The sequence below is a fragment of the Nicotiana tomentosiformis genome, chromosome 9 (assembly GCF_000390325.3).
Source record: "Nicotiana tomentosiformis chromosome 9, ASM39032v3, whole genome shotgun sequence".
NCBI lineage: Eukaryota > Viridiplantae > Streptophyta > Magnoliopsida > Solanales > Solanaceae > Nicotiana > Nicotiana tomentosiformis.
Genome location: NC_090820.1, coordinates 104,392,604 through 104,464,692, shown reverse-complemented (window position 1 = coordinate 104,464,692; position 72,089 = coordinate 104,392,604). Strand labels below are relative to the sequence as shown.

The 72,089-nt window shown below is 37.4% G+C and overlaps 3 protein-coding genes and 1 non-coding gene across 4 annotated transcripts; 3 read left to right on the top strand and 1 right to left on the bottom strand.

Moving 5' to 3' along the window:
* Positions 1–29,146: 29,146 nt before the first annotated feature.
* LOC104085296 (uncharacterized) lies at positions 29,147–49,138 on the top strand. Its single transcript, XM_070185833.1, is given in 6 exon segments — positions 29,147–29,267; positions 44,084–44,410; positions 45,350–45,466; positions 46,133–46,337; positions 46,921–47,224; positions 48,784–49,138. Coding segments are annotated over 5 exon segments (1,125 nt in total). The 5' UTR covers positions 29,147–29,267; positions 44,084–44,085; the 3' UTR covers positions 48,958–49,138.
* On the top strand, positions 35,460–36,575 carry LOC138899308 (uncharacterized). Its single transcript, XM_070185467.1, has 2 exons — positions 35,460–35,862; positions 36,175–36,575. Exons 1-2 carry the CDS (start codon positions 35,460–35,462, stop codon positions 36,573–36,575), a joined length of 804 nt encoding a protein of 267 aa, XP_070041568.1.
* LOC138899307 (uncharacterized) lies at positions 39,732–40,160 on the bottom strand. Its single transcript, XM_070185466.1, has one exon. It carries the CDS (start codon positions 40,158–40,160, stop codon positions 39,732–39,734), a length of 429 nt encoding a protein of 142 aa, XP_070041567.1.
* On the top strand, positions 46,378–46,572 carry LOC117273969 (U2 spliceosomal RNA). The gene has a single exon (XR_004504015.1). It is a non-coding gene; the product is annotated as a U2 spliceosomal RNA (small nuclear RNA).
* Positions 49,139–72,089: the final 22,951 nt, after the last annotated feature.

The following is a 72,089-nucleotide window of genomic DNA, read 5'->3' as shown; positions in this document are numbered from 1 at the left end:
TATACTCCCTTCGAGTAAATATCTTTCAAATATAATTCTTTCAAATAAATACCTTCAAATATAATTCTTTCAAATAAATCTCTTTCAAATATAATTCTTTCAAATAAATATCACCATGTAACACCTCATTTAACTTTCCTGGTGTGAGAAATATATTCAACATATCACGTCAAATGGCACGGCAATACCTTCGTGCACTTGTCTCATTCTCACCCAATGTATATATGTAGATCAAATCAATTAGCACGGAAACACCCTTCGTGCACTTATCTCTTTCTCACCATGCATACATATAACAATACCAACTAGGTAGGAGAAATGCCAATAACAATAAGAGAAATAAAGTGGGAGGCACACAGGAAGTAACAACGACTACAAGTCACATATAATGAATGTCTCTTATCCTCGCCTGCACGGAAATACCATTCGTGCCATGAACATATGATAATATAAAAATAATGGCACGGCATCACCCTTCATACTTTTAATCTCATCCTCACCTGGTAATATAAATGAAATTGCACGTCATCACCTGTTGTGCTTTACACTCTCAATGGCACGACATCACCCTTCGTGTTTTACACTCTCAAATGGCACGGCATCACCCTTCGTGTTTTACAAACTCCCTCACATGATAATGTATGTGAAATGACACGACATCACCCTTAGTGCTTTACACTCTCCCTCACATGATAATATATATGAAATGGCACGGCATCACCGTTCGTGCTTTACACTCTTCCTTACCAAGCACATGTATATCATTAACAAGCAAGGTAGGAAGCATAAATAACATCAAGGAGAGCGTTTAGACGATAACACAATATAATAATTCATATCACAATTTGCCCACTAACCACAACCAAATACCAAAGATGTAGCACAATCAATAAATTTCTCAACAAATAGCCCAAGGCTTCACACAACGTATATAAAACCTCAAAAACAATAACATAGATGGAAAAATAACTCAGCACAGAATAACATCTTCTTTAATCTCAATTTTTTGATAATTATATAACGCCTCGGTTTAAAGTTATTTCAATAATTATTTGCAGATGAAAAATCCATAATAAAATTAAATTTCAAGAAATATCAAATCATCAAACTCACGGAATTCACATAAATATACAAGTAATAATCACATCAAATTATCATATAAAAATAAATTCAACAAACACGAATTGAGGCATGGCAAATAGATGATCTAACAAATGCCAAAGGTTATCCAATTTTACTACACAATATGCCTAAGACTTTAACCCAATATATTCTGCACATATAAGCCCGAGTACGTACTCATCACCTCACGTACACGACTTTTCACATTTGACAAATGAAACATATGACTCGATGCCTAAGGGGTAATTTCCCCACTCAAGGTTAGGTAAGATACTTACCTTTTTGAAGTTATGCCGATATTCCAAAATCGCCTCCTTGCTTGAATTCACCTTCGGACAACTCAAATCTATCCAAATTAATTATATAACTTCATTCAATTTCATCGGAAACAATTCCAGATAATAAAACACCAACTAAAAATTTTATTCTAAAAACATAGCGCGGGGCCCGCCCCTCGAAATCCGACAAACGTTTTACTAAATCCGAACACCCATTCCGATACGAGTTCAACCATACCAAAATCATCAAATTTTGATAACGGATCGCCCTTCAAATCTTAAATTAAAGTCTAGAGGATTTCTACCATTTTCAACCCAATTCACTACTTTAGTGATAAAAACTACAATAAATTCATGTAATTTAACCAAAATCAAGTTAGGAATTATTATCCCAATATTTTCTTTGAAAAACTCTCAAAATATCTTTTCACCCGAGGTTCCTTGGTCCAAAAATGGAAGAATGAGATGAATTTGGACTTTATTCTGCTGCCCAGGGATTTGTTCTTCGCGTTCGCGGCACTCCCCTCGCGTTTGCGATGAACAAATTCTTCAAAAGCCATTTTCACACTCTTCTCAGACAGCCTCTAGTATAATGGTCATAACGTTTTGTACAAATCTCCAAATGATGCATGGTCTGACTTTCTGAAAATTCGATGCCAAGGGCTATAACTTTTATTTGTTGCTCATCTTCCAATTCCTTATAGATTGCGAGATATAAGATTCCAAATAAGCCCTGTGCAACAGAGATTTCCAAACTCTTCCCGGACAGCCTACAGTGTATCCACCATAACCTTATGTACACAACTCCAAATAACAATTGGTTTACCTTTTTGAAAACTAGACACAAAGGACTATACCTTTCATTTTTGGATCATCTCCCAATTCCGTGTAGATTGCGAGATATGAGCCTCCAAAGTTAGACGGCGAACATCAAAATTTCCTTCTTCGCGAATGCGAAGAACAAAGTCCCAACAACAATATCCTTCTTTGCGAATGCGAGAGGCTCCTCGCGAATGCGAAGAACAACACCAGCAACCACCAGCATCAAAATACCCAAACTTCATCTAGAACCACCCCGAATCAAACTCGAGGCCTCCGGGACCCCGTCCAATTATACCAACCTGACCCAATACATAACACGAACCTACTCAAGGCCTCAAATCACGTCAAAACCATGAATCGCACCCCAATTCAAGCCTTATGAACTTTAGAACTTCAAAGTTCTACATTCGACTCTAAAACCTATCAAATCCGATTGACCTCGAATTTTACACACAAGTCATAATTGATATAACAGACCTACTTCCACTTTCGAAATCGGAATCCGACCCCGATATTAAAAAATCCACTCTCGGTCAAACTTCGCAAAAACCTTCAAATTTCTAAATTCCGCCAAATGACCCCGAAATGACCTACAGACTTTCAAATTCACATCTGGATGCTCCCCTAGGACCAGAATTACCATGCGGAGCTATTCCCAGGCTCGGAATCCCAAACGGATATCGATAACATCAAAGTCCACTTCAACCCAGACTTAGGAAATTCTTAAACTTTAAAGATGCCAACCTTCAGTAATAGGCGCCTAAATACTCCCGGTCCACCTGATACTCGACCCGAACATACGCCCAAGTCTGAAATCATCATACGGACATGTTGGAATTATCAAATTTCCATTCTGGAGTCGTTTGCTCAAAAGTCAAACTCCGGCCAACTCATTTCATTTAAGCTTCAAAAATGAGAACTGTTCTTTTAATTTTAATTCTGAATCTTCCGAAAATCAAACGACCGCACACGCAAGTAATAATACGTATTACGAAGTTGTTCGGGACCTTAAGTAGCTGAATGGGGCGTAGATTCTTAAAATGACAAGTCGGGTCATTACAAATACTAGGTATGTTATTGTTATTATTGTCACGACCCAAATTTCCCCTCCGCAGGACGACGTGACGGCACCTAGTCTCTACAACTAGGTAAGCCTAACCTTTATGGAATAAGGAAATGAAAACATAAATTTAACAACTAACTGTTCAAAAACACACAGCAATCCCAAAATCCGGAACATCGGGAATCACAAACTACAGAAGGAAAATCTAGTGTCTCTATACATCAGAGTCTAACAAAGGAAAAAATACAGAAGATAATGGACAAGAGAAAGAGTAGAATGGGACTCTGAGGTCTGCGGACGCGACAAATACACCTTGAAGTCTCCAAAGTTGTCCCGGCTCACTGATAGTACGGCTGATAAGGAGCACCTGGATCTGCACATGAAAAATATGTGCAGAAGAGTAGCATGAGTACACCATAATCGGTACCCAGTAAGTGCCAAGCCTAACCTCGGTAGAGTAGTGACGAGGTCAGGTCCGGGCCCTACTAGTATATATATATAAAACAAGATAGAATGAAATACCACAGTAAAATAAAGACTGAAATTTAACAAGAACAAAATCATAGAAGACAACAGCTCAGTACACAGAGGTAATAACATGGGATCTCCCGAGATACCGTCTCGTAGTCCCAAACGTAAATGTGCAGGAGGGGATCTCCCGAAATACCGTTCAGTAGTCCCACAGTAAATATGAAGAACAGGGGGATCTCCCGGAATACCATTCCGTAGTCCCAAAGTAAATATGCAGTGCAGGGGGATCTCCCGGAATATCGTTCCATAGTCCCAAAGTAAATATGCAGTACAGGGGGATCTCCCGGAATACCGTTTCATAATCCCAAAGTAAATATGCAGTACAAACGGCAAATACAATAGTAAGATTTCTATGGTTATACTGATAAGAAATAAGAAAAAAATAGGAAATCAACTAGGCATGCTTCACAGAGTTCAAGTAAGAAGTTAAAGCACGTAGACATGCGATATTAGACTAAACAGGATAGCTACACATATTGGAATAACTCAATTAAGAATGAAAACAGATTAATACTCATAAAAATGGTATAACTCAAGATAAAAGGAAAACAGGTTGATGCTCAGTAAAAAGATCGGGTTTTACAATAACTAGCCCGTGTACGTACTCGTCACCACACGTACACGGCGCTCACATATCACAATAGTTCCAAATCCTAAGGGGATTTCTCCCACATAAAGTTAGGCAAGCCACTTACCTCGAGTCAAGCTCAATCAATCCGTAAGAATACTCTTTCCTCGATTATCCGACTCTGAATGGCCCAACTCTAGCCAAACACAATTGCATATCATGAACACAACCATATTAGACTCGTCTAATTAATGAAATAAATATTTTAACAAATATTCCGAAATTCGCCCTAAAAAGTCGACTCGGGTCCACGTCTCAGAATCGGGTAAAAGTCACAAAATACGAATACCCATTCACTCACGAGTTCACTCATACCAAAATTATCCAAATCCGATGTCTAAATTCCAATCAAAGCTCAAAAATTCGGTTAGGGAACTTTTCCCCCATTTTCCCCAACTTTGCAATCCATATCCGAAATTAAATAAAGAAAACAACTATAGATTAATGAAATACAACCAAAAACGAGTAAGGAATCGTTACCCCAAAGCTCTCTCTGCAAATCCCTCAAAGAATCGCCAATTTCCGAGCTCCCAAGTCCAAAAATGGAGAAATGAATCAAACCCTCAAAATTCTCTCTTTTCTGCCCAGCAAACCCGCTCCTGCGACCTCATCATTGCACCTGTGGGAAAAGCATTGCAGGTGCGAAAGTCACTTATGAAATCTGGGTCCGCATCTACGGCAATGGGGCCGCACCTGCATGAGCGCGCCTGCGGATACCTGTCCGTTTCTGCGGTCCTTCACCGTATATGCGATTCCTCTCTCGCATCTGCGGGCATCGCAGATGCGGAACTAACCTCGCACCTGCGATCCTAGCTTGAGCTACCCAAATCCGCTTCTACGCTTGCTTCTTCGTATTTGCGAGCCCGCACCTGCGGTACCGCAGGTGCGAAAACACCAGATGTCTGAAACTTCAGCAATGGCCTAAGTCCAAATTTCAACCCGTTGAGCATCCAAAACACACCCAAGGCCTCCGGGACCTCAACCAAATATACCAACAAGTCCTCAAACACCATATGAACTTAGTCGAGCCCTCAAACCACATCAAACAATGCTAGAATCACGAATCACCCTCCAATTCAAACTTAAAGGATTTGAAACTTTCAAACTTCTACAACCGACGCCGAAACCTATCAAACCACCTCCAACTGACCTTAAATTTTGCACACAAGTCATATTCAACTTTACTGGCCTACTCTAACTTTCGGAATCAGAATTCGACCCCGATATCAAAATTTTCACTACCGGTCCAAATCTCCAAAAATTCGACTTTCGCTATTTCAAGCCTAAATAAGCTACAGACCTCCAAAACACAATTCGGACACCCTCCTATGTCCAAAGAATTACTCAACGGAGCTAACAGAACTGACGAAACTACATTCCGGAGTCATCTTCATACAGTTTCGACTACGGTCAAAAATCCTAAAACTTAAGGTCCCGTTTTAGGGACTAAGTGTCCCAACACACTCCGAAACCAAAAATAAAACCTCCCGGTAAGTCACATAAGCAAAAAAAGGTACGGGTGAAACAGTAAATAGGGGATCGGGACTAATACACTCAAAACGACTGGCCGGGTTGTTATATTTATCCTTCAGCCATTGTATGTATATATATTGTGTTTTAATGGAATAATAGTAGATATGCAGTATAATATATGTATAATCAATATATATGATATATTTTATTTATACTACTCACATAAATATTCAAAGTACTACAAATATTCAAATAATATTTGAATGCTAAATTAAAGGAAAGAAATTTATAATAGAAAAAGAGAGAAAGATTTGAATGCTAAATCAAGCAACTAAAATAGAATAGAAAATAGTAGGAGAGAGAACGTATAAAGATAAATAAGGATAAAATCGATCCCATAATTTGTGTTTCTCATTAATTGTGCACAAAATCTTTATCATGTGCCAATGTTGTAAAATAATATGCTATATATGGAATAAACAAGAATTAATATCATTTCCATAAAAACTTTTTGAAAGATGCTCGGTAATGTATTTTTCTCAAAAAAATATTATCCTCTGCATAAATTTCTTCAATTGAAAATCTAATACCAACCATTTTGGAAGGAAACATTTATTAGTGTCAAATTGCTTCCCCTTTCACCTGTTTTTCATTTTAAACCTATCTTCTATTAATTTTATTGTGGTAGGCTGCATGTTATATATTTGGTCTTCAGCTAGTAGTAGAAGTAGTTCAGAGCAGTAGTGTAATCAAGAATTTCGTCAAGATTGTTCACGACTATTCAAGATTTTATATATATTTATAAAAGGTAATATAAATAAAATCTTAGCTATGTCATCACAGAAAGACACCAAACAACTTTTTTATAAACAAAAAGTCACTTAATTATTTTTGTTACGAAAACTAATTTAGTGACTTTTGGTGCAATCAAGTGAAAATTGTGCGCCCATACATGAAATTAACCCGATTTGTGATTCAGCTTTAAAAAGATTTTCTCTTGGTGTAGGGGTCTGGTTTTGCTTCTCTTTTGCAGTATATTAACTTTAAGTTTTCTCTGCCCTAATTGTTAACTTAATAAGCTATTATTGATTAGCCTAGAAACTAAAGGGGCAGGGAAATTAAATTGTGCTATTAAAGTATCTCTAACTAACATTTATGCTACTCACATGTCTTTTTCGAATATTTCGCTTTTCACTCATAATGCAAGCGCGGAAGGTTAAAATGAAAAATAATATTTTGCATAATGAGTGATTTAGGCTACGTTTGTTTTGGTTAAGATAAGACATCTAATTTTAAATAGATGTTTGAATATTAAGATTCCCGGACCCTGCAGAATACAGAATGCTTTGTGCACGATGCTGTCCTTTTTTTAATTAAAATCTGAATACTAAGTAATTAAGACAGTTTATTTTCTCAACGTTTAAATATATATAAACCTTATTTTTATTGAAAATTAGTAAATGTCAAATTTAAGTAAAATTTTAATTAATTTAATATTATGTCAACAAAATATCTTAAAAAATTATATGGTGATAAATGGTGACGTCGACTTACGGTGGTGATTGTCGATGCCGACCGAGGGTGGTGGACTATAAACACATGCAAAGGAACGATACTACTATTAAGATGGTTGTCATTTGCCTTCATTGCCAGGTAATTTTATCATTGTATCACCTACTAAAATATGTATTGTAATTTTCGACCAAATAATCATTAGGAAATTGAGAGGGCCACCATGAAGAGAGTAGAAAAGGGGTGGTTTATAATCTTGAAAATAATACGAATTATTTGTTAACGGGTAAATAAATTACTTATATTAATGATGTAAATATATAACCTAATATTTGTAATTTCATCGCTCTTGATCTTTATCTTAAAAAGGATACTAACTTTTCGTCTTGTTTCTCTTGCATATTTGATGCTTAATATCAAAGGAATTCTATGCAGAATACTTTTTAATTGTAAAGCTTATCCATATCCATATGATTGTGTAATTAATCAGAAATTCTGGTAATTAATAAACTCATAATTTAAAAAAAAAAATATTTCAGCCACCTTAGAGTTGAAAAGAAGGAAAATGAAAAAAGAAATCAAACTAGAAACAAAAGAAAAGTGGTTTCATGAAAAGTAGCAACCAGACATAAAAGTAGAATTATAGTATTGCCACATTAAAAAAAAAGACATAAAAATAGAATTATATAGTATAGTCACATAATTAATAGGGAGTATTAACAATATGACCACTACCAGTTTTAAAATTGTTTTAATGTGTATTTAATTGGCCGCTAAATTTTACTTTTCTGGGGACCATTACGTATAAATGAGATATTCATCATGCTAGGTCATATGTCTTCATCAATCATCATGCATGAAAGAGTTAGTAGTATTTTTTTAATAATTAGAGAAAAATAAAAGAAATTATTTAAATTCTTTCTGACTTGAAAATTATAGAATGTCAACTCTTCAGGCATACACGAAGACAAAGGCGTGTCGGGATTTCGCGTTCTGAATTTTAGAATAACGACTTCAAGTGATAGTATTTCCCACTTCAAGGGATTTCCCACTTCAATGGTTGCTTAATTATGTGCAACAAACCATTTTAGCATGCGAGATGTACAATTCAAGATAAAACGTGCTAAGAGTAGCTAGGAGCATAGCGGTTTTCTAGTTTTAGATATGTGATTTAGTCCAAGTTTTGGTGGGAGATTAAATGTTGAAGATAAGTATTTATAGATTCCTATATTCTTCTTCTTCTTCTTCTTCTTTTTTTTTTTTTTTTGGTTTTCTACCCGACGTCCGGTATTCGTATTAGGATTCGACTAAATCTTCATACGCGCCGGAAAGTCCCATAATAAGGGGTAAAATGCTCCCTAACAAAAGCGATTTTATATTCAGGACTTGAACCCAAGATATCTGATTAAAGATGAAAGGTGTACTCGAATACAATGTGTTTTACGTAATTACACTGTTTGATACTCTTTCAAAATGATAAAACTTTGGGAGACGTATACTTCTGGCAGTAGTGAGAACTTCACGTATGTCATGACCCAAAATCTCACCCGTCGTGATGGTGCATATCTCAATACTAGGCAAGCCGAAAATCTCAATAAACCATAATTTCTCTCAAGATTAAAAATATAATATTTAAATACAGTACAAACACTCCCCAAAACCTGGTGTCACCGAGTACATGAGCATCTAATATGAATACAAGTCTGAAAAATATAGTCTATATAGTCCATAGTCTAAATTAAGATTATTATAAACATTTGTTATTGTAGGTTGATTTAACATAATGGTTTAAAATATTATACACAAAAGTTAAAATCAATAATATTAGGTGAAGCATGCCTCATTTTTGCTAGTGAGGAAGACTAGGGAGAAATTCAAAAATAGCCAGATTACGAGTGGTCATTCAAAAATATTCACAGTTTCAAAAGTCATCGAAATTTAGCCATTTTTTATGTAAAGATAAATTTGAACGAAAACACTGTTTAAAATCCGAAAAAATACTCCAGCATAATATACTGGACTTCCAGCAAAGTATACTGGAACTCCAGTATATTATACTGGACCGGTCTCTGTTGCAGCAAAATAGTGGTTATTTTTCAATGACTTGACAAACGCTGGCTATTTTTGAATGACCAGTCCGAAAACTGGCTAGCCCGTGCTGTTTTGACGGAAGACTATGGCACCATCCAAATTAAAGCTATTTTTTATTTTTAATATTTTATGTGGCTAATAATCTTTTGGATCTCGAACAAAGTGTTTTCATAATATTTACTGGTTAATCCTTTTTTGTTCGGGGGATCTAGCAATGTTGGAGCATTACCTAAGTGTTAAATTATACAATCATCTCATATAAAATTTTAAGTTGCTAAAGAAAGTATATATGTTTATAATATTTAATTATATTATATTCGGTCTTAACACGATGCATCACGTATGATCCTAATTCTTTTTACGGGCAGGCAAAAAATATTTTTTTCCAGAATCTCTTACCTACTCTAGTGCCGTGTTGGATTCTAAATTTCAGGATAACGATATCATATATTAGTAATTGTGTTCTGAATTTAATTTTTGTATATATTTAATAAAATTCTTAATATAAATATAAGATTTGAACTAAAGCTATTAAGTTCAGGCGAATCCGTAGAAGATAGCTTCGCACTTGTTTTCGTGGCGGGAGGAGTTATCATTATGAACCAAAAAATTGAGAGGGGCCTCATTTGTTTTCACTTAATTGCGAGTCTGAATCTTAATCATTCAGATCTCAGATATTAAGTGTGTTTGTTTTTAAATTCTGAATTTTAATTATTCAGATCTTAATCATTAAGTGTGTTTAATTTTTTATTTTAAAACCACTTAATGGGTCTGAATAGGTCTGCATGATTAAGATCTATAACCAAAACTTAATTTTACTGAGATACTATCATCCGCATTCATTACTAATTTCCTCTACCGCCAACCATTATCAACTACCACCACCACCACTATCTTCAACCATAGCCGCCACCACCCCACCACCATCATCCTCAACCATAACCACGCACTCGCCCACCACAACTATCACCACCAACCACCCCATCACCATTAATAACCATAGCCGGTACCACCCACCATTGTTGTCACGATCCCAAATTCCCTCCGTAGGAGGTCGTGATGGCACCTAGTCTCTAATACTAGGTAAGCCTATCAATGCGGAATAATAATAAATAAATGAAGTAAATAAACTATAATTCAAACAATTTCAACTTCCAAAACCCGGTAGAAATAAATCACAAGCTTCTAAGAATTTATTCTCAATGTCTCTATATGTCAAGGTCTAAATATAATATAAGGAAAAAATATAAAATGATAGAAGGGGACTCCGGAGTCTGCGGACGCTGGCAGATATACCACGAAGTCTCCGTGCGCAGGTAACTCACTGACGTCTAGGCTGGTAAAATGTACCTGGATTTGCACAAAAAGATGTGCAGAAGTGTAGTATGAGTACACCACATCGGTACCCAGTAAGTGCCAAGCCTAACCTCGGTAGAGTAGTGACGAGATCAGGTGAGGCCCTACTGGAATATAATAATGGCATGGTAAAATGTTTATCAATATAGTAAAATAAAATGACATTGAAAATGAATTAAATAGTATGTCACATTTAATGACACCAAATAATTGCAAATAATATCTCGTGGAATCAAAACAGAATTTCCTTCAACTTTATAAAAATCACAACAATTAATCGAAAGCAACTATGGCCATAAATCAATATCAACAAGGGCACTACCGAGGTACCGCCTCGTAGTCCCAAATTATAAATAATCTCACAATATCTCATTTTCTTATACCACTGCGGGAGCCTTCACAATTTATTTAAAGAAAGTATTTTTTTTTTCGAAATAGCATCCCGCGTTTTAGCCACCCTTATCACACCGCATGACTTCTGGTAGTCACCCCTACTAGCCACGCATATCAAGCAACCTTTATCTCACCGCATGCATTTCAACACCCAGACCTTATACCACCGCATGCGTATCAATATCACAATATATCACAATTTGCACCTCAAGTGCCCAATATTTCAATTTTCCACAAAAAAAAATCAACAACAATATTTTTCAATAATAAAGAGCTCACGGCTTATGCCAGAATAATCCAAAAACAAATCTTACGAAAATATTCAAGAATAAATAATTTAGAAAAATAATATTTTAAATTCTTAATACGTTGCTTCAATATCAAATTTAAAAATGTCAAATACTTCATATAAATAATATTTAATTTAAAGAAAATCAACCTTCAATAATGCACAGTATAAAAGAAACCAAGTTTCAAGTAAACAGGTAAAATAATTAGCAGGAAAAGGCAAACAAATTTAAAATATATATATATCACAGATCAATGATGAAGAATATAACAAGATAAAATAATTTAATAAATGCGCAACAATGATCTACACAATTTAAAAATATAATCTTTCACATTTAGCTCGTGTACACACTCGTCACCTCGTGTACATGACTTTCAACACATTTCAATAATCACATTAATATCAATTCTACGGAAAATTTTCCCCACACAAGGTTAGACAAGTCACTTACCTCGACTTGCTCCAATTTAATCAAGTATTATGCTTTATCCTCGATTTTCCGACTCCGATCGACTCGTATCTAATCATAATCAATTCGATACAGTCAACAAAAATTATAGTAATCAATTTCATAAGAAAATATTATATTTTTCAATAAAATCCGAAATTAGCTCAAAATTTGCCAGTGGGGCCCACATCACGGAATCCGGAAAAAGTTACGAAATATGATCGCCTATTCAACCACGAGTCTAACCATACCAAAATGACTAAATTCCAATAACGATTCGACCCTCAAATCCACAAATCTATACAAGAGGGTTTTCAAATTTTTTTCAACTTAAATCACCAATTAGATATTAAAAATAGTAATGGATTCGGGTAATCTAACCAAGATTGTGTTAAGAACACTTACCCCAATGTTTTTCCTTGAATATATATCAAACCCCGCCTCTACTCAAGCTCCAAGTTGTTAAAAATGGCGAATGGGACGAAACACCCCTATTTTTTATAACTTACGGATCTGTCCAGGCTGACCTCGATCGTGGAGTCCGATCCTGGACCTTGATCATGAGAGTCCGATCCTGGACCTCGATCATGGGAGTCCGATCATGGCCCTTGACCCTGGGGCTCGATCACAGCCATCGATCCTGGCTATCGATCATGGCTTCGATCCTTATGGCCTTCGATCCTTATGGCCTTCGATCACTGGCCTTGGTCATAACCCTCGATCCTGGGCCTTCGATCAGTGGCCTTCGATCATGGATCTCGAGCCTGCCTTCGATCCTCGGCTCGATTTCTGGGGCTCGATTTCACAGCGGAAGAGAATTTGCAGCACATGTTTAAGTCCTATTTTTGATCCGTTAAGCATCTGAAACTCACCCGAGGCCCCTCGGGACCTCAACTCAATACACAAACAGGTCCTAAAACATCATACGAACTTATTTAAAACCTCAAATCACATCAAACAACGCTAAAACCACGAATCACACATAGATTCAAGCCTATTAAACTTTGAAACTTTCAATTTCTACAAATAATACCGAAACCTATCAAATCAAGTCCGATTGACCTTAAATTTTGCACGCAAGTCATAAATGACATAACGGAGTTATGAAAAATTTCAGAATTGGATTTCGACCCCGATATCAAAAAGTCAACCCCTCGGTCAAACTTCCAAAAAATTCAACTTTCGGCATTTCAAGCCTAATTCCACTACGGACTTCCAAATAAAATTCTGATCACGCTCCTAAGTCCAAAATCACCATACAGAGCTGTTGGAATTATCAAAATTCTATTCCGGGATCATTTGCACATAGTTCGACATCCGGTCACTATTTGAACTTAAACTTTAAAGTTTTCGTCAAAATTTCATATCTCGGGCTAGGGACCTCGGAATTTGATTCCGGGCATACGCCCATGTCCCAATTCACGATACGGAGCTACTGGAACTGTCAAAACACTGATACAAGTCCGTTTGCTCAAAATGTTGACCAAAGTCAACTCAGTTGTGTTTTAAACATCTAATTCACATTTTAATCCATTTTTCACCTGAAAACTTTTCGAAAACACTTTTAAGGACTGCACACGCAAGTCAAGTAATGGTAAATAGTGTTTAGATCATATATTTAATCATTAAATTTAAAGATGACATTTTAGGTCATCACATTCTCCACCTCTAAAACAAACGTTCGTCCTCGGACGGAGTTAGAAAAAGTACCTGAGCTGGTGAATAAGTGTGGATAACATCTGCGTATATCATGCTTGGCCTCCCAAGTCGCCTCCTCGACCGGATGACCCCTCCACTGAACCTTCACGGAAGCAATGTTCTTTGACCTCAGCTTTCGGACCTGCCTATCTAAAATAGCCACTGGTTCCTCAACATAAGATAGATCCTTATCCAACTGAACCGAACTGAAGTCTAACACATGAGACGGATTGTCGTGATATATCCGAAGCATAGAAATATGGAATACTGGATGAACCGTAGAAAGACTAGGTGGTAGTGCAAGTCTGTAAGCCACCTCTCCAACTCTCTCAAGAATCTCAAAAGGCCCAATATACCTAGGGCTCAACTTGCCCTTCTTCCCGAACCTCATCACACCCTTCATAGGCGAAACCCGGAGCAATACCCTCTCACCAACCATGAATGCAGCATCGCAAACCTTCCGATCCACATAACTCTTCTGTCTAGATTGGGATGTACGAAGTCGATCCTGAATCATCTTAACCTTTTCCAGGGCATCCTGAACCAAGTCTATACCTAATAGTCTAGCCTCGCCCGGTTCGAACCAACCCACTGGAGACCGGCACCGCCTACCATACAAGGCCTCATACGAAACCATCTGAATGCTTGACTGGTAACTGTTGTTGTAAGCAAACTCCGCAAGTGGTAAGAACTGATCCCAAGCACCCCCAAAATCTATCACATACGCACGAAGCATATCCTCCAGTATCTGAATAGTGCGTTCGGACTGCCCGTACGTCTGAGGGTGAAATGTTGTACTCAATTCTACCCGAGTACCAAACTCACATTGTACTGCCCTCCAAAATTGTGAGGTAAACTGTGTACCCCGGTCAGAGATGATAGATACCGGTACACCGTGAAGTCTGACAATCTCGCAAATCTATACCTGAGCCAGCTGTTCTGAAGAGTAAGTAGTAATCATAGGAATAAAATGAGCTGATTTGGTCAGCCTATCCATAATCACCCAAACTGCATCAAACTTCCGCTGAGTTTGTGGGAGCCCAACAACGAAATCCATAGTGATCCGCTCCCATTTCCATTCTGGAATCTCTAATTTCTGAAGTAATCCACCTGGTCGATGATGCTCATACTTCACCTATTGACAATTTAACACCGATATACATACCCCACTATGTCTTTCTTCATCCGCCTCCACCAATAGTGTTGTCTCAAATCCTGATACATCTTTGCAGCACCCGGATGAATGGAGTACTGCAAACTGTGAGCCTCCTAGAGAATCAACTCACGCAAGCCATCCACATTAGGCACACATAGCCTGCCCCGCATCCATAATACATCGTCATCTCCAATAGTGACTTCCTTGGCATCACCGTGCTGAACTGTATCCTTAAGGACAAGCAGATGGGGGTCATCATACTGGCGTTCCCTGATACGATCATAAAGAGAATACTGAGAAATCACACAAGCCAAAACTCAACTCAGCTCGGAAACATCCAATCTAACAAACTGGTTGGCTAAGGCCTGAACATCCAAGGCCAAAGGCCTCTCTGCTACCGGTAAATATGCTAAGCTGCCCAAAATCTCCGCCTTACGACTCAAGGCATCGGCCACCACATTGGCCTTCCCAGAATGATAGAGAATGGTGACATCATAATCCTTAAGCAACTCCAACCACCTCCGTTGCCGCAAGTTAAGATCCTTCTATTTAAACAGATGCTGTAGACTCTGGTGATCGGTGTAGATCTCACAATGGACACCGTACAAATAATGCCGCCAAATTTTTAAGGCATGAACAATAGCTGCTAACTCCATGTCATGTACAGGATAATTCTTCTCATGCACCTTTAACTGTCTGGATGCGTAGGCAATCACCCTACCATCTTGCATCAACACTGCGCCGAGACCAATACGCGACGCATCACAATACACAGTATAAGATCCTGTATCTGTAGGTAATACCAATACTGAGGCTGTAGTCAAAGTTGTCTTGAGCTTTTGGAAGCTCTCCTCATATTCCTCGGTCCACCGGAACGGAGCACCCTTCTGGGTCAATTTGGTCATAGATGCAGCAATAGAAGAGAAACCCTTTACAAATCGGCGATAATACCCAGCCAAACTAAGGAAACTCCGAATTTTCGTAACTGAGGACGGTCTAGACCAACTCTGCACTGCTTCAATCTTCTTTGGATCTACCTTGATCCCCTCGCACGAAACTATATGACCCAAAAATCCCACTGAATCAAGCCAGAATTCACACTTTGAAAATTTTGCATATAACTTCCTTTTTCTCAAATTTTGAAGCACAGTCCTCAGGTGTTGTTCATGATCTTCCTGACTCCGGGAATACATCAGAATGACGTCAATAAATACAATGACGAAGGAATCGAGATAGGGTTGAAATACACTATTCATTAAGTGCATAAATGCTGCTGGGGCGTTGGTCAGCCCAAAAGACATCACAAGGAACTTGTAATGATCGTACCGAGTCCTGAAAGCAGTCTTCGAAATATCTGGCTCCCGAATCTTCAACTTATGATAGCTTGAAGGCAAGTCAATTTTAGAGAATACCCTGGCACCCTGAAGCTGATCAAATAAGTCATCAATATGTGGCAATGGATACCTATTCTTCACTGTAACCTTGTTCAAATGGCGATAATCAATACACATCCGCATAGAACCATCCTTCTTCTTTACAAATAAGACAGGAGCACCCTACGGCGATATACTAGACCGAATGAAACCCTTATCAAGCAATTCCTGTATCTGTTCTTTTAATTCTTTCAACTTTGCAGGGGTCATACGGTATGGTGGAATAGAAATGGGCTGAGTACCCGGTAATAGATCAATACCAAAATCAATATCCATGTCAGGTGGCATACCCGGAAGATCTACTAGAAATACATCAGGAAAATCCCTTACTGCATGAACTGACTCTACAGTAGGAGTATCAATACTAACATCTCTCACATAGGCCAGATACGCATCACACCCCTTCTCAACCATTCGTTGAGCTTTAAGAAATGAAACAACCCTGCTAGGAATATGATCCAAGGTAACTCTCCACTCTAGCTATGGTAGACCCGGCATAGCCAATGTCACCGTCTTGGCGTAACAATCAAGAATAGCATGATAGGGTGACAACCAGTCCATGCCTAAAATAATATCGAAATCCACCATACTGAGCAATAATAAATCAGCTCTGGTCTCAAAATCACTGCTAACAATTAAACACGACCGATACACACTGTCCACAATAATGGATTCACCCACGGGTGTAGATGCTTAAACAGAAGAACTCAAGTAATCACGTGATACGCCCAAATACGGGGTAAAACAAGATGACACATAAGAATAAGTGGAGCCTGGATCAAATAAAACTGATGCATCTCTATGACAGACCGGAATAATACCTGTGATAACATAATCGAATGCAACGCCATCTGTCCTAGCAAGAAGGGCATAATATCTGGTCTGGCCTCCCCCTCTATGGCGACCTCTACCTGCCCGACCTCCACCTCTAGCTGGATGTGCAGGTGGAGTGGCAATTGGTGCAGTAATCATGGCCTGAGAAGCCTGAGGACCCTGTGGAATAGGTGGGGCCTGAGAAATCCGTGTAGGTGCACCCTTCCTAATTATGGGACAATCTCTCATGATATGACGAGTGTCACCACACTCAAAACAAGCCCTCGGAGGACGTGGCTGTTGAGACTGGCTCGGGACTGATCGACTAGACTGTCCACTGAAAGCACCCCGTACAGGAGGTACAGCAGACATTGGTGGTGCATAATATGGAACCTGTGGTCTGGGAGTAGTCGGAATACCACTGGAAGCTGGAAGTGTTGAATGAATAGGATGGCTCATATAACTTCTACCATGACGGGCTGCAACTGGGGCACGAGAATTATTATATGTTCTAGAATCTCGGGGTCTCTTAGCTTCCCTCTCTTCCCTCTCCCGAGTCCGCATACCTTCTAATCTTCTAGCAATTGACACCACTTGTTGGTATGTGATGTCCATCTCTAGCTCTCGGGCCATACTGTATCTGATACTAGGGTGAAGACCCTCAATAAATCTGCGAACCCGCTCTCGAACAGTAGCAACTAAGGCTGGTGCATGCCTAGCCAAATCACTGAATCGGACCCATACTCTGATACAGTCATAGAACCCTGGCGCAACTGCTCAAACTCTGCGCGTCATGCATCCCTAAGACTCTGAGGAACATACTCCCTTAAGAACATATCCGAAAAATGAGTCCAAGTGAGTGAAGATGCCTCAGCGGGACTATCCAACTCATATGCCCGCCACCACTGATAGGCTGCTCCTCTAAACTGGAATGTCATGAAAGAAACCCCACTGGAATCCACAATATCCATAGTACGAAGGATACGTTGGCATTCCTCCAAAAAACATTGAGCATCCTCTAAAGCTAAACCACTGAAAGTGGGAGGTTGGTACTTCTTATACCTCTCGAGCCTGAGCTGCTCCCCCTCTGACACTGCTTTCCTAATATCAGGCCGAATTGGGACAACTGGTTGCATTGGTATAACCTCTGGGGAGTGGTCAACTTGGGCACGTGGCTCTGGAGTACGAGTGGCGGGATTTTGCGCTCCTCCCCCAGCCTGATATGTGGCAGGAGCAAGTGGAATTAATCCTGCTCGAGCTAAAGTGCCAAACATGCTCAAAATCTGGGCAAGAGTCTCCTGAAGTGCAGGAGTAGTAACAGGCGTCTCAGGTGCCTGCTCTCCAACTGGAGCTACTGGTGGCTCTAGTGCAGCAGTTCGTGCAGGTGCTCTAGCTGCACCATGTGGTCTTCCTCGGCCTCTGGCTCGGCCTCTGCCCCGACCCCGGCCTCTTGCGGCTCCAACAGGAGGCGCGAGTGTCTGATCATCAGATCCAGTTGTGCGTGTCCTCACCATCTGTGAGAGAATAGAAAGACAATGTTTTAGAACTTTGAAATCAACAAAGGCGCACGATAAGGAATCAAAGAAGTGAATATTTCCTAACAGTTCCATAGCCTCTCGAAGATAAGTACAGACGTCTCCGTACCGATCTGCAAGACTCTACTAAACCTGCTTGTGACTCATAACACCTATGAACCTAGTTCTCTGATACCAACTTGTCACGACCTCAAATTCCCTCCGTAGGAGTTCGTGATGGACCTAGTCTCTAAGACTAGGTAAGCCTATCAATGCGGAATGATAATAAATATCTGAAGTAAATAAACTACAATTCAAACAATTTCAACTCCCAAAACCCGGTAGAAATAAATCACAAGCTTCTAAGAATTTATTCTCAATGTCTCTATATGTCAAGGTCTAAATAAAATATAAGGAAGCAACATAAAATGATAGAAGGGGTCTCCGGAGTCTGCGGACGATGGCAGATATACCTTTAAGTCTCCGTGCGCAGATAACTCACTGACGTCTAGGCTGGTAAAATATACCTGGATATGCACAAAAAGATGTGCAGAAGTGTAGTATGAGTACACCACAGCGGTACCCAGTAAGTGCCAAGCCTAACCTCGATAGAGTAGTGACGAGGTCAGGTGAGGCCCTACTGAAATATAATAATGGCATGGTAAAATGTTTATCAATATAGTAAAATAAAATGACATTGGAAATGAATCAAATAGTATGTCACATTTAATGACACCAAATAATTACAAATAATATCTCGTGGAATCAAAACAGAATTTCCTTCAACTTTATAAAAATCACAACAATTAATCGAAAGCAACTATGGCCATAAATCAATATCAACAAGGGCACTACCGAGGTACTGCCTCGTAGTCCCAAATTATAAATAATTTCACAATATCTCATTTCCTTATACCACTGCGGGAGCCTTCACAATTTATTTAAAGAAAGTATTTTTTTTCCGAAATAGCATCCCGCGTTTTAGCCACCCTTATCACACCGCATGACTTCTAGTAGTCACCCCTACTAGCCACGCGTATCAAGCCACCCTTATCTCACCGCATGCATTTCAACACCCAGACCTTATACCACCGCATGCGTATCAATATCACAATATATCATAATTTGCACCTCAAGTGCCCAATATTTCAATTTTTCACAAAATAATCAACAACAATATTTTTCAATAATAAAGAGCTCACGGCTCAGGCCAGAATAATCCAAAAATAAATCTTACGAAAATATTCAAGAATAAATAATTCAGGAAAGTAATATTTCAAATTCTTAATACGTTGCTTCAATATAAAATTTAAAAATGTCAAATACTTCATATTAATAATATTTAATTTAAAGAAAATCAACCTTCAATAATGCACAGTATAAAAGAAACCAAGTTTCAAGTAAACAGGTAAAATAATTAGCAGGAAAAGGCAAACAAATTTAAAATATATATATATCACAGATCAATGATGAAGAATATAACAAGATAAAATAATTTAATAAATGCGCAACAATGATCTACACAATTTAAAAATATAATCTTTCATATTTAGCCCGTGTACACACTCGTCACCTCGTGTAAACGACTTTTAACACATTTCAGTAATCACATTAATATCAATTCTAGGGGAAACTTACCTCACACAAGGTTAGACAAGTCACTTACCTCGACTTGCTCCAATTTAATCAAGTATTATGCTTTTTTCTCAATTTTTTGACTCCGATCGACTCGTATCTAGTCATAATCAATTCGATACAGTCAACAAAAATTATAGTACTCAATTTCATAAGAAAATATTATATTTTTCAATAAAATCCGAAATTAGCTCAAACTTTGCCCGTGGGGCCCACAACACAGAATCCGGTAAAAGTTACGAAATATGAACGCCCATTCAACCACGAGTCTAACCATACCAAAATGACTAAATTCCAATAACGATTCGACCCTCAAATCCACAAATCTATCCAAGAGGGTTTTTAAATGCTTCCAACTTAAATCACCAATTAAATGTTAAAAACAGTGATGGATTCGGGTAATCTAACCAATATAGAGTTAAGAACACTTATCCCAATATTTTTCCTTGAAGATATATCAAAAATCGTCTCTGCTCAAGCTCCAAGTTGTTAAAAATGACGAATGGGACGAAACCCCCCTGTTTTTTTATAACTTACGGATCTGTCCAGGCTGATCTCGATCGTGGAGTCCGATCCTGGACCTCAATCATGAGAGTCCGATCCTGCATCTCGATCATGGGAGTTCGATCATGGCTCTCGACCCTGGGGCTCGATCACAGCCGTCGATCCTGGCTATCGATCATGGCTTCGATCCTTATGGCCTTTGATCCTTATGGCCTTTGATCACTGGCCTTGGTCATAGCCCTCGATCCTGGGCCTTCGATCAGTGGCCTTCGATCATAGATCACAGCTGAAGAGAATTTGCAGCAGCTGTTTAAGTCCCATTTTTGATCTGTTAACCATCTGAAACTCACCCGAGGCGCTCGGGACCTCAACCCAATACACCAACAAGTCCTAAAACATCATACGAACTTATTTGAAACCTCAAATCACATCAAACAATGCTAAAATCACGAATCACACATAGATTCAAGCCTAATGAACTTTAAAACTTTTAATTTCTACAAACAATACCGGAACCTATCAAATCAAGTCCGATTGACCTCAAATTTTGCACGCAAGTCATAAATGACATAACAGAGCTATAAAAATTTTCAGAATCGGATTTCGACCCCGATATCAAAAAGTCAACCCCTCGGTCAAACTTCCCAAAAATTCAACTTTCGGCATTTCAAGCCTAATTCCACTACGGTCTTCTAAATAAAATTCCGATCACGCTCCTAAGTCCAAAATAACCATACATAGCTGTTGGAATTATCAAAATTCTATTTTGGGGTCATTTGCACATAATTCGACATCCGGTCACTATTTGAACTTAAACTTTAAATTTTTTGTCAAAATTCCATATCTCGGGCTAGGGACCTCAAAATTTGATTCCGGGCATACATCCAAGTCCCAATTTACGATACGGACCTACCGGAACTATCAAAATACTGATCCGAGTCCGGTTGCTCAAAATGTTGACCAAAGTCAACTCAGTTGTGTTTTAAACATTTAATTCATATTTTAATCCATTTTCACCTGAAAACTTTCCGGAAACATTTGTACGGACTGCACACGCAAGTCGAGTAATGGTAAATAGTACTTAGATCATATAATTAATCATTAAATTTAAAGATGACATTTTGGGTCATTACAATTGTAAACTACCACCACCCACCATCACCTTCCTCAATTACAACCACAACAACCACCACCACCCACCATTATGAGCTATCACCACCCACCACCATCATCCTCAACCATAATCACTATCGCTACAATCACCACTAGTTACTACCAAAAACCATCACCATCAACCAAAATCACCACTAGTTACTACTAAAAACCACCACCATCAACCAAAATCACCACTAACCACCGCCTCTAATCGGCACTCACAAGCACCTTCGTTAACCATCACCACCACCAACTAATATATATATATATATATATATATATATATATATATATATATATATATATATATATTTTATTTGAATTTATGTTTACTAATTTTTAAAGAAAAATAAATTCTATATATTCAGATATTTAAAAAACAAACAATCTTAATCGTTTAGTAATCAAATCTTAATATTTAGATGTGTATTCAGATTCAGATGTCTTAATCTTAATATACATTTTGATATTCATATATGAATTCAAATTCAGACGTCTTAATCTTAAAAAAAATAAATGAGGTTAGTCTTGCAAAATAAAAGAAAACTCAAAAAATGAAGAGGTAATTTTTAAAGTAAATTGCAAAAAGATTTAAACTGTTCACATATTATAACTATAGGTAAAATATACTCTAGGTTCATAGGCCTAATTAAAAAGGACTTTTACCAATCGATTCTTAATTTTGGTAAAATGAAGAGCTATCATTAATTTTTTATTATTTTAAATAAAATTTATATATTTAAAAACTACATAACTTCAAATAAAAAAACTGTAACTGGAAAAATTAGCCAAGGTAATTATTGTATAATCTGTTTTATTGCAACAGTCTCACAAATATTCACAAATTGTTGGACCCCCACTACGTACGTGCACACTATATTCTCACGTAATTCTTAAATTCCCACTTTAATGGTTGCTTAATTAGTTAATTATGTGCAACAAACCATTTTAAATTTAGAGAAGTACAATTCAAGAGGAAAAATAAACGTGCTTAGAGTAGCTAGGAACATAACGGTTTTCTAGTTTTAGATATGTGGCTTAGTCCAAGTTTTGGTGAGAGATTAAATGTTAGAAGATAAGTATTTAATTATAGATTCCTATTATTTTTGTTTGGTTTTTCACTTGATAATCGGTATTTATTGGAGTGTGACTAAATTCGTATTCACATCGGGAAGTCCTATATTAAGAGGTAATGCGCTCTCTAACAAAGGCGATTCCATATTCAAAGTTTGAACCCGAGAGATCTGATTAAAGACAAAGAAATACTTATCACTGTACCATAACATTTATTATATTGGTTATAGATTCCTATCTTCATGATTAGGAGAAGCAAGCCCCATTTTTGCTAGTGAGGAACATGGCACCATTCAAATTAAATCTAACAAAATAAAAAAAAATTAACGAATTTTATGAAACGTTTGTTTTTTTTTTTTTTTTTCTAATAACCTTTTGGCTCTCGAATAAAGTGTTTTCATAATATTTACTAGTTAATCCTTTTTTTTAGGGGGGGTAGGGGGGGGGGGGGGTCTAGCAATCTTGGAGCATTATCTAGTGTTAAAGAAAGTATATATGTTTATAAATATTTAATTATATTAGGTATAACCCGATGCATCACGTAAGATCCTGATTCTTTAATTTACATAAAAACAAATCCTATTGGACTAGACACCGGGGTCCACTTTTTGGTGTTCATATATAGAACTATAAAAGTCATGACTCTTATGGAATATAGCCGACCTACCTTAGAGAATTTGGACAATTTTATGAATTCTAAAATTTTGTATATATTTAAAAAAATTATTAATATAAAATATAAAATTTGAAGTAGAGCTATTGAGTTAAGCTAAACCCCTTGTTCTCGTGACGGGAGAAGCTATCATTGTCTTGCAAAATAAGAGAAAACTCCAAAAATGAAGAGGTAATAGTTGCAGTAGTTGAAAATTGATGAAAACTGTTTACATATTATAACTATAGGTAAAATAAACTCTAGGTTCATAGGCCTAATTAAAAAGGACTTTTACCAATCGATTCTCAATTTTATTTTATTTTTAAAAATTAACTGAGCCTTAAATTCTTCAAACATACGCAATAAGTCCACAAAATATGGAGTTCGCATGGCGCTACAAGAAAACAACTACTGGATATTTAATAGAAAATTTCGTCAAAAAAGTAATAATGTTTTTGAATTTTGACGAATTTTCCAGTGACATGATGCCTATCAGGTTCGGGTTATGTAGAGCAGTGTCGGAGCCACATGCAATTAAGGTTATTAATTGAATTCACTTCGTCTATCATAAGTAATATTGTGTAAATAGAGTAAACATAATTATTTTTATATGTAATAATTATTTTTGGTAAATAAAAGAATTTTATTACCAAATCAAATGGTAATAAAATAATTTAATGGTTCCAACACTCCCAAAAATGCATCTGCCAGCTTTACTACATTACTCGGCCAACAAATTTAATGAAACATATTCACTCTCATTCAATTTCGTAAATAAAAAATCCTTAAAGAATAAACGACAAATTTTCTTAAATTGAAATTCAATTAAAAGTATTTGATTTTTGTTATCTTCCTTCACAAGATACACCTACTCATTAGTTATAGTTCTTAGACTATAGCTCTATGACTCGATATTTTACTCTAATAGCTGGAGTTCTTTTTGCTTAATTTACATAAACTGACGTGGTAAAGAATTTTTATATTATTAAATTATCTCTCTATGTTGAAATAAGTAATCTATCTTGTTCTTAACAGCTTGTTCGGATAGTTGTTACATATCATTTTTTAATATATCATATATTGTATTGAATTGTATTGTATTGTACTATTTTAATAAATATAATATTTGAATATATTTTATCATTTTTCGTTATTTCATTATATCACACATCAACAGTTTGAAGAATAAACACACAATATTACAAAAAAAGAAGAAGAAGTAAAGTATGGTCTAAAATAAATATTTAAAAATGTAAGGTAAAAAATAAATAAAATTATAGTAAGGGCAAGACAATAAAAAAATAATATAATAACGTGATCACACAAAATTGATCGTTACATAAAAAGGGGTCTTTTCATTGTTATATAACAGTGGAATTAACAATATGATAGAATAAAAAAATAACAATCAAAATAAATATTTTATTTAAAGTAATAATTATTTTACATCTCATGTGTGCTTTGCGAGCTATGGCACAGTAAACAGGTTACCCGTACGCACCCGAAGGATAGCGACTACGATTTTCCTTAGGAATTTTCCACAAAAAAAAAAAAAAAAAGCATCCAAACAAGATGTTAGATTACAAATCCTAGTTTTTTGTGATGACCTGATAGGTCATTTTGAGTACTAGCCCTTATTTCAGTATTTTGAGACCTATATTAGATTTATATTATGTTACTCGATTTACGTGCGCAATCCGTGTCTTTTTACGGAATGCTTCTATGTAAAACAAATTGAAGAAAAATAATTTTTTTTTCTAATAACCTTTTGGCTCTCGAACAAAGTGTTTTCATATTATTTACTAGTTAATCCTTTTTTTGGGGGAGGGGGAGGGGGGTCTAGCAATCTTGGAGCATTACCTAGTGTTAAAGAAAGAATATATATTTATAAATATTTAATTATATTAGGTATCAACACGATGCATCACGTAAGATCCTCATTCTTATACACTCTAGTGCTATGTTGAGAAGGGCCAAAATTGCCCATTTACTATCGGGAAAGGTTCAAATATGTCCCTGAACTATTGAAAATAGAGCCCTCAATTTGTATTTGGGTACAAAATTACCCTTGCCGTTAATAAAGTGGTTCACTTTTGTCCATCCCCACTAACAGACTCCACATTAAGGACAATTTTGTACCTAAATACAATAGGAGGTCATAATTGCTATATTTTCAATAGTTCAAGGGCATATTTGTCCCTTTTTCGTATTAAAAAAAGAGGGAAAGAAATGTCTTGCCATATCTTTTACGTAGTAATTACTACAATGACGAGAAATCTCACCGAAAAATCCCTCCGGCCAGCTGATCACAACTTCCTGCATCACTTTTTTTACTTAATTATTTTTTTACTAGATCAAATTCGTGTGATTTGATTTTTATATTCTTTGAACTCCCAAGTCCTAGCATTTAAGATAACCAAACAATACCCCATCAAAGGGACTAGAATCCGGATTTGCTCAAAGGATGCAATGACATTGTTCATCATTGATGTATCCGTAATAAAATGACTTTTTACATTGTAATATCAATTCTTAATGCAAAATCTTATTATTAGAGTACCAAGTAATTAATGGTGACATTTTTTTCGTTTCGTCTTCCTATTTTAATTTGCAACTACATATCGATACATCCCTAAGTTACTATCACAAATTTCACTTTTACATTTCTCTAATGTGGGTATTTGGGTACCAAATTGTGCCCTCCTTTTGTATCCAAATGCAAACGGAGGGCATTAATTGCTCTCTTTTTAATAGTTTAGGGACATATTTGGACCTTTTCAACTAAACAAAAAAGTATTATTTTATACGAAAAAGGGTCAAATATGCCCATGAACTATTGAAAATAGAGCAATTATGCCCTCCAATTGTATTTGGGTATAAAATTATTCTTGATGTGGAGTCTGTTAGTGGGGAGGGGCAAAAGTGAACCACTTTATTAACAGCAATGGCAATTTTATACCCAAATGTAAACGGAGGGCATGCTTGCTCTATTTACAATAGTTTAGGGGCATATTTGACCCTTTTCCAATTTACTATTCGCTTAAGGACACTTTTTCCCTCTATTAATAGTTGGATTTGTTTTTCCCCAGCCATTATAAAACTAGTACATACTTGACCCAGTGATTTGCGAAAAGCTTACTTTTGCCCTTTTTCACTATTGAAGCTATTATACGAATAAAAACAAATATGAAAAAGGTCCACTATTACCTCTAAAATTTGCGAAATATTTACTTTGGCTTTCAATATAATAATTTGATTGATATTTCCTTTTTTACTAAGGGATTCATTTTAAACCTCAATTTATGCAAATTAAAGCCACAAAATGATACTTGGCAATTAATGATCATTTTGTCGGTTTAATATACACAAATTGAGGTTTAAATTAAAATTGATCCTTAGTAAACAGAAAAAATATTAATGAAACTATTAGGATCTAGCCAAAAAATTGCAATGATCTAGCCAATTAAGGCACTAGAAGCCTAGACAATAGACTATTGAGGATGAGCTTGTACTTCCCTATATATGGGTACCAACCAATTTATCATCTTTAATTTACATAATAAAAATCCTATTGGACTAGACACCGGGGTCCACTTTTTGGTGTTCATATATACTATCATTATGTACTAAAAGTTTGAGAGGAGCTTTAGTCTTGCAAAATAAGAGAAAACTCCAAAAATGAAGAGGTAATAGTTGCAGTAATTGAAAATTGATGAAAACTGTTTACATATTATAACTATAGGTAAAATAAACTCTAGGTTCATAGGCCTAATTAAAAAGGACTTTTACCAATCGATTCTCAATTTTTTTTTAAAAAAAAAATTAACTGGGCCTTAAATTCTCCAAACATACGCAATAAGTCCACAAAATATGGAGTTCGCATGGCGCTACCATTAAAGTTTGGGAGATGGTGGTCGAAGGGATGGTAAGGAGGACAGTGTCTATATCAGAAAATCAGTTCGGGTTCATATCGGGTCATTCTACTACGGAATCTATCCACCTTATCAGGAGGTTGGTGGAAACAATATAGAAATAGGAAGAGCGATTTGCACATGGTGTTTATTGACCTAAAGAAGGCGTATGACAAGGTCTCTAGGGATATTCTTTGGAGATGCATGACGTCTGCAGCCTTGAAGTCCCCTTTTATTCCCCTGTTACTGTTTATTTTGTTTCAAAATAGTCGTATTTTGTTCAGACTTCATTTGTAGTATTCTAGATGCTCGTGTATTCGTGACTCCGGGTTCTGGAATATGTTTAGATTTTATCGTCCAGTGTTATATCACTCTACTTCAGACTTTTATTGTTATTGTTGTTAATATTTTATCTTAAATTGGTAAAAACAGTTAAATAATTTACCTAATCTTCGCTTGCCGAGTAAGCGAAATATTAGGCGTCATCACATTTTCGACGGTAAAATTTCGGATCCCAATAGTTTTATAAATGATTACAATGCTTTTCAGACTGTCTGGTATATATAATTACTTATAGCTTTTTATTCTTTCAGTCAGGAAAACGATTTATTTTCTCCTAACAAAGGTCAAACAATTAAGATAATCACATGCAAATGGAAATGGAGATTTATAGGGGACAACTGTCAAAGAAAGATATAGAAATTACAAGAGTTATATAAAAATTAAACTTTTGGGTAAGTCACATTATATATATTATTGATTTCAACCAACATTTTGACTAGCGTCATCTGTATCTATAAAGAAGTAATTATTGCATTATAATGAGCAACCCTTGGACTGTCCAACGACCAATATCATTCCAATGTTTTTGTTCTTTCACTTCATTAATCTATTTTTTCTTTATTTTCTTATCACGTAAAACTCGTTTAAAACATTACTCCATCTATCCCATTTTATATAATACACTTTTTTAAAAATATGTATCAAAAAGGATAACACAATTACTTCTTAAAAAATATTTAATCTTAGCATCTCAATTTTAATCTACTGACATGATTTGTTGGAGCCCATTGATATAAAAATATTATTCGTTTAAAAGGAGAAAGAAAATTAAACTGCATGCGAAATATTTGTAGTCATTTATTTAAAAAGATATTTTTCGTACTTTTTCTATATTTAATTTACTTAAAAAAAATCTTTACCTTTTATGTTCAGTCAAACATTTTCACATAAAATGAATGGAGAGAACAAGTTATAAGAATATATATACTAATAAAGGTGTGGTGGAGTGGTAAGAGTGGTAAGAGTACACATCCTTAACCGGAGGTCTCGAGTTCGAACTTTTGGTACGGTCATCTTTAATAAGGAACGTTTTACCCTCAAATGTGGGACTTTCCGGAACGAATTCTAACAGCGTGAGAAACCAAAAAATTAACAAGAATATATGAATGTTGTGAGGACTATTGGCATTAAAAATCAATTCCATGGTTTGACAAATGAAGCAAAAGCCTCCCAACATCAAGAGAAAAAAAGACACCAGCTTCTCCTGCTCTTAACCACCCCTCCCCCTCCCCCCCACACACACACCCAAACCCCCACCCTACCACCTAGAGAAAACACTATATTTTCTCCCTCTGATGTATCAGCAAGCCAAATGGTGATATCTCTGAATTTGAAGCAGCTGATTACAAGATTTTAGAGACCAAGTAGCAGGTGATCATCCTTCTATATAATTATACAAATTATATAGAGAAACAAACTTGAAACTTTTTCTTCCCTTTTATTGTTCTTTTTTCTTCTTTTTCTTCCTTTTGATTTGCATGAATAGATAGATCATCAATCAGTTAGTTTAACTCTGAGCAAACTATTAATCAAATATTAATAAATCTAGCTACCCAAAAAATTCTGGTCCTTTTACAGAGAAAATCAAGAAGCAAAGGGAAAAAATGGCAAAACTTTTCTCATTGATAGATCAATAAGATTTATATATACTTAGCTTTCTTGGATTCTTTATGATTTCTATTAGTTTCTAAGAAAAGGGTTTACTTTCTTCTCCCCCCTAATTTCACTTTTGTTTCTCTTGAGTCGAGGGTTCTATAAAAAACAGTATACACACTATCCTCCTCAAATTTCATTTGTGAACTTACACGGGTATATTATTATTGTTGTTATCATCTTGCGTTGACTTGGTCAAACAAATCAGTTAGATAAATGTATTATAATTTGATACAAGGATGATAAGTAGAATTTTCAAAGAGTAATTCTACTTTTTTAACAATCTGCGTATTATGATGAATTAAATGGGGAGCCCGGTGCGTAAATTATCCTGTTTTCATGTAGGTTTTAGAGAAAACCTGTACAACAAGAGGGTGTGATATAGGAAGCACATCTTGATGTGGCTGATTCTACCGTTCGAACCCGTTTAAATCATACGGAGATAACTTAGCCATTGCTCTAGCCTTCCTTCTATTCTGATGAAATAACTATTGCTTGCAAAAGAAGCTAGGGTTAATCAGGAATAGACATTAATGAAGCTTTTTTTTATTCTTTGTGAAGTATCTTAATCTGGTTAATTAAAAGTATTGCAATATCCCTTATCAAGTTAATTAATCTAATTAGAAGATGTATATAAATGATATTTTTATTTTATCTATGATGCATTAGCTTCTGTGTTGTGATTTATTTATTTATTTTTTCATTTTTTTTGGCGCTAAAAATGAAATACCCTTTTTGTTCCCTTTCATTTAACATAGCATAACTTTGAATTAATTTTGTTATACTTTTTTTAATCAAGAAAATTCTGCATTTTTGTTCTCCCGCTTTTCTTTTCTTTTTTTCTTTTCCCTAAAGAACCTACCAACTTCAGCTTGTTTGTTTGAGAGTTAAGTTTTCTTTACGTCATATGCTGTTACATTTATATTGGTAGGAAAAAATAAACATATAGAAATTACCATTGAATTTCCCGACAGATTTTATACCTGCTACATTTCATTTTTCACATCTGTCAACTTCCTAACAAGAAGTTTAACACTGTCAGAAATTTATTCCACGGTTGGAGAGTGTAAAACTGCAGGTACAACAACAGACTGGATACAAATATATACATGTCCACTACATTAAGATTCTTAAAGAGATAGATATAGATAGTACCATAATAAATTAACTCATGTTTTAATTTAGATGACGCATTTCGCTTATCGAGAGTTAATTTGACTAAACTTTAAAGCTAAATTGAATTAGTTCAACTCAATATTTTAAAATTTAAATTTAAATATTTAATAACCATACGAAAACTACTATAAGTTACAATTTTTCTCATGTCAATACGATAAAACAAATTCTAAAATGTTGGTCAAATATCACATAGTTTGACTCTTGATAAGCGAAAATGTGTCATCTAAATTGAAATTGATGGAGTAATTCTTATTACTACTCCCTCTGTCCCAATTTGTTAGATGTATTTTCTATAATTAAACTTTTCAATTTTGACCATAAATTCTGACATAAACTCTTTTATTTTTAAAATAAAATTTATATATTTAGAAACTACATTAAAAGTACTATAAGTCACAATAATTAATAATTCAAAGTATTTAAAAGACATATAAAAAATTTGTTTGACCCAAAATTTTGATCTGGGTTCAACCAATTAGATTTAAATAAAATATAGTCAATCTTAGCCAATATTAATATCCAAAGATATGTTAACTGATTTTGTAATAAGATAATATATGTGTTTGACCGAATGACGATAAATGTGGACAATACTAACAATATTTAATGACTCAAAAGGAGGAGGAGAGCACTAAATAGCAATAAATAACAATGAATGACATTTAAGTAAATAAGAACATGTAAGTCACCTCAAAAAGGGTGAGATATATGGATATTCCTTCTAACAATGATGAATGATTGATGAACCTTTGAACATTCACGTTGTTCTTGCTTCAAGTGAAAACAATAGGCAAGAATCTTATTAAAAAGGTATTTTTCATGTGCTTGCAATAAAGCTAGATTCTCACTATAAAATCAATGTGTTTTCCTATAAGTGAATATCTTATGTCCCCTATCCTTGTGTCTCTTTCTATTTATAGGGAACATTTACCTAGAATACCCTAATAGTACAGGTACAGAGAATATCCACTAGAATATTCTCCTTTGATGTCTTATCCTAAAATTAGTCATTATTCACTCTATTTATGGTGAGTACTCGACCTCGATCCTGATCTTCGCTGACTCTTCGATCTTGATCTTCGCTGACTCTTCGACCTTGATATTTAATAGCTTCATCGGCCCTGCCCTTCACTTCTTAAGAGATCATTTCGACCTTGGGCAGGCCTTTATCAAAGTCGTACTGGCGACACATGGTAGTTTACGAGTGCCTCCTTAATACTAACACGGTTTGATCATGTCAAAGGTAATTTTTGACCCATACATTTAGTTTGGCACCCTATGTAGGGACTTCTTAACTAATCTTTTGGTTTCATTTAGATCTACAACTCACGTGAGTTGCTAACCTAACAAACCACAAGGTTTTTCTCTTTCTCTACACGTACAAGAACTTACATGGCAGGTAACTAAGCAGACAAGACTAAAATGGCAGGTGACTTCCCCGGCAACCTCATGAACGCTATCAATGAGAGATATGAAACGCTAGGCGATGACGTGACACCTACTGCCTCCCCTAGGCGCGAGAGGACGTCTCCTCGCCCCCATTATAGCACAACAAAACCAAATGGAAAAGGGGCCTCCACGTCCACAGGAGAAGGGATTCCACCGGCCATGAAAAAGCTCCTCGAAGTGTGAATGACCGGTACATTAGTAAGCGTGCTCCAAAAGCCTGCTACACGCTGCAATGAGCAGATGAACAAGGCTACCAACTAAACCCTGCCACACCAATTATAACTCACAATGTTACTAATAATGTAAGTGACATAGTCCTCACCGATGTTTTGAAGAGGATGGAAAAAATAGAGAATGGGAACCAAATGCTTAGAGATCAAATGAAAGAACATCAAGAACGAGTCGACAAATTACCGGGCGCCCCTAAGCTATTGCCAAAGAGGGATGCCGAAAGGTTCTGTCACGATCCAAAATCCACTAGTGGCCGTGATGGCGCCTAACACCGCCGTCAGTCAAGCCAATAATGTTTAGTCAATTTAATTACTTATTTTAGTATTCTGAATTCATCATTTTCCTTAATTGAACAGTATAAAAGAGAATTTACAGAGTAAATAAAAATATTTATACGATCCACAATAATGAATAACCTAAAGGAACCCCCAAGACACGGTGTCACAAGTGCATGAGCATCAACTAGGAAATAAAATAAAATACAACATCTATCTGGAATACAAGTTAGACAGGAAAATATAAATAACTCTGATGGAGACTCTGCAGGCTGCGGATCGTAACATGAGATGCAGCTCACGGTAAAGTCAAAGTAGTGGCCGCGCCTCTGCGCCCAAAGACCACCAGACATATGTGTACCTGCACAAAAAGTACAGCAATAACTCAAACTCTCAGCTAGTAGCCACCTCCTTAATCGGAGTACATATATACAATGGACCTTACCAGATAGGTCGTCACAGTTCAATCAGGAAGAACTCACAGATATGCTGGCTTTTTGACAATTATTACACACGATTTCATAGGAGTGTTTTATAGAAGTATCAAGGCGTACGACCCGATCCATCATAACATTACCAAACCATAGATACATCTATTTTATTTTCTAGGCGAACAGCTCACTCCCATGAGAGTGTGGTACATAAATTCCGCCGTGGCGTACGACCCAATCCATCATAGTGTGCGCATTGCCGAGGGTCGAACGGCACGAACCATAGATGTATCTATCCTGCCGAGGCGAACGGCCCGATCCCATTAGAATAAGAAGCTTTGACGAGTCCGCGACCCTACTCAAGAATAGTCATGTGAGTGATAGATTTTTAAGGAAATATTTCGATGAGAACGCATAACACGGGAGAATTTCGTAGGAGAGCACAATTAAATCCGCGGCTTATCGTGAAGCCCATCAAATCTCTACAATAGCAAGCCTATTACTCTACGCAATTCTAGTCTCAAGTCGTAATGTAAAATAAGGGAATTTACTAGGCAAGAGACAATTCAAATAGTACAATTATAGCATGGCAGAAACCTAAGTCTACCCGGGCATAACATGAATCTAGCTACGCATAGACTCTCGTCACCTGGTGCGTACGTAGCCCCCACAATAAGTAACACATAACAAATACATCACCTAGGAGTGGTTTCCCCCTCACAGAATTAGACATGAGACTTACCTCGCTCCGAAGTTCCATAACCGGCTCCGAGGCCTCTCTAACACCTCAAATCAAAGCCCGTCGATCCAAAGCTATTCAAACAACGTACAAACCAGTCAAAATATATTCTAATATCCATAATTAATCATTTTAAACAATTTCCAACTCCGCTTGAGCAGTCTATAAAATCAACCCTCAGGCCCACGTGCCCGAATTCTGAAAATTTTTGAAGATAAACTTTAACCATAACATTACTAACTTGAATATACAATTTATCCTTAATTCCATTTCCAAGACCGTGGTAAAAATCCAAAATTATCAATTCTAGGTTTTCTTACCAAAATTCCACAATATTTCCCTAATTTTCTTCTTTAAATCCACATATAAACCTTACATTTAGCTCACAATAAGTGAGAAATTACTTACCTTATGTTACATGATGAAAACTTCTCAAAATCGCTCAAGAACCGAGCTCCAAAAATCCAAAACAAAAATGGAGAAAATGACCAAGTTCGACCCCTTAATATTCTGCCCAGTTTCGCTTCTGCGGCCAATTGTGCGCATCTGCGGCGTCACTTTTACGAAGCCCCCTATCCAGTCGCACTCTCGCACCTGCGGAAATAATTTCGCTACTGCGCCCTCGCAGGTGCCAGTCTCCCTTGTGCATCTGTGAAGCCAACCGCTTCTGCGCTAGAGATTTCTTCTTCTGCGTGTCCGCTTTTGCGGACCTTTCTCCACTTCTGCGCGCCTTCACCCCAGGCCTCATTCCGCTCATGCGCTCCTTCCTCCGCAAAAGCGGCTCCGGTTCTGCGGTCTTTGCATCTCACCTGCGACCATAGGCCACCTTCTCCTGGTCCTCTTTTGCGCCCAAATGCTCGCTTCTGCGAGCTCGCACCTGCGATCAAAGCTCAGCAGAGCCCAGCCTTCAGCAATCTCACAACTTCAACTTTTGATCCGTTAACCATCCGAAATCAACCTGTGGCCCCCGGGATCTCAACCAAATATACCAACCAGTCCTAAAACACAATAAGAACTTAGTCGAGCCTTCAAATCACATCAAGCAGCGCTAAAATCACGAATCACAACCCAATTCGAGCTTAATGAACTTTAGAACTTCAAACTTCTATATTCGACGCCGAAACCTATAAAATCAAACTTCCGAAATCGGAATCCGAAATCGGAAGCCGACCCGGTCAAAAGTTCACTCCCGGTCAAACTTCCCAAAAATCATCCAATTTCCAACTTTTACCAATTCACGCCGAAATAACCTACGGATCTCCAAATCAACATCCGGACACGCTCCTAAGACCAAAATTATCATACGAACCCATTGAAACCTTCAAATCCCGATTCCAAATTCATCTACGCAAAAGTCAAACCTTAGTCAATTCTTCCAACTTAAAGCTTCCGAAATTAGAATTTTCTTTCCAAATCTACTCTGAACCTCCCAAAATTAAATTCCGACTACACGTACAAGTCATAATACCTGAAGTGAAGCTATTCAAGGCCTCAAACTACCGAACGATGTGCTAGAGCTCAAAACGACTGGTCGGGTCATTACAGATTCATAGAGCAGCCGTATAACGAGGAAGTAGCCCCGCATGCCATACCGAAGACCTTCGAAATGCCGTTGTATCTCTGGATATATGATGTAAGGACCGACCCCGAAGATCATGTAACTCATTACGTCACCGTCATGAAGGGCAACAACCTTACCAAGGAACATGTGTCCTCTATTTTGCTGAAGAAATTTGGCGAAACCCTCACTAGAGGAGCATTAACATGGTATTCACAGCTACCAGCCCGCTCCATTGAAAACTTCGAAGAAATGGCCGATAAGTTTGTGACAGCACATGCTGGGGCCAAGAAAGCCGAAACAAGAGTAAACAACATCTTCGCCATCAAGCAGCCCCTAGGAGATAGACTAAGGGACTTCTTCACCCAATTCAACAGGGTAAGGATGACCCTACCAAATGTGTCCGAGGGGATGGCAGTCGCAGCCTTTCTGACCGGGTTGAGTAGAAAGGGTTCAAAAGTGACCAGAAAGTTACTGAGCCGGTAGACTAAGTACCCTCTAACCACCTGGGACGAAATCCCTAATGCTCACTGTGCCGAAGTCCGAGCAGTTGATGACGACCTCAACAGACCGACTAGGCGACTCATCTCGGTACAATCCAAGCCCAGGAAAAAATGAAGAGATAACATAAGGAGGGATCACCCGGTCTCACGACCAAGCAGGGAACGATGGCCCCTATCTAGGCTAAGGATAGGGATTCACCAGAATGAGAGAGGTATTTCCCCCTTATTGTCTACTCACAATTTTTGTGTGTCACCTACAGATATAGTCTATGCCCTGGAGAAACTCGAAATGAAGGTGAAGTGGCTGCCAAAAATGAGGTCCGACCCAAGCACCAGAAAATCTGTCGCCGTCTGCGAATTCCACCAGGAACGCGGACACAAGATAGAAGATTGCATCGCCTTAAGGCAAGAGGTTGTGAACATGTTGCAGCAAGGAAACCTCAAAGAGCTGTTGAGTGATAAGGGGAGGAACAACTTTGCCAGAGGTCATGAACGGCAAGGCCTGCCAAAGCCGTTGTCACCGGCTCATACCATCAACATGATTATCGACAGCAACGACTATGCCACCATCAATGACGTTAAGTTCACCGCCACTCACAAGCTCAAAAGATCTATCACCCACGTACAGTATAACACTCAAAGTAAGTATCATCTTAGATGAGTCGGATGCTGACGATTTGGCTTTCCCTCACAATGATGCTCTCGTCATTACTTTACGAATTTTAGATACTGATGTCAAATGTATTATGGTAGATGATGGGAGTGGAGTGTGCATTATCCATCTCCGAGTCCTCGCCCAGATGAGACTCGAGGACAAGATAATACCACACTGCATCATACTAATCGATTTTAGTAATGCAGTTGAACGGACATCGGGCAAAATTACACTCCCCTTCTTAGCCCTCTGGAGACAACATTCCACATCATGGACCAGGCCACCGCATATAATGCCATAGTAGGATGACTGTGGATACATCCCATGAGATTCCCAGATATGAGTAACAACGAGGTCAAGTATGAGGCCGTAATTGCAGGGTTGAGACTAACACTCAAATACGGGGCGAAGTGCTTGAAACTCTATTGTGATTCATAGCTCGTAATCAACCAAATCATAGGGAATTTCTAAATAAAAGAACAAAGGTTGTATAAATATCAAATTGAGATCTTTAAGCTACTACCCAAGTTTGACTAATGCCGGCTTGACCAGATCCCGCATGCCCAGAATGTCGAAGCGGACGTCCTCGCCAAATTGGCCGCAACCTGCGACCGGGGATAAAAGTGTAGTCGACCTCCTCAACTTGTTATTCGAACAAATCTAGGTAAGATCTGTAAGTTTATCTTGGGATTGACGCAATTATATTATCACCTACTTGCAGGACGACATACTCCCAAACGGAAAAAAGGAACACAAAAAACTAAGAATGCAGGCAACCAGATATAACCTACTTCGTAACGACTTATACAAGAGAACATACGACGGCCCTCTCGCGAAGTGTTTGGGTCCCAACCAAACCCAGCGCATCCTCGAAGAAGTCCAGGAAAGGCCGTTGCGACGCTCATTCCAGCGATCGAGCGCTCGTTAGGTGTCTCATACGAGTAGGATACTACTGGCCCACCATGAAAAAATGCCTCAAAATTTGTGAATAAATGCGAACAATGTCAGAAATATGCCTCAATAATCCACCAAGCAGGCGAACATCTTCACTCAGTTACCTCTCCAAGGCCGTTCATCAAGTGGGGAATGGAAATCGTGGCCCCCTTCCCAGCAAGGCGAGGTAATGTACGGTTTTATTTAGTTTTAACTGACTATTTCTCTAAATGGGTGGAAGCGGGAGCATTCTCCCAAATACACGAACAAGAGGTAATCAACTTCATATGGAAAAACATCATCTGCCGATGCGAACTACCCAAAGAGATCAACTGCGACAACGGACCCCAGTTCACAGGAAAGAAAACTGCCAAATTCCTCAAGAAATGGAATATTAAGAGGATACTTTCAACCCCTTATTATCCAGTAGGTAACGGGCATGCAAAATTCTCCAACAAGTCCATATTAAACATCATGAAGAAAAAACTCGAAGACGGCAAGGGATTGTGGTCGGAAATACTCCCAGAAGTATTGTAGGTGTATAGAACCACCCCGAAGACAAGCATAGGAGAGACGCTATACTCTCTGGTCTACCGAACCGAAGCAGTTATACCAGTCGAGGTCGGAGAACCCAACCTAAGGTACTCCCATGAAAGCAGCACTAGCAATGACGAGAGTAGAAGGTGAAGAGATATGGCGTATATAAGAATGGTCACCGAAAAGCAGCAAATGGAACGTTACTACAAAAAGAAGGCAAAGGTCCGGCCGCTCAAAGTCGGAGACTACGTACTCAAGGCCAAAACCCAAGCAAGCATATATCCACGGGAAGGAAAACTAGGAACAAACTAGGACGGTCCGTACAAAATTATAGCCAAAGCAAACAAGGGTTCATTCCAACTAAAGACAATGGAAGGAAAACAATTACCAAACAATTGGAACATCAGCCACTGCAAATACTTCAACTTCTAAAGAGAAAGAAGTGCCCCCTCCCCTTTCGTACTCTTTTTCTCTCACTTGAATTTTATCCCATTAGGGTTTTCTCAAGGAGGTTTTTAATGAAGCGACAAAAGGGACACTTCGAGTTGAAGTATGCAAAGAACAGACTGGTTTCTCTTTCATTTCCCGACTCCTTAATACTCTCCAAGTCGAACAATGAAGGGCCTAGATAGACTGGTATTGGGACTAGAATGTCGGCCAATGCCCAAGTTGTAACTTTCTCCAATTATGTAATCAAAACAACAACGTCAAAGTAATGGAAACTTGCATTTATTAAAATTGCCTTAACAAAAGGTTAAGTTCGACAAAGTTCGAACAATACTTACCGGCCTTGTGCCACAATTTGACAAAATGTTAAGTTCGACCAAGCTCGAATAACACATACCGGCCCTTGGCCATGATTTAACAAAATATTAAGTTCGACCAAGCTCGAATAACACCTACCAGCCCTCGGCCACGATTTAACAAAAGGTTAAGTTCGACCAAACTCAAACAACATCTACCGACCCTCGGCCACGTCTCGATAGAAGATTGAATTCAACCGCACAAAAGGCTAAGTCCCACCAAGTTCGTACTTAACCTATTGATCCTCAACTAAGGAGACATACTCGATCTATGTAGATAAAGGGATGATCCAACCTATGGCTATTCAGCCCAAGGACTAGGATCATCTAGAGGACGAAAACAAAAATATGAAGGAACAAAACATACAAGTACAGAAACAAATCACGGCAAATAAGATAGGCACAAATGAAAGCAAAAATCAACTTTGATATTCATAGACAAACGTTTGTTACAAAGGCTCTTGGAGACGCCAAACCAAAACACACAAAAATGCTAAAAAAGAACTACTGGCCATCGCCATCACGACCTATGACGTCCTCATTAGCCCGACCTTCAGCAACATCACCACCCTGACCATTGACACCATCATTGTCCCGACCTTCAGCGTCCTATCCATCCTCGCCCTGAGGGTAAAAAGAATCGTACTAGGCATTTTCATCAAGATGATCCATGGCATCCTCCTCATTCTCATCCTCTTCACCAGGACGAGGCATATTAGGGTCGTAGCCACAAGCAAGTCGAGCCTCACGAGCCTTGACCCGAGCATCCTCAAAGGCCGCCCCAGAAATAGAGCCTGTCGTATGCAACTCATGAAACACATCCAGTCGGGCCTCGACATGAATCCATTATTCATATAACTCACAGGGGATATTGGGGAAGCCAGAAGCATTAGACGAAGAAGGCCGCGCAAGCAGTTGGGCTTCTCAACCTCCAAAGCAGCAACTCATTCATAAAGATCAAGGTTTCCTTTTCCAAATCCCCGATCTTCTCCTCAAGCCGGTCTTCCTTAGCGCTCGTCGTCGATAGGTCATTATCCCGGTCAGAACGAAAGGTTTGGTTCGCCAACTCGAGGAACTCCACCCTCCTCTGAGCTTCCATCTGAGAAGACTCCGCCTTCTCAAGCTCCTCCTGCTTCTCGAAAATCTCACCGCTAAGAGCCTCCGCCTTGAACTGGCACTCTTTAAGTTGGGCTCGTAGTTGGACCACTTGGGCTTGAAGATCACTGCATTGGGCCTCTACACCACTACTAAGCTCGAGCTCTTCCCCTTTTTTCCTCAACGTCCCTTCGAAGATGCTACACTTCTCTACGGCCTGCATCAGCTATTCATCCCTCTTCTTCAAGTCTTCCCTCAGGGCTCGCACATTGCAGCCTTCACAAAATCGATCCCGGAGCTCCTGGTACTTTCCACGGCACGTCATATACTTATCTTTTAGCTTCACATAAATTTCTTTACGCCTATTCTCCCACCAGACACTCTTAATATTTAGAATAACCATCTATAAGATGAAGAAAAAATGTTAGAACTTGCAAAGAAACTAAGGCATAAGGAAAGGAACAGACGATAGTCGTACTTACCCTAAGAGAGAGACTAACAGTGTTATTCGACAGGATACCGTCGTTTATCTTCTCGAGGGTCGTACCCTTAATCTCAAAATAGAGAGGACCAAGGGCAAGGATTACCTCCATTTACAAGTAGATTACGATCCATTGGGATCCTAATAGTCCTAGAGCCCCCCTTCAACCTCACCTCAAGTTGAATAAGTCCCTTATCAATCATACTCAACTCATCCAGATCAATATCAGAGTCAGATCCGGCGTCCTCCTCAACAACGGTCTTCCCTTTGTCACCAGCAGACGAGAAGACATCTAGTGCAGCCCTAGAGGATAAAGCCTCATCTTGTATCGAAAGAGCACGGTTGTCATCAAGAACCTCCCTTTCGACCGTCTCCCCCTCTGGATACCGGTGCATCGACCTCCTCTAGGTGCGGGGCCTCGAAATCCATTCCAGTGCTATCTCTAACATGCAATATGGTCATCTCTCAAAGAACGAAGTCACCCTATTCTAAGTTAATGGCTATTGGTCTCTCTCCTCCCGTGTCTACGACACTCCTCTTAAGGGGCATTAGTCTGATTCATCAGGGGAGACATCGTCATCCTTGTCAACCAGTGAAAAAGGTTGAGGAGCAAAAGCAGTAGACGGAACGAAGATAGGCTCTTGGACTACGGTAGCCAAGACAAGGGCAGGTACGGAAGGTGCAGTGGTCGTAACGGAGGCAGAAGCCGAAGGCACATCAGCCTTAGTCTGAAAAGATGGCACCGGCGCCCGACACCTCCGAGAAGATCCTCGTCTGGGAAAGAGACAAACGTTGAAGTTAGTAGAACGAATCGACATACAATGGAGAAGAAATTACTTGTCGATGAAAAGAGTCGGTTTGAACTTCTTGAAGAATCTCGGCCAGTCATGGCTTCCTACGACATGGGAGAGGAGTTGCTAGACCCAATTGGAAATGCACGTGACTAAAAGGGGAGGCTAGTTGTTGGCTACAAGAAAGGGAAAATCCTTCATCTAACTCATAGCAAGTAAAAGAATAAAGATAGAAATAGGGTGCTTACGTATGTAGTTCCAAGCCTCAGGAAAGCCATCAACGTTAGCCACAACGTCCTCAGTTTTGACGTAGAAGAAGTTGAGCTAGAACTGACGACTGGCCTTGTCGTACGTCTTCATGACCAAGCATTTTCCTCCACAGTGGCTAAGGTTCAACATCGTTCTCCTATAGAAGCTAGGGGCGAATAGATGCACCAAATGCCGCAGCGTTAGTTCGACCCCGGCTAGCTTGGCAAATTTAGTCAGCATTCTGATAATCTTATAGACATACGGTGCAAGCTGAGCAGGGCAGACGTCGTAGTGACGACAAATTTCTTCCACCAACTAAAGAAGAGGGAACAAATAACCGATGAGAAAGAGGTAGGATTATAGAGCGATGTATCCAGGGAGATGAACATGCACCACGCCCCCTTCGGCTGGGATCAATTAGACGTGATTTGGAAGACCGAACTTGGCTTTGAATTTCGCCAATTCTTTGGATGTCATCGTCGATAGAAAAATCCCGGGTGCAGTGTTCGGTGATCGGGCGAGATTAGACCTGACGTCGGGGTTATGTGGGATTATCTCCTCCACTAACGGAAAAGCTTCATCCTCAGCAATGGTAGAAACACTCTCCCCATGGGAGGGAAACACAACTTCCAAGGGAGCAACGCAACTCCCTTCAACAACATTTGAGGGCAAGTTAGACATGATTCAAGATGATGATGAAGAATACGAAAGGGAGAGATTGGGGGATGATGTAGGGCAAAGAAACAAGGAAAGGAGATTCAGAGAAAAAAGATGCAGAGAAGAAAGCTGGTGTTTCGAAAAGTTAGAAGAACAAAATTTTCCAATTTAGGTCCAAGAACCTCTATTTATAGAAATCATGGCACTAAACCCGAAATGGCTCGTCATAATTGGCACCTAAATCAAAACGGCATATCTAATCAAGGGTCACATATGAATCGAAGCAACACATCGGGAACATATGTCATATTGACGCATGATGTCATGATGTCACTCAAACTCTTAGACAAGATAACTCCAACAATTACTCGGGAAACCTAAAGAATTTGAAATATGTAGCCCACAGAGGGCCACGTAATATGTAGCCCACAGAGGGCCGACCTCAATAAGAAGAGGGACTAACTGTATGGGTCAAAAGTTACCTTTGATACGATCAAACCGTGTTAGCATTAAGGAGGCACTCATGGACTGCCACACAGTACGACTTCGATAAAGGCCTACCCAAGGTCGAAGTGATATCTTAAGAAGAGAAAGGAAAGGCTGACGAAGCTATTAAAGATCAAGGTCGAAGAGTCAACGAAGATCAAGATCGAAGGAGAATATTTTAGTGGATATTCTCTGTACCTATACTATTAGGATATTCTAGGTAAATATTCCATATAAATAGAAAGAGATATAAGGATAGGGGACATAAGATATTCACTTGATCCAAGAACAACCTGAATGTTCAAAGGCTCATCAATCATTCATCATTGTCAGAAGGAATATCCACAGATCTCACCCCTTTTTCGGGTGACTCTCATGTTTTTATTTACTTAAATGTCATTCATTGCTATTTATTGTTATTTAATGCTATCCTCCTCCTTTTGAGTCATTAAATATTATTAGTATTGTCCATATTTACTGCTATTCGATTAAACACACATATTATCTTACTACAAAAATAGTTAACATATCTTTTGGATATTAATATTGGCTAAGATTGACTCTATTTTATTTAAATTAAATGTTTGAACCCGAATCTAAATATTGGGTCAAACGGAATCGTGAACAAAGAAAAACTCGTTATGCTCTCAAAATCCAAAATGCATCAAACAAATTGGGACAGAGGGAGTATGCTTTTTATATTTTTATATACTTCCAAGTATAAGAAGTAGCTGACAGTTGAACTCGAAAGAAGTTCGCCGTGAAACTTTTCTTAAGCAAATGCACATCGAAATGAGATGAAAATTTGGGGAATACATAAGGGTAATAGTTCTAACTGTTGAGATACCTTTTGGATTAAAATTCAAGTTGTCAAAATCGCAAGGACCGAAAGCCTTGAGGCGGGCCAGAGGATCGGGCCAAAGCGGACAATAACTTAGCAATTAGATCTAGGTCGTTACAAAAGATTGTGATTTATGGAATTTTTAAATAAGCAATTTTTTTTTAAAAGCATAGAAATTGGTATGTGATTTAACTACAAACAATAAACAAGTTAATCCTCATTTCCTAATCATGCCATTTCTTTCAAGACGTACGGAGGAATATATTTATATGTCAGATGAAGAAATAGATATAGAATTTCCTCTCCCAAAGAAAAACACTTAAAATGTGCATTGTTCACTAGAATTGAAATTTCAAGTTGTAGGCTTTACGTGGTAGTTTATGCTCTATACACCACAAATATTCTCTTATGTCAATTTATAGATTTCAAAAATATTGAGAATTCCTAATACTTTGTATGTGTATAACATTTGACATCATGATGTGATTAGATAGAGTAGCATCGTCAATGCGGACTCATATAATCAACCTGAACTTGTTTAAAACTGAAGCGTAGTTATTTTATTCTTTTATTTCGATATGTTTTACTTTTATTCCAACATATTGATTCCTATTTTTTGTTTTGTAAATACACCAATTCAGGCATGTTCTTGCATCAAGAAACTCTTTGTAGTAATGTTTGTCTAAGGCTAATAGCAAGTGAGAAATACATGGAAAAGGTGTCATATTCCATTGATTTGAATGAAGAAGCTAATAACAAAAGGGAAACTGATGAAACCATTGAACTTAGTGATGACATGATTGAGAAAACAGCAGAAGGAAACAGTAGCTCTGAGGATATTGGAAATTATGAAAATAAGAGCAGCAGAGTTAGGCAATATGTTCGATCAAAATTGCCAAGGCTTCGTTGGACTCCTGACCTTCATCTCTCTTTTGTTCGTGCCATTGAAAGACTAGGTGGTCAAGAAAGTAAGTACATCTTCTACTTTAAAATGTAGGTATACACCGTGCGTAGAATTTTTACACTATCTGGTCACATATACTTTGTTATAGTCAGTAAACAAATTTATTTTCAAGATTATAAATATCATATTTTAAGGAGGCTTACCGTAGATATCCTTTGGTTAACGTGATACTGTTAAAAAAATATATACGATGTATATAACTTAAACTCTTTTAGAAATATATCGATGATGCATTTTTTATACTATTGGGTCACATATACTTGTCATAGCAAGTAAGTAATCTTATTTTCAAGATTATAAATTTCACATTTTAAGGAGGCTCTTACCATAGATATTCTTTGGTTGACGTAATATTGTTAAAAAAATATATAATTATACTGACGATATATATAACTTAAACTCTTTTAAAAATATATTGACGATGCATTTTTTATACTATCGGGTCACATATACCTATCATAGCAGGTATAAATTTCACATTTTAAGAAGGCTTACTATAGATATCCTTTGGTTGACCTGATATTATTAAAAAAATATTTTTATACTGACCATGTATAAAACTTAAACCCTTTTCAAAATATATTGATGATATATTTTTATACTATCAGGTCACACTACTTATCATAGCAGATAAGCTGTCTTATTTTCAAGATTGTTTCACATTTAAGGAGGCTTACCGTAGATATCCTTTGATTGACATGATATTGTTAAAAAATATACTTACACTAACGATGTGTATAAATTAAACTCTTGTAAAAATATACCGACTATGCATTTTTTACACTATCGGATCACATATCCCTATCATAGCAGGTAAGCTATCTTATTTATAATATTGTAAATTTCATATTTTAAGGAGGCTTACCGAGATATCCTTTAGTTCACGTGATAGTGTAAAAAACTATATTTACCTTGACAATGTATATAACTTAAATTTGTTTAGTGTAAACATGATATTAATTGGTTCTTCAGATGATGAATGTGAGAGGACTCAGCATTGCCCATGTAAAAAGTCATCTGCAGATGTATCGAAGCAAGAAACTTGGAGAGTTTGGACAAGGTAAAACCCTCAAAAACAAATTGCAAGTTTTTCCTTCTTTTGGGCTACTTTTGCAAGGTAAGCATTGATACCTATATCAAAATTCAGTAGCCTAAGTTAAGAAAATTCCTTGAAAACTAGGATTACTACAAGCATTTCCTAGGCATTATTCAATTCTTAAGATAGGAAAAGTCACTCAGTAGCCGAGCCAGAAATTTGTCTTTCACACACATATTTATACTAAGTAATATGAATTCTCATTTTAATTAATAGCGGGTAAGTATTTATCTTTAATATTATGCAATTCTTAAGATAGGCAGTAGAATTAATGGTGGAGCCAAAATTTTATACTCCAACGTAACTTAAAAAATTACGAGATTGTCATACATATAGTTGGGATTTAAACCTTAGCAACTTATATAACCCCTTTTTCACTACACTAGACTATTTTGTTTATGTGAAGGACATTTAATAGTTTATATATAAAAAACGTTTCACAATATAATTTTCTGATAATGGGAATTGAATCTCGTTTAGCGCACCACTGGAAGTAGTATTAAGTTCAAATGATATGTTTAAATCCTGACCCCACCTCTGACGTATACATCTAATAATTTCTGTATGCCCTTTTTCTATTTTTCAATGATATACAAGCTATTGAACTTACATGGTGCTTCTTTTTGACAGTACTAGGCCATGCTCATAGACCAATGCAAGGAAAAAGTTATTTCTGTGGAAATTTAAGCCAAAGATTTAACCCTCTTCAAGACTTCAAAATGAAGAATGGTGCAATTGTGTTAGCAAGGAATTTTAATAATGATGATAACGTTAACCACCATTTCCAAAATTCACTTTCCAGACATCGACATGAGACAAAGGAAAAATTTTCCAGGTGACCTAGTTAATTAGTATTCCCTCTATTCCATTTTATTATAACTTTCTCGGCCTTTTGGCTAAGATCAAGTATAGTATTTGTTCTTATCAGTTTAATATCTGATATATGGATTATCAGCCCATGCAATATTAACTCGTTTTTTAAGGGAGAAGACCCAGTAGGGTAGCTTGCTACCTGGGCCTTCGCACGTCGCCTAGGCGTTGTATTACAGCCCAGGCCAAGCGTACCCTAACAAAGAAAAGAAAAAGATATTCCATTTTATGTGACACTATTTCTCTTTGACACTAGTTAAATAATGACAACTTTCTATATTTGGAAAAAATTCAGCTTTAAACTTTTTATTTTATATATCCTTATTAACATGATTTATAGCTACACTAATATCATGGCATGTTTACGACCACAAATTTCAGAAGTTTTTCTTTCTTTTAAAATTCTGTGCTTAATCAAATAAATTCACATAAAATGAAACTGAGGGAGTAATATGTATCACATTGCTCTTAAGATTTTGAGAAGCCTGAAATTCTCTTTATCTAACGTCTACTATCAATATTCTTACTCAATTTGCTCATATATACAGATATTTGGAATGGTCTTCCAATCAAGGAACCAACAATTTGTTCAGAATGAAAATCTTGCAGACTGGAAACCATGAAATCGGTCCTGTTAGACAAAGCCATTTTCTTGAAGAAAAACGGTGGCCTCCAATTAGTGAATTTAAGGAAAATCAATATGGGAAGGGAAAGAGGGTTTCTTTGTCAAATATTTCCTCCAATAAGAATTCTCAATCTTTGTTTCAACAAAATAATTTTGTACAACAACCCAAGTGGAGGTGCAGATACAATAGCCTTGAGCCAAAGTTTGAGACTCCTTTCAGACTTGAGGTAAATCTTTTCAGATTTAGTTTGAGTTTTACTTCTATATGTAACCGAGTTTTTATACTAGTAGGCCACTTGAAAGATAAAACAAGTAACTAGCAGTAATAAGTAGAACAAGTTACCTGGAAAAATAATACATAAATTCAGGTATAACATGTTAAATTACTCATAGTATGTAGGGCAGCCCGGTGCATAATGTATGCCGCATTCACGTAGGGCCCGGGGAACTGCCGCACCTTAAGAGTGTGATGTAGACACCCTACCATCTGTTTTAAAAGGAAGAATTGGGACTCGCACCAGGGCGGAGAACTCGTAAAACGCCCCTGGGATTATGGGTGGGGCTTAGTTCCGTGAGATTTACGCCTCAGTCGTCGGGGCTTACGCCCCGGACATGCCCAACACCCAGCGTACTGGGCTCGCCTAATAGAATTTTATGCAATTATGTGTAACTAACCTTATAAATCCACAAATTTTCTTAATAAATCGTTAACTATTCAAAATTACTTTTTTCTTAATCTTAAACCATTAAGTTGAGAATATTTAATATCATAATTAAAATAAATATTATTGCACGTTATCCACTAAGACTGCTATGATAGTAAATATTAAATAAATCTTTCATTTAAAAATATCTATTTATTAACTTTTGTTATGTCTTTATGATATAATAGTCCATAATTATTTTATAATTATTTTCATAAATATTATTGTTTTCATGTTTACGAGATACAATACTTATTAAATTAATAGCTCAATATTAACTATTAACTATTTACAAATAATTTGTTATCTTGGTATATTGTATGGTGACTTATGTGTCACTTTATTAACTTGTTGAAACTTAAAAATAAATGATGCTAGAGAATCATATTTAAATTGTGAATTATGTTTTTATATAAATTCTCTTTTAAATAGAAAGCATATTAAATAAAAGGAATATTTAAAAAAATATCAATTTATAATATCGAAATTCTTTCAAGATTCATTACTCCTTAAGAGATAGGTATAAGATTTTGTATCGAATACATTACTTTTGATGTTTGACTTCTAACGGCGTTGCATCTAATTTGCATATTATGATATATGTCATGATTTTCATATTATTCATAGTTGAGTTATAATTTATAAATATTTTAAATAGATTATTTGTTATAATTTTGTGACTTTGATGTAAATTTTATAATTATTTTTTATTTTATACTATCTTAAAATTCTTGAAATTAGTAAAATTTAAAGATCCATAGGGCGTACTCAGGATTTACGCCTCGCTTTGTCAGAGTTAAAATGTCCCACCTCACGCCCCCACCTTTTAAAATATTGACCCTACCATAATACAAGTGTTAGTATAAAGAGAAATTTTTATACTGTTAGTGTATAGAAGTTAAACACTTATAATTAGAGCATTCAATTAGTTTAACTTGAGTATTAGTTTATGAAATCAAAGGTTAATGTGCTAAGTATGAAATTTGTTTTGTTGTTGCTAAGCAATAACTCACTTGTCAAATGGAAGATTTTCCACTTGTTTTAATTGTTGCTTTACTTCTTATATTAATTTTGACGTGCAGATGAAAAGAGACAAGAGGTTAAGCGAAACAGATTGGTTGGCTGATTTGCAACTAGGACTGAGCACAGTAGACAATAATAAGGAGCAGATTCAGCATAGTAAGAAGGAATCAGATTCAACAATAAACACAATGCTCTCTCTTTCTTTGCCTTCTTATTCATCAAGTGCAACCTAAGAGATGGCACATTGTATTTGTCAATACGGCTCGGACTCTTCAAAAATATTATCGTACCCGTGTTAAATCCTAAAAGAGTATATTAGTTTTGGAGATTCGATATGCACCCGACAATATTTTTGAAGAATTCGAGCAACGTAGGTGTTTGTGTAGATTTCTAAAGAATATAGAAATTTGAATACCTTGATATTTTTGTTGACATATTCATATGTAGGAGCAGCCTAGGAAGGAGGCTAGTATTTGAGATCTGATCATGCATGCATAGTATCAAAAGATCCAAATGCCTTGGAGTGAGATCTCCCATGTACTTGCCCTATAGGCATTATTGCTACAATAATATAGTTCGAGTTGCTATTATATATATATATATATATATATATATATATATATATATATATATATATATATATATATGTATATATGTATGTATGTATGTAGCTATCTTAATAGCAATTTTCAGACTAAAAATAGTTAAACATCCATAATTTAGATTAACAATGGCGAAACTAGAAATTTTCGCAAGCGTGTTCAAGGTTCTAGGGTTTAAAGTATATGTATATGTATGTACGTATGTACAAAAAGTGTGTTTCGACCTATATATACATTAAAAGTTTTTTACATATTCAATGTTATTTTTCGATGAAAGATGTTCAAATGACCAGCGTTCGCTTTATACGGCTACACCACTGATTTTGAAAATGAAAATGAAATGCTAGCCATGACTAATTAGGTATGAGGGCTGCAAGGAGTGGCAGCCTGGATCAAGAAGTGGTGAAATCATTGGTCCTCAAGTGAAGGCGAACTTAAACCAATTAATTAAGTCCCCCCTTGATTGCAAATAGTATATGTAATGTCACGATCCAAAATCTATTAAAGGTCGTGATGGCGTCGGACATCGCTGTCAGGCAAGCCAACAATACATACTTAGCATAATTACCCATTGTAATATTTTTTGAAATCAAAAACTTCTTCAATAAAATAATAAAGATAAAACTCAGAGAGTAAATGATAAATATTTTTAGCAACTAAATTTCTAAACAATTCACAACCATTCCCAAAACCCGGTATCACAAGTGCATGAGCATTTACTAGGGAATTAAAATAAAATACAGCATCTGTCCAGAATACAAATTAGACAGAAAAATATAATATCTCTGAATGAGACTCTATTGGCTACGGATCGTAATACAAAATGCAGCTCACCTATGTCCCCATAATTATTAACCACACCTCTGCACCCACAAGGCCGCATAGACATATATGTACCTGCACAATAAAATATGCAGCAAGTGCAGCATGAGTACGAAAACAGCGTGTACCCAGTAAGTATCAAGCCTAATCTCGAAGAGGTAGAGGCGAGATGACCAACTTTGACACACACTATGGGTCAATAATATTAAATAATCATGAAAATAGAAATATATTATATCAACGTGATTCACAGAGTTAACATTAATTATATTGAACCAGCAGAAGTAATTAAATTTCTTCCATTCCAATAAATTTTTAATTTATCAATTAACCTCATTTACAGGAATAACAATAATTTTCTTAACAAACAGAGATAAATAAATTCTTTAAATTCCAATAATTTCCAAATTTTAATTAGCTTCACAAGCTGATTATCAAAGTATCGTGTAATTATTATTATTATTATTAAGCACGATTTCTGCCGAGGTCGTACGGCCCGATCCAGAGTTTCATGTACACTGCCGAGGGACGTGCGGCACGATCCATAGATGCATCTATCCTGTCGAGGCGTTCGGCCCGCTCCACAAAAAAGGAGGACATTTTCTTATGTACCTCCGGAAGGAGAGTATATTCATTATAAGATAAATTCGGGAGGATAAACAATTTCTTTAAATAGTTAGTTAATTTAAACAGAAAATTAAGCATATGAGATTTTCATCTTTATTATATTTACTAACAATTCACAATTTATATATCAAATAATTTAATTAAATAAAGAATACAATTTACACAAGTAATTCATGCTTTGTGTCCTAAACTACCCGGACTTTAGCATTAATAGTAGCTACGTACGGACTCTCGTGACCTCGTGCATACGTAACCCCCACAATTAGCAACCATTATTAATTTAATCACCTATGGGGTAATTTTTCCCTTATAAGATTAGACAAGAGACTTACCTCGCTCCGAAGTTCCATAACCGGCTCCCAAGCCTTTCAAATAACTCTACCGATGCCCAACGCTCCAAAACTCGCTTTCGCTTTATTAACATTCACAAGCTTTTAATCCTCTTCCGACATCGTAACATTGAGTAAAATGCTCATATGCCACCAACAAATTGATATCTACAATTACAATCCCAATTACAATCAAAATATGACTCAAACATATTTATCAATATCCATTTATGGCTCTCAAGTTGGCTACAAGCCTCCAGCTCAAATCGTCTAATAGGTTTACTTACTAGCACATTCAACTCCACTCTTATCATTCAATACCCATTTGAAGTCATCAATGATACTACATTAATTTTACAACACCGTCAAATTACTATTCATCGTCTTCCTTAACCAACATTTCCAAAATATTCAATTTGGTGATTACTTAGTTGAATATTTCCAACTAAGCTAGAAAATGATTCCATAGATTCATTGCATCCTTTAATTTTATTTCTGAGAACACTAATTATTTTTCCCTCATTTTCTCAAGAACACTATTCATGCCATGAACTAGAGTTTTTAAAATCAATTATCCAACCATAACAACTTGAAACAAATATTAGAATTACTCTCACCGACTCATAAGAAATGAGCTTGAAGCATTAGTATTACCTTCTTGAAGTTTTTCCTTGAAATTACAATGTTTGGGAAATTTGGTGTTCTTGAACAACTTGAAAGATATTTAGGGATTTTAAAGATTGAAGGATATTAATACTAGTGTTAATAGGATGTTATTAACTTAAAATATCCAAAACAAACTCATCTTGAATTCTTAAGTAGTCCCCAAGGTCGAATCCACCATGAAAGAACCAATCCCAAGCTCAAGAAAATCCCCAAAAATGGTTGTTTCCCGTGACTGCCTTATAAAGGCACAGGTGCTTCAGAGAGTTGTACCTTGCGCTGTGAAGGTTGTACCTCGTATTACAAGTTTTGCCCTGCTGGACACCTTTTACTTATACGTCCATAAGTCCTTGTAGAAATATCAAAATGACGAACGGTTGAGAGCATTAGAAACTAGACTCGAAGATCTTTCATTTGATAGGTTGTCCACTATATAACTCCTTATATATTTATATATAGGCATGCTCGTCCAAAGTTAGGTTTTTGTGTGTACTCATTTGGAACTTTAGTCTATCATGTAATTTCCAACTTGATTAAGACTTAGGGCTCTCCTTAGACCCTACATCACTTATAATATGACTCGTTCACTTATTAACATACAAACCGGCTGGAACCTTCAAATCCCGATTCCGGGGTCGTTTTCTCAAAATGTTGACCGAAGTCAACTTGCCCTTTTAAGGCTAACTTAAGGAACCAAGTGTTCCGATTTCAACCCAAACACTTCCAAATCCCGAACCAACCATCCCCGCAAGTCATAAATTATTAAAAACACATTCGGGGAGTTTTATTTAGAGGAATGGGGTTCTAAAAGTCGAAACGACTGGTTGGGTCGTTACATTCTCTCCCACTTAAATATACGTTGGTTCTCGAACGTGCTAAAGACTGTTTCGGAGTTGTCCAAAATCTCTGTTTAACACTTCGAGCACCTACCCGTGCTACCACAACCAATTGAGCACATTAGCTCGAGCAAAATCTGAAGATTCTCCCCTTTATTTAGGCAATTAAGCCTTAGAGCCCAATTCTAACATCCATAATTTTCCACCATGCTTGTTTCCAATCTATGAACATCTTATCAATCACTTCACAATGCATCAAAATAGGATTGCATACCTTTATTGAATTTAGACCATGCACCGCATCATTCACATGACCATAATAAAATCCTCCGATAACAATAGCCAAAATTCCACGAATCTGATGTTCACAACACACCTCATGATACATATAAGTCATGTTCCAACTCTTGAAATGTTTCTATGATAGAAGAAATGTGTAAAACTTCATAACCAACTGCCGAGTCAACAAATTATTGAGTCTCTCCTACTGACTAGAATCATCACCCCATTATAACCAAATAATGGTATTTGCTCTTTATTATACTTCACATAATCCGATCGCCTTGATCCCAGATCCAAAATTTTCGTCTCCCCCAGCATGAGCTACTCAGGCAATAAGCCACCTCAGACATGACAAAAAGCCTCATATGACGCCACAATGAGCTAATAAGCTACGGACTCGATTGTGATACATAAGAAAAACGAACTCTGGAAAGGATTACTCAGCCCACGTGACTAATTAGACAACTGAAAAGGTGTCATGAAACTTCCTCAGAAAATGGGACACAAAACACACAAAATAGAATATAGGGGACTGTACTCAACATCACACTATTGTGGCGTGCAACCCGATCCAAACAACATACCCGTGGCGGCGTGCCACCCGATCCGCACATGAATAATCTATAAGGAAATACTTACCGAGCTAGAATGCTCATTACTACAAAATATCCCAATATCGGACACAAGCATGCTAAGTGCATAATACCATCCCTGGAAGGACCGACATCGCCTTACACTACAAAACTCAAGCATAACTAAGGTGTGATATATGATCTGAATCTCGAGAGCCATCCTGCTCACATAACACCATCGCTCTGTGAAACCTCAACACATAAGAAATTTATCAAGTCGTTTCACTACTCACACGGCACAATATAGCATTGCATGAAATAATCGACGACAAAACGACATCCAACATCCGAATATTCTTCCATAGGGAGTGCTTATGCTGAAATGAACACATTCGGCCTGATATAGAGCCCATATTCATATTTAAATCCATCTATAGACCTCAAGCCAATTTTGATCGCACCGTACTCTGCTAATAACCTTTCAAGGATCCATAATAACTCTTTTTCCCATAATGCACAAGAACAACCATCATAACCGGAACAAACTTCCACAGTCCATAACCAAATGAATCGAGCGCCCTCCAGGCATAAATTCTCGAATCAGCGATATTACCACGATCTTCATACTTGGTTTCAATCTTCACTCATTCAAGTGACTACATGCCACTCTTACACAATACCGTGAGACACGCTCCCACGACCTTCCGCACTAGGTAACAAGTCTGCACATCCATTCTACCGTTTACTCTAATGCTGTAAAGCATATCAAGAATACACAAATCAATACACAAGGTCTCTTACACCTGACATCGACCTTAGGTGATGCCGAAAACAATACCATCTTACTTTAAATATCTAAATCCTTTTCCTGCTCATCCGAGCTCATGACATCCTTGTCAACACCAAATCGAAATCTTGAATCCTCAACTTTCGAATCCCATGCTACTTAGTGCACTTAATCACGCAAATGCGCAAGAGTACAAGAATTCCATCATAACTCCTAAACCACTAATAGGGTAAATACTTCATCATATAGAAAACTTCTACTTAACTTATTTCAAGAGAACCATTGCAATACGTGACTGAATTCCCATATCCGCAGGAAATAAACTCCTCAAGTAGTGGTCTAAACCACCATAACTCTCCCGGGATCTATCTACACATAACATGCCATAATACTTGAACTCCTCCAAATAAAAATCAATTACGGCGGCCGTCAAGCCTCGCACGTACTGCCACAAATCACATACATAGCTCAATCACTCAATGTGCTGAAGGAACTGAACATTGCCACCATCATACCAATTTAACCATTGTTAGCCGACCCGTTTTTTCTCAATGTATTCTCAACTTTCCGTAGAAATAATAATAGTTCCATTCATTACATCATGAACTCAAATCCGCATTCATCCCGAGTGACCTTATTTTATGAAACCACGCTGTTTCAAAACCATCGAATCATCTCATACCCCTCATTTTGCGCACTTTTACATCTTCAACCGGTACACCCATTTTGATACTTATTTTATGAATCCGAAGTTATTTTCTTCCGTTTCTCAAATGCTACACCACAACCTGAAAAAAACACAGAGTACTCCAAGCCCCGTTTCATAATCTGCTGCAAAAGCTCGATACTCAACCATACTACGAACTCGAGATTCTTAGGCACCGTACTTTAAATTTTTGAACCCTCTAAGACCGTTATCGAGAGTCACTTGCTCTGACTTGTTCCCAAACATGATCAATACCAAGGCTCTGCTAGCACATGGACACTTTCTTAAGGAAACACCCGACTGTCTCACTTTCCCTGTGCATTACATGTACACGAAGCATAAACTCTGAGTCTTCCAAAAACCTGAATATGAGTCGATAAGGCCAAATATGGCACACATTCCCCAAATCATTTTCTCAAATTACCACTGATGTTTTCTTCCCTTAGTTGCAATGATCCACCAATACACCGATAACCAGGAACCTCACAAATAGACAACCATGCAATCCAATTGTAGATGATGGGGCTCTCCCACTTAGCTTGAAATTACAATTACATAAATTCCGGAATCCACCGAGATTCTTTCTTCATCGTTGACATGATTCTGCACACGCAACTCGCCAAATTTCTCGAAATCCTTCAATTAAACTTTAATAAACACTCCGAACCACTAGCCACATTTACATATTAAATCTCTTACCAGGTAGCCAGTAGAATTCTTCGCAAAAGCTTCGTCAACATCAAGCGACCGCTAACCTGCTCACAGGAGATAACCCATATGTGGAAATTACATGCCGACATATTCCAACGTCATTGCACTGGGTGCAATTACTACGAAATCAGTAGATCATCCTGAGTCTGAGCTCATTCACCAGCTACATCAGTAGCTTCACTCCTCATGGACGTCAACTAGAGGTGCGATAATACATTCCAATCCAAAGTCATGTTGTATCCTTCTTCATATCCAGCAACTCCCTCCTGTTGTTTCTAATGTTCCTCAATATAGCAGCTAATATTACAACTTAAGTCCGTAGACCTAGTCATTGTCCATTCTACATCCCAAATCACTCCAAACTTTTCTCAAGACTTGTAATCATCCTACCACGTAACCCATGTGCTACCTTGCCACTCTCTCCCTTTGGTCAACCATCTCCTTCAAGCAACTAATCGACTTCTGTTTTCTTACACTTGGCCTTCTCGGAACCTAACCACCACAAGACACCTTTCGCATGTCCTTCCTCATCCTTCGATGCCCAGTTATTGCCTTAACTAAAAATCTGTCTCTGTAGCACTTGAACCAATAGGTCGTTACCAGCTTTAAACCTTTCCGAGGATTATCCTTCTCGAGCCAATAATACTAGTAACGCTATTTCGATCCTGAATCATTTCACACCATGATCTCTAATGACTACTTCCCCTATACCAATTCCTAACACCCCGCCGTGAAGGCGAGTTGAAGAAAACTATAACATCGACAAACCTTAACGCATTTAACAAGGCGATGACACTACATCAAAATTGAGAACTCTACCACACTCGAAAATATCAAGCTTCATTACTCCATCAACCCCAAACCTAAACATTCATAGTCTGGTTGCCCTTTCTCTGCTGGAAATAAAATATGGAACCTCTGAATCATGTAATGAGAAAAACCTTCTTTCAAGTTGTTTACTGCCCTGACACATAGACAAGCATTTTACTATTTCATAAACACTGTGCGATAACAATGCACGAATCGTCATAACAATCAATGCCAAATCTCAAAACCTTAGGTAGTACTGATACTTAATTTGAAACGACAGAGCGGCCTCCCGCAAGGCGACGACAATAGCACAATTAATTACACAGGGAGAAGCATCCTGCACTACAACTGTAGCACCATTAAACATTTCCTCGATCCCCAATTTATAACAAGCACTTCACGTCGCATAAGATTGAATAGGAAGGAAATATAGGCATAAGCCTCAAAGGAATCACATCGCACGATGAGGAATCAAAAAGGAAAGTATTCCTAACAGCCCTGTAGCCTCTCGAAGATAAGCACAGACGTCTCCGTACCGATCCGCAAGACTCTACTAGACTTGCTCATGACTCGTGAGACCTAAGTGAACCTAGTGCTCTGATACCATGTTGTCACGACCCAAAATCCATTAAAGGTCGTGATGGCACCGGACACCGCTCTCAAGCAAGCCAATAATACATACTTAGCTTAATTACCCATTGTAATATTTTTGAAATCAAAAGCTTCTTCAATGAAATAATAAAGATAAAACTCATAAAGTAAATGATAAATATTTTTAGCAACTAAATTTCTAAACAATTCACAACCATTCCCAAAATCCGATGTCACAAGTGCATGAGCATTTACTAGGGAATTAAAATAAAATACAACATCTGTCCAGAATACAAATTAGACAGGAAAATATAATATCTCTGAATGAGACTCTGTTGGTTGCGGATCGTAATACAAAATGCAGCTCACCCATGTCCCCACAATTATTAACCACACCTCTGCGCCCACAAGGCCGCATAGACATATATGTACCTGCACAATAAAATGTGCAGCAAGTGCAACATGAGTACGAAAACAACGTGTACCCAGTAAGTATCAAGCCTAATCTCGAAGAGGTAGAGGCGAGATGACCGACTTTGACACTCACTATGGTTCAATAATATTAAATAATCATGAAAATAGAAATATATTATATCAACGTGATTCACAGAGTTAACATTAATTTTATTGAACTAGCAGAAGTAATTAAATTTTTTCAATTCTAATAAATTTCTAATTTATCAATTAGCCTCATTTACAGGAATAACAATAGTTTCCTTAACAAACAGAGATAAATAAATTTTTTAAATTCCAATAATTTCCAAATTTCAATTAGCTTTACAAGCTGAAATAAACTATCAAAGTATCGTGTAATTATTATTATTATTATTATTAATCACGATTTTTGCTGAGGTCATACGGCCCAAACCAGAGTTTCGTGTACACTGCCGAGGGACGAGCAGTACGATCCATAGATGCATCTATCCTGCCGAGGCGTTCGGCCCGCTCCACAAGAAAGGAGGACATTTTCTTATGTACCTCCGGAAGGAGAGTATATTCATTATAAGATAAATTCGGGAGGATGAACAATTTCTTTAAACAGTTAATTAATTTAAACAGAAAATTAGGCATATGAGATTTTCATCTTTATTATATTTCCAAACAATTCACAATTTATATATCAAATAATTCAATTAAATAAAGAATATAATTTATACAAGTAATTCATGCTTTGTGTCCTAAACTACCCGGACTTTAGCATTAATAGTAGCTACGTACGCAATCTCGTCACCTCGTGTGTATGTAGCCCCCACAATTAGCAACCATTATTAATTTAATCACTTATGAGATAATTTTCCCCTCACAAGATTAGACAAGAGACTTACCTCGCTCCGAAGTTCCATAGTCGGCTCCCAAGCCTTTCAAATAACTCGACCGATGCTCAACGCTCCAAAACTCGCTTTCGCTTTATTAACATTCATAAGCTTTTAATCCTCCTCCGACATCGTAACATTGAGTAAAATGCTTATACGCTACCAACAAATTGATATCTACAATTACAATCCCAATTACAATAAAAATATGACTCAAAAATATTTATCAATATCCATTTATGGCTCTCAAGTTGGCTACAAGCCTCCAGCTCAAATCGTCTAATAGGTTCACTTACTAGCACATTCAACTCCACTCTTATCATTCAATACCCATTTGAAGTCATCAATGATACTACATTAATTCTCCAACACCGCCAAATTACTATTCATCGTCTTCCTTAACCAACATTTCCAAAACATTCAATTTGATGATTACTTAGTTGAATACTTCCAACTAAGCTAGAAAATGATTTCATAGATTCATTGCATTCTTTAATTTCATTTCTAAGAACACTATTTATCTTTCCCTCTTTTTCTCAAGAACATTATTCATGCCATGAACGAGAGTTTATGAAATCAATTATCCAACTATAACAACTTGAAACAAATATTAGAATTACTCTCACCGACTCATAAGAAATGAGCTTGAAGCATTAGTATTACCTTCTTGAAGCTTTTCCTTGAAATTCCAATATTTGGGAAATTGGGTGTTCTTGAACAACTTGAAAGATTTCTAGGAATTTCAAAGATTGAAGGATGTTCATACTAGTGTTAATAGGATGTTATTAACTTAAAATATCCAAAACAAACTCACCTTGTATTCTTAAGTAGTCCCCAAGGTCGAATCCACCATGAAAGAACCAATCCCTAGCTCAAGAAAATCCCCAAAAATGGCTGCTGCCCGTGACTACCTTATAAAGGCACAGGTGCTTCAACGAGTTGTACCTTGCGCTGTGCAGGTTGTACCTCGTATTACAAGTTTTGCCTTGTTGGACACCTTTTACTAATACGTCCATAAGTCCTGGTAGAAATATCAAAATGATGCACGGTTGAAAGCGTTAGAAACTAGACTCGAAGATCTTTCATTTGATAGGTTGTCCACTATATAACTTCTTATATATATATATATAGGCATGCTCGTCCAAAATTAGGTTTTTGTGTGTACTCATTTGAAACTTTAGTCTATCATGTAATTACCAACTTGATTAAGACTTAGGGCTCTCTTTAGACCCTACATCACTTATAATATGACTCGTTCACTTATTAACATACGAACTGGTTGGAACCTTCAAATCCCAATTCCGGGGTTGTTTTCTCAAAAATGTTGACCGATATCAAACTTGCCCTTTTAAGGCTAACTTAAGGAACCAAGTGTTCCAATTTCAACCCAGACACTTACAAATCTCGAACCAATCATCCCCGCAAGTCATAAATCATTAAAAATATATTCGGAGAGTTTTATTTAGGGGAACGGGGTTCTAAAAGTCGAACGACCGATTGGGTCGTTACATGTAATTTATCGGTAAAATGGGCTCCCCCACTTAATAGGCTAATATTTTGAGTTGAACTCTCATGTTCAGTCTATATCAATTTGAGAGGAGTGATGATCTGGATCCAGGAAGAAGTGTAAGCCATGACCAACCGCACCCAAAAAATAAGAGAAAAGTAGAATTTACTTAAATAGCCTCCTACTCATGCGTTTAAACTTAAAATAACCATATATATATATATATATATATATATATATATATATATATATATATATATATATACACACACACACACACACATATAATCCTTGTATAATATATGCATAATCTATAAGAGTTGATAAGAATTGTAAAAGGCTTGTGTATATTGATTACAATAGAGAAGTTTATATACAAGTACATTAGGAGAAGGGAGAGAGGAGGCAGGGTTCTATGTACATAAGACTCGTGTGGAGATAAGAAAAAATACTAATAAGATACAACTTAAACTAGGAGTCTTGGATAGGATTGGAGTGTCTATGATTATCATGCCCCTCAAGATGGGCTCAATCTCCTTGAGACCAATCTTGTTGACAAAGTATGTAAATGATCATTTAGGCAAGGCATTTGTTAAGGCATCATCAAGTTGATCGCCAGTGGGCATGTGATTAATAAAGATCTCATTGCGTTCCACTTGATCTCTAACAAAGTGAAAATCGATAGCTACATGTTTCATACGACTATGAAAAATTGGGTTGCGACTAAGGTAAGTAGCACCAATGTTGTCACAAAATACCATAGGAGGACTGGATATTGGAATGTGAAGCTCCTTCAGCAACAACTCTATATTCAGCTTCTGTGGAGGATCTAGCAACTGTCCGTTGCTTTTTGGAGCACCAACTTATGTGATTGTTTCTAAGAAGGATAACATGCGCTGAAGTTGAATGCCTCGTATTAGGAAGTCCACCCCAATCAACATCCAAGTATGCTTGAAGTTTGAGTGAGCTACTGGGATGCAAATGGAGACCATATGTGATAGTGCCCTTCAGGTAGCGTAGAAGTCGTTAGGCACTCTGCCAGTGCTTCCAACTAGGTGCATGCTGAAATTGATCAAGTTTGTATAGTGCAAAGCAGATGTCCGGTCGATTAAAGGTTAGGTATTATAGGGAACCAACAACTTGCCTATATAGTTTGGCATCAACACGTTTGGAATTATCATTTAGTGAGAGTGCTACACTACCTGACATCGGCATGCCAACACTGTTGGAGTGTAGCATGCTAAACTTTTCTAGGTGATCAGCAATAAAGCCACTTTGAGTGAGAATTAAACTATGTGCATTTCGTAGAACTTCGACTCTAAGAAAGAGCAAGGGACCAAGGTCTTTAATGGAGAACCTATCACCTAGGAGTTGAATGGTGGTTTGGACTTGAGCAGAATTGGAACCAGTGACCACAATATCATCAACATAGATCATGACAAATAGAAGCGAGTTTGGAGAGCATTTTATAAATAGAGAATCGTCTGATTTTTCTCTAAGGAACCCACAGAAAAGAAGAAAGGTTTTGAGCTCATTATACCAAGCTCTAGGAACTTGACGAAGGCCATAAATGGATTTGTGCAGCTTGCAGACATGTTGTGGAAAGTCGAGGATGACAAAACCTGGTGGTTGCCGCATATAGACAACCTCATTGAGAGTTCCTTGCAAGAAGGCATTGTTTACGTCTAGTTGATGTAAATGCCACTTGAACGACACTACTAGAGTGAGAATAAGCCTAATAGTAGCGTGTTTTATTACAAGGCTGAAAGTGTGATGATAGTCGACCCCAGGATGTTGATAAAAACCCTTGGCTACTAAACTAGCTTTGAATCGATCAATTGGTCCATCGGGTTTATATTTTACATGATAAACCCACTTGCAGCCAACAATGTTATGTGAGGATGAGCTAGGAACCAAAGACCATGTATTATTTTTAAGAAGAGCTGTCAATTCATCATGCATAGAAACCTGCCACTCAAGGTATCTCTTGGCTTGAGAAAATGTGGTAGGAGTAAGAGGTAGCTGCTTTGGTGAGGATACAACAAGGTAGTCAACAATGACCTTAGGTTTGAAAATGTTGTTATGTGCTCTAGTGATGTGATGATTGAAAGATTGCAACCTAGGCTGTGGTTGAGACAATGATGATTGAGATGGAGAAGACATAACAGTATGTGAGTTAGGTGTAGAAGATACATGTGAAGAAGAAGATAAACTTACAAATATCTCTGGTGGCATGTCACCAGCAATGGTAGGAGTTGAGGTGATCTCTGGAGTGACCTGAGCATCAAGTTGTTCAAGGTGTGAAAGTGTAGGAAGTGGGAAAGATGTATCAGTGTCAGCTTTCGAGTTGAAATGTAAAGGAGGGCTTTCTGAAGGATAGTGCTAAGAGTCCATATTGGGAGAAGATGCTCGTGCAAGAGTGAACAAGTTTGATTTGAAGGGAAAGACATGTCCAACAAAAGAAACATATTTGGAAAGATACACTTTGAAAGAAGAGAGATCAAGGCAAGCATAACTGTTAGTGATAGTGGAGTATCCCATAAAGGCACACGGCTTAGATTTTGGATCAAGTTTGGAAGAGGTGTATGGTTTTAGCCACGGCTAGCAAAGGCACCCAAAGACTTTAAGTTTGTGATGGTTGGGTGAGGAGTTAAAAAGACATTGAAATGGTGATTGTAGATTGAGTAGCGGCGTGGGTAGACGATTGATAAGGTAAATGCTAGTTTGGAAGGTAAGGGACCAAAATTTGAGGGGTACAGATGCATGGTGAAGCAAGGTTAGAGATGTATCAACAATATGTCGATGTTTTCTTTCGGTTGTACCAACAATTTGCGGAGTGTAAGGAGGACTTATTAGGTGTTGAATGCCATTATTCAACAGAAGAGACTTGTGAACAACAAATTCGCCTCTTCCATCTGTATAGTCTGTTTTAATTGACATATATAACTGATTTGTTATCATGCATGTGAGTTCAGAAATATATCCTTAACTATCGATTTAGCTTTCATGGGAAACAACCAAGTTTATTTGGTAAAATGATCAACAAACACCACATAAAAACGAAAATTATCAAAAGAATAGATAGGAGAGGGACCCCAAACATCAGAGTCAACAACATCAAAGGTTTTGTACTAGAAATAGTGTTTGCACCAAAGGGTAGTCGGTGAATTTTATTACATAGACATGAATTGCAAAAGGTGAAAGACTCATTATTCACTGCTGGAAGCTTTAAAAGATGAAACACAAGCTTTAGTGATGCGAGGTTGTGGGTGACCAAGTCAAGCATGCCAAAGATGGAGCGATGGTGATACTTGTGTGGTGATATGAACTTTTGGGATACTAGGTAAGGAACAACTTGATGTAGTTGGCCATTCGTAGAGATCTCCATTACTCTAACCTTGCAGAGGACATGCTCCAGTGTTCATATACTTCACAAGAAAAGAATAAGGAAAATATTCAATAGAGGTTAGATTTTGGCAAAAATATTTTGCTACAGAAATTAATATTTTTTTAATGTAAGGAGAGCACAAAATATTGCACAGTTTAAAGGAATTGGGAGTTGAGGAGAGAATAGTGTGGCCTATGTGTGTTATAGGAATAGTTTTACCATCTCCAACAATGATTTCATCCATGCTTGGGAATTCAGTAGAGGCCCATAGAGATTGAGAATTATTGGTAATGTGATGAGAAGCTCTAGAATCAACTATCTAGTTGTTGGAAGGGCTGGAAGCATAAGGCATACGATTGGTAAAGTTGGCTTGAGCTTCAATTGTATTATGAAACCTTGAGTGACAGACTTTGGCTATATGACCATATTTATCACATAACTGACATTGTATACGTTGTTGGTTATTGCAATTAGTGTAAGAATGATTGAAAGATGTAGGATATTGAGAGGTGTTGTTATGGTTGGGGTTGGAGTTAGCTTGTGAAGTGTCCCTACGATTGAAAGTAGTAGGGTTTTTGTTCTTGGAATTAGAGTTATGGGACTTTTGGTGAAATTGGGCAGTGATGATTGGTGCGACACTCTTTGGTTCTGAATGTTTTATGAACATTTCATATGTCAGCAGTTTATTGTAAAGTTCTTCAAAGGAAATATGGTTATCTCTAGCCCTAATAGCAGCAGAGAGTTCCTTGTAGTCAGAACCTAGATCACTTAGAACTTTGATGACAATTTCTTCATCCGACAATGGGGAACCACTAGAGGCGAGATCATCAACAATTAATTTGATTTCTTTCATGTATGCACCAATTGAACATGAGTCCTTTTTTAGGTTGGCAGGAGTATCACGTAAGATGAATATGAGTGAATGAGATTTATTACCATAGGTGGTTTGAAGTATATTCCAAGCATGGTTGGCAGTGGATGCGTGAGCTATCAGATGTGCTATTGTGGGATCAACTGATGCCATGATGGCATTGCGAGCCAGACTGTCTTGCCTTAGCCAAAGGCAAAAGGCGTTGTTGGAAACTTCTTTGTTAGATTCATCTGGAATATGAGTGTGTGTAGGAGTGGATGAACCATCAACAAATCTAAGAAGATCATAGCCAAAAAGAAGTGTGGTGACTTGAGATTTCGAAGTGGAGTAGTTCGAACTCCCTAAAAATTTCAAGGAGAGCTGGCTGAGAGGATTGAAAGAGATGAGTTTAGAGGCTTGAACAATGTTGCTCTGGTTGACTGGAACGATGGGTGAGGAAGAGTTTGATGATGAAGATTGTGGTGTTTTGTCACCCATTCTGGAAAAAAAAGAGGACAACTTGTGTGAGTTTATTTTAGGATTTTGATACCATATAAGAGTTGATAAGAATTGTAAAAGTCTTGTGTATATTGACTACAATAGAGAAGTTTATATACAAGTACAAGAGGAGAAGGAAGAGAGGAGACAGAGTTCTATGTACATAAGACTCTTGTGGAAATAAGAAAAAATCTTATAAGATACAAGTTAAGCTAGGAGTCCTGGATAAGATTGGAGTGTCTATCTTTATCATAATCGTATATAAATATTGTATAATCTATATATGCTGACTAAAAAGGTAAATATTGAATTCGACCGCTTATTATGTAAAAATCCCCGAGGTCATTGCTCCTCAAGAAGGGAACGATTGTTGTGAATCACTTTAGTCCCTCATTGCTTTTGCGAATAGCATTCGCAATGGGTTTAAAAGTTGAATGTGCTCCTTCATCTAATAGACTAGTCTTTTGGATTGGACATTCCTGTTCAATTTATAACATATCACAAGTAAAGTCTATTAATCGAACCAATGTTTCCCAAGAGAATGTAATAATTGGCTGCAGCCATTCTTTTAGTTGTCCATTGAGTGGAGGCAGAATACTCCATTAATATCTCAAAGATTCTTCTACGATTGTTTTAGATTTTTTAATTTAAACTTAAATTTACTTCTCCAGCCCATCCAATGTAAATTGTCTGATAGATATTTAAAATAATATGACTGTTATAAAACAATAAAAGAAGAAGAAGAGTATTGCAGAGAAAAGTAGAGAGAAAATTCTTATTGATTTGGGATTAATTACAATGAAATATGACCCCTCTATTTATAGGAAAAAAGTGACTTAGCCACCAAGTAACAAGCCCTAAAATATCTCTAAAATATAGACATTCACCTTAAATACAATTCTATTTATAACATTTCCCCTTGAATGTCCATTCAACAGATAATGTGTCTCGTTTAAACCTTAACTAAAATAAAACCCAGTGGGAAAAGAATTCTAGAGAAGGAAAAAGAGTACACATATTTAGAAATACGCCTTTTGGTTGGCTCATTAAAAATCTTGCAATAAAAACCTAGTGGGACAAAATCTTGTAAGGAAAAAAGAGTACAACGCGTATTAACTCCGCCTGATAAGAGCATCAATTCACATCCTTGAGCCTTCGCATCCCAATCTTGTGCACCATCTTCAAAAGATTGTTGGTAGAGATTTGATAAACAAATCAACCATATTAACTTGAATGAATATGTTGAACCTTGAAATCATCATTATTGTTAGATTTGTAATATCTTCATATAATGTCGTGGAATGGCCATTTCATCATCTCCATAGAGATTCTCGCTATCATATTATCATGCTTATAGTTATAGCAAGATACATATGTGCACAAATTACACTTAGGATGTGGTACTTCAAAATCAAGAATTGTATATGCTTTAAGAAATTTGAATCCTTCAGGGATTGTCATATAAGTTAAGTCATATAAGCCATTTAAATAGACTTTAGATGCATATCAAGTTTTCATGTCATGCTAGACATATAAGATACATGAAAGTGATTGCACACACTATTGACTTTATACTTTCGAGTATTTGAACTACATGTCCACAACTACATGTCTTTCATATGAAACCAATTCTATTCAAATTTTGTCTCTTCCATTTGGCCAATATTTCTATGGCTGTATTCGACAGACTTAAGATCCTTATCTATACTTAGTGCTATCATATATGTCATCGACGAACATTTTATATCAGTTTCAACCTCCTTTTTTCATAAAGACATAACATAGAGATCTCTTCATTCATATTTTCAGGTACCTGAACCTCTCTTGAGATTTTATGAAGAGTTATTTCATGTGATCTTCTAGATCACTTGCCTTCTTATTATGATCATTTTGATTATTTGCTCATATTCTTTATCAAGAATTTTATTTGAAATCAAATTTTTTATAAGCTTTAATCGTACCATGGACTTTGTCCTTCTTGGACTTATTATAATATGAGCATTTGCAGTGAGAATATAGTTACTTTCTTTGTTCAGCAAATGCGCCTGGCATGCTTTACAATATATTGGAGATGAATTATCTTTTTATGAACTTCAGGTTCATATTGTTTTATTCGAGAATCTAGATGTACAAATGATAATTCATTCCACATAACTTTTTCTCAATTGTTCATCATGTCTCCCCCTCATGTTAGAAAAACTAACTTGCTTCCTCAACTTTGAAAGCCCATCTTTCTGCATTATGGTGTTAATCAAAATATACACCGCACATTAATAATAATAAGATGGAATTATTTGGTTCTTGACCCTAAACCACTCATGAGGTTAGAATTATAATGATCTGTCCAGTCGTATTGAGTATTACAGCCATATTTCCCCATTTATTGCTCAATTTATGCTTTACAGTTGTTATGTGACTTGCCAGGATAATTGGTTCGGGTCCAGTGAGATTTTGGAATGAATTGAAACACTTAGTTCCAAGGTTTAAAGATTAAATTTAAATAATTAACCGGATGTTGACTTATCTGTAAACGACCCCGGAATAGAGTTTTGATGATTCCAATAGCTCTGTATGGTGATTTTGAACTTAGGAGCGTGTTCGAAAAATTATTTGAAAGTCCGTAGTTAAATTAGGCTTGAAATGATTAAATAAAAATTTAAGTTTAGAAGTTTAACCGGGGAGTTGAATTTTTGATGTCGGGGTCAGAATCTGATTCTGTAAGTTGGAATAGGTCTGTTGTGTCATTTATGACTTGTATGCAAAATTTGAGGTTAATCAAACTTGATTTGATAGGTTCGGCATCGAATGTAGAAGTTAAAAATTCTTAGTTTCATTAAACTTGAATTGGGGTATGATTCGTGGTTTTAGCATTGATGGATGTGATTTGAGGTTCGACTAAGTTCGTATGATATTTTAGGACTTGCTGGTATATTTGGTTGAGGTCTCGGGGGCCTCGGGTGAGTTTCGGATGGTTAACGGATCGAAATTTAGACTTAAACAACTGCTGGAAATTTTGGCCTTCTTGTGCAATCGCACCTGCAGAATTTAGCTCGCAGGTGCGAGCTCGCATAGACGAGCCTGGCATTGCAGAAGCGGACGAAACCTCGCATATGCACGACCGCAGAAGCGACAAAATGGTCGCAGCTGCGGCCTTGGCTAAAGATGGACTGGGCCGTAGAAGCGAGTTCGCAGAAGTGGACTCTGTGTCCGCAGAAGCGAAGGCAATCAAACAAGCGGAAGCTTCACTGCAAAAGTGGAACCGCATATTCGATTAAAAATGCCGCAGAAGTAGAACCCCTGGACAATATACATTTCGAAGGGGTCCCGAGTGTTTGCCCTCTTTGGACATTTCCAACACGGTTTTGGGGCGATCTTCAAAGGGAATTCACGAAAAAACTTGAGATAAGTAACTTGTGATTATTGTTAGTCAATAATATTGGATTAACATTGAGTATTTAGACTAGACTACATATTTCTGAGGTGAAATTAGAGGATGTCGGAATTTGATAAATTTGGCATGGTTGACCTCGTGGTTGAATGTGTATTCATATTTTGTAACTTTTGTTGGGTTTCGAGACGTGGGCCCCACGGGCGATATTTGAGTGTAATTTCGAATTTTGTTGGAAAATTAATATTTTCATATGGAATTAATTTCTATAATTTGTATTGATTGAATCGAATTAATTGTAACTAGATTCGAGGCGTTTGGAGGCCGATTCGCGAGGCAAAGGCATCACAGAATAAAGAATTATATGGTTTGAGGTAAGTAACAGTTCTAAATTTGGTCTTGAGGGTATGAAACCTCAGATTCTGTAATATGTGATTGGTTTTGAGGTGACGCACATGTTAGGTGACATGCGTGTAGGCGTGCACCGTAGGAATTGTGACTTGATAAATTCCATGGAACTATGTGGTTGAATAATCTGTTGATATCAGTACATTTTTCCACGTATTAGAGAAATCGAACGATAAATTATATTTAAACCATGTGTTGACATTGTAGGGACACTTAGAGGTCGTGTACATGTTGAATTATCTGCTAAATTGTTGTTTTGTACTCAGTCACAATTTTACTTGCACATTACATCTCGTTCTCTATTGTTCATTATTGATGCATCATATCATTGCTGTTTGGGATGCTTCTCATAATTTGTGAGAGCCGAGAGACTAGAGAGATTGATGACTAAGTGAGGCCGAGGGCCTGATTGTGAGATATTGATATTATGGCACGTGAGTTGTCCGTGCAGCACGTGAGTTGTCCGTGCAGTACCTGAGTTATCCGTGCAGCACCTGAGTTATCCGTGCGAATCCAGATATTTATACTATATCACGTGAGTTGTCCGTGCAGCACGTGAGTTGTCCGTGCGGATCCAGATATTATACTATAGCACGTGAGTTGTCCGTGTGATTTATAGCGCTTGGGCTGAAGGAGCCCCTTTGGAGTCTGTACACACTCCAGTGAGCGCAGGTACCTATTGAGTGCGAGTGCCGAGTGTAAAGTGATTGTGAGTTTGGAGTGACTGTTGCTCTGAGAGGATGCATTTATTTTATTATTGTTGTACTTCAGTTTTCATATATCACTGTTTTGGAAATTCTAAGAGATATTATCTTCTGTTTCAGTTGAACTTGATATGAAATTGTTGTTTTTGCCCTTAATTGTCAAACTTGAAAGCATGCTTACCTTCTTATGTTGGAAATTACTGTAATTAGACTTAGATGTGAAGCTCATCACCACTTTCAGTTCTTTATTTAGTATTGTTACCCGCTGAGTTGGTTGTACTCATACTATACCACGTGTGCAGATTCAGGTACTTCCGAACACGACGATTGTTAGTTTTTCGGAGCTTTATCTGTTGGAGATTATCGAGGTAGCTGCTTGACTTCCGCAGACCTTGACTCTCTTTCCATTCAGTTTTTGTATTGTTCTATATTTTCAGATAGTATTTTTATCAGTCAGACTTTGTTATCGTTTCGATGCTCATGTACTCAGTGACACCGGATTTTGGGAGTGTTTTATGTTGGTATTGGTGAGATTTTTGGTATTGAATTTAAATATTATGTTTTTAAACTTAAAAGAAATTATGGTTTATTGAGGTTGTTGGCTTGCCTAGTATTGAGATAGGCGCCATCATGACAGGCGTGATTTTGGATCGTGACAAGTTGGTATCAGAGCCTAGGTTACATAGGTCTCACGAGTCATGAGCAGGTTTAGTAGAGTCTTGCAGATCAGTACGGAAACGTCTGTACTTATCTTCGAGAGGCTGTCGAACCCTTAGGAAAATTTCACTTTCTTGTATTCTGTCATGAGAATTTGTTGATTCCAAAAACTAAATTTCTGTTATTCTATTCTCTTACAGATAGTGAGGGCATGTACTACCGGATCAGACGGTCAGTCACTAGTGCCAATAGTTAGTGCCACCAGGTAGAGGACGGGGCCGAGGTAGAGGTCGAGGTGTATCTCGTACAGTAGTTGGAGCAGCACCCGTAGCACCACCAGTTGCTCCAGCTCAGGAGTAGATTCCAGATATAGTTGAGCCAATGGGACAAGCTTAGGCACCAGCTGTGCCTATTGTGATTCTAGGCCTTCAGGAGGCTCTAACACAGATATTGACTATTTGCATTGGCCTTGCTCAGGTGGTTTCGGCTCAGGCCAGGGGAGGTACTCATACCCCTATTGCCCGTACTCCAGAGCATGTAGTGCAGCGACTTTAGATACCAGGGGCACTACCAGCCCAGCTGATTGCAGCTGCTCAGGCCCCGATAGTCTCTGTTATGGCTGATGATGAGCAGAGGAGACTTGAGAGATTTGGGAGGCTTCGGCCTCCATCATTTAGAGGTACTGAGTCGGAGTATGCCTAGGGCTTCTTGGATAAATGCCAGCGGATGCTTCGGACAACGGGTATTTTGGAGACCAGTGGGCTCTCGTTCACTTCTTTTCGGTTTCAGTGGCTGCCTTGAGATGGTGGGAGGCTTATGAGAGGTGCAGGCCGGTCGGTGCAGCACCACTTAGATGGCAGGAGTTCCCCGTTCTCTTCTTTAAGGCTATTCACGGTTTGACAGAAAACTGATCCAAACTGAAATCCAAACCAAACCGTTTAAGTAAACCGATATTTTTCTTGATTTGGATTAGTTTTGATTTTAAATTTTAAAAATCGATAATATTTGATTTGGTTTTGGTTGTATTATAAAAAATCAAAAAATAAACCAAACTAATAAATCACATACAAAATTTAATAATTATTTATATATAGTATCATATGTTTTTGTAAATAATTTTAAATATTTTATGCATTTCAATTATTATTTTGAATTTTGGTTTATTTTACTTATATCTTAAAAGATTGCATGAGCCCAAAACAATAGGAATCGGCCAATTTTCTTTTTCTTACGCGACCCTAATTCTCTAATTCTACACACAACTTTGGTCTACTTTTTAGTTTGTTTTTTGTTCATGCTTTTCATATAAACAGGTAAATAAACTTTCAGTTATGAAAGAAATATATAAAAGCATAAATTTAGCAAATTATTTTTAGATTGTTGTTTAGTGTCGTTTACTATTATTGAATTATCATTAGATTGCTAAGAACCGAAAAACCGCACCAATCCGAACCAAATCAACTACAACCAAACCGATGGTTTGTATTTGGGTTGGTTTCTATTTTGGTTGGTTTGGTTTTGGTTTTTAATTCTTAAAAACCGATTAAATTGGTTTGGCTTTGGTTTTAATCAAAAATCAACCAAACCGAACCATGAACACCCCTACTCTTCTTGGAGAAGTTCGTGCAGCAGTCTCGCAGAGAGGAGCTATGCAAATAGTTTGAGCAGTTACGTCAGAAGGGCATGTCTGTGACGCAGTACGAGATTAGATTTTCTGAGTTGGCTCGTCATGCAGTTTGGTTGGTTCCCACAGATAGAGAGAGGATTAGGAGGTTCATTGATAGCCTCATATATCAGTTGTGATTACTTATGACTCGGGAGAGGGTATCTGGTGCTACTTTTGATGAGGTGGTTGACATTGCTCGGTAGATAGAGATGGTCCAAAGCCAGGAGCGTGGTGAAAGGGAGGCCAAGAGGCCTTGTGGATCGGGTGGTTTCGGCAGTTTTGCTTCAGGGGGTCAGTTCTACCACGGCAGGGGTCATCCTTATAAGCAAGCTCAGATGGGTTGTCTAATTCACCGTGGTGCATCATACATCCATGGTTCATACAGTTCTCATCAGGGTCAGTCATCTCTCAGTGCCCTTCCAGCCCAGAGTTTGTCCCGTGCTCCTTCAGTTCAGGGTTCATTTGCATCGGGTTCTTCTAGCGGTTATTCTGGTTCTCGGGGCCAGATTCAGCCCCTACCACCACCAACACTGAGGAGTTGCTTTGAGTGTGGGGAGTTTGGGCATAGTTGGAGGAGGAGTCAGACTATGACTTCAGCACTAGTTACTTCGCCACCCGCCCAGCCAGCTCGCGGTGGGGCTCAGCCAG

What these genes read in the sequence shown, in the direction of transcription:
- LOC138899308 (XM_070185467.1), top strand. Translation starts at nt 35,460, where the DNA reads ATGCCGTTGTATCTCTGGATATATGATGTAAGGACCGACCCCGAAGAT. An exon ending in GACCGGGTTGAGTAGAAAGG is followed by an intron (nt 35,863 to 36,174) that starts GTTCAAAAGTGA and finishes TGTCACCTACAG; the next exon opens with ATATAGTCTATGCCCTGGAG.
- LOC138899307 (XM_070185466.1), bottom strand. Translation starts at nt 40,160, where the DNA reads ATGCAGGCCGTAGAGAAGTGTAGCATCTTCGAAGGGACGTTGAGGAAA.